Source organism: Melozone crissalis, unplaced genomic scaffold (assembly GCF_028551555.1).
Source record: "Melozone crissalis strain CALT ecotype California unplaced genomic scaffold, PUWL_Pcris_2 ptg000194l_1, whole genome shotgun sequence".
In the NCBI taxonomy this organism is placed as follows: Eukaryota; Metazoa; Chordata; class Aves; order Passeriformes; family Passerellidae; genus Melozone; species Melozone crissalis.
Window position 1 is genome coordinate 1 of NW_026535959.1, and position 64,028 is coordinate 64,028.

The window sequence follows — 64,028 nt, forward strand, 5'->3', positions numbered from 1 at the left end:
GGGGGGGTCACTGGGAAGGGATACTGGGAGCACTGGGGGGAACTGGTCATACTGGGGATACTGGGAGTGGCACAGGGAGTACTGGGAGCACTGGGAATGGGCACTGGGAGCACTGGGAGCACTGGAATGGGTACTGGGAGCACTGGCAATGGTTACTGGGAGCACTGGGAGTGGTTACTGGGAGCACGGGGAGCACTGGGAATGGGTACTGGGAGCACTGGGAGCACTGGGAATGGGTACTGGGAGCACTGGGAATGGGTACTGGGAGCACTGGGAATGGTACTGGGAGCACTGGGAGCACTGGGAATGGGTACTGGGAGCACTGGGGGTCCCGGTTCGGGATGTGTACAACGCCAATCGCTCGGTTTTTAAAATGTTAAAAGTTCAATAGCAATAAAACAGTTATAAAAATAGTAATACAATTAGAGTAATACTAATTTGAATAATAAATAATTAAATAATTAGATAATTAAATAATTAAATAATAGAATTGAATTAGGACAATACAAGACAGCAAACACAAAGAATTAGGGATATTTCGGGTTCCCCTTTCTGGGCAAAATAAACCCGAAAAAAACCCACATGAACAGAGGATTAACCCTTAACAGCAGCGGCCTGTTGCATATTCATGACCCTCATGAATTATTAATGAATTAATCATGAATTATTCATGAATTCCATCCAAACACTGGGTTCTGTCTGGTCAGTGTCTTCGAGTCAGGAAAAATTTCATTTCTTGTGAAAATGGAGCGATAAATTCTCTATCTCTGAAGGATTCGGGTGTCCTGTGGCTGCTGGTTCAGTGCAAATCCTTTCTTTAGAAAAAAAAATAAATATTTTACACAGCATCGTTTCTCTTTTGACATTTTTTATAACCTACAACTGTATTTAACACAGCAATTAAGAGAATTAACACAGCATCACTTTCCAACAAAACGCAGATAATATTCATTTTAATATTTGCAAAACAACGGTCATAAAATACAGATTTTTTCACAGGGGTGTTTGGGCTGGATTTAAGGCAGATTTGGGGTGAATTTGGGGGATTTTGGGGCAGATTTAGGGCAGATTTGGGGGATTCAGGGCGGATTTAGGGAGAATTAAGGCAGATTTGGGGATTTGGGGGGGATTTAGGGCGGTTTTGAGGGTGTTTGGGGAATTTGGGGCGGATTTAGGGCAGATTTGGGGTGGATTTGGGGGATTTGGGGAGATCTAGTGAGGTTTTGGGGGTCTTTGGGGGGATTTAGGGCATTTTGGGGGATTTAGAGCGGATTTAGGGCAGATTTGGGGAGGATTTGGGGGATTTTGGGGCGTTTTGGGCGGATTTGGAGCATTTTGGGGGATTTACGGCAGATTTCCGGCAGATTTCGGGAGGATTTGGGGGATTTAGGGCGGATTTGGGGATTTTGGGGGGATTTAGGGGATTTTGGGGGGATTTAGGAAGATTTGGGGGGGGTTTGGGGAGATCTAGGGCCGTTTTGGGGGTGTTCGGGGGGATTTGTGGGATTTTGGGGATGTTTTGGGGGATTTGGAGCGGATTTAGGGCAGATTTCAGGTGGAAATTCCCCCCTGAGCGGTCGGGATGAGGCTCTGAAGCCGCTTTTGCTCAAACCGAAAAAGAAAAAAAAAAACCAACTTGGGGGAGAAAACTTTAATAAATCTAAAAACATTCTCAACTTATAAACACTTTAATACATTTACAAACATTCTCAATTTATAAACTTTAATAAATTCCCCAGCCCTTCCCCTCAGGCCCGGCCGCCATCTTGGGCGCGGACAATGACGCAGCTTCCGGCGCGTCTCTGTGACGTCAGCCCCGGTTCCGGTTCGGCTGTGGCGGAGCGAGGAGGCCCCGGGAGGTACCGGAGGGGATTTTGGGGTCCCGGGGGCGATTTTGGGGTCCCGGGGGCGATTTTGGGGGTCCCGAGGGGGATTTTGGGGTCCCGAAGGGGTCGGGAGGGAGCGGGGCCGGTTCTGAGGCGGCCCCGGCGGTCCCGGAGCTTTTCCCGTTCCGCTGCCTCCGTTACCGACCCCGCTCCCTTTTCCCCTTTCCCCCTTTTCTTCTCTTCCCGTCCCTTTTTTCCTCCTCTTTTCCTCCCGTTTTTCCTTGTTTCCTCTTTTTTCTCCATTTTCTCTTTTTCTTATTTCCTCTTTTTTGTTTCCTTTTCCCTTTTTTCCCCTTTTTTTTCTCCTCCCTTTTTCTTTCGGTTTCCATTTTTCCCTTTTTTTCCTTTCTCATTTTCCTTCCCCTTTCTCTCCCCCTTGCTCCCGGTTTTTCCCTTTTCCCTCTTTTTTCCCTTTTCCTTTTTCTCCTTCTCCTTTTTCCTCTTTTTTCGTCTTTTTCCCCTTTTCCTTTTTCCCTCTTTTCTCTCTTTTCTCATTTTCCTTTTCTTCCTTCCCCTTTCTTTCCCCTTCTCCATTTCTTTCCCTTTTCCTTCTGTTTTTTCCTTTTTCTCTTTTCCCTTTTTCTCTTTCCCCTTTTTTCTCCTTTTCTCCTTTTCCATTTCCCCCCCTTTCTCCCTTTTTCCTCTTTTTTCTCCTTTTCCATTTCCCATTCCCTTTTCCCCCCATTTCTCATTCCCCTTTTTTCCCCCTTTTTTCCCTTTTCTTTCCCTTTTTCCCCATTCCCATTTTCCTCCTTTCCCTCAATTTTCTCCCTTTTCCCCACATTCCCATTTCCTCCTTTTCTCCCTTTTTTCCCCCTTTTTTCTCCCTTTTTCCCCCTTTTTTCTCTCTTTTTTCCCCATTTTTTCCTCCCTTTTTCCTCCCTTTTTTCTCCCTTTTTTCTCCCTTTTTTCTCCCTTTCCCATTCCCCTTTTCTCATTTTTCCCCTTATCCTCATTTTCCCCATTTCCCCATTTCCCCCCTTTTCCTTCATCCCCGTATTCCCATTTCCTTTTTCCCTCTTTTTCCCCTTTTATCCCCCTTTTTTTTTCCTTTTCCCTCTTTTTCTTCTTTTTTTCCCATTTTCCCATTTCCCTTTTCCCCTTTTCCCCCATGATTCTCATTTCCCCTTTTTCCCAATTTTCCCCCCATTTTCCCCTCATTCCCCTTTCCCCCTTTCCTCCCCTTTTTTCCCCATTTCCCATTCCCTTTCCCCTTTCCCCCCCTTTTTCCCTTTCCCCCTTTTTTCCCCTTTTTTCCCCTTTTTCCCCCTTTTTTTCCCTTCCCCCCTTTTCCCCCCATATTTTCATTTCCCCCTTTTTCCCCAATTTCCCCCATTTTTCCCAATTTTTCCCCATTTTCTCCCTTTTTCCCCTCTTTTTCCCCTCTTCCCCCCTCCCCCCCTTTATCTCCAAATTCTCATTTCCCCTTTTTTCCCCCTTTTCTCCACTTTTTGCCTTTTTCCCCCTTTTCTCCCTCATTCCCATTTCCCATTCCCTTTTTCCCCCTTTTTTTTCCTTTTCTAACTCTTCCCCATATTCTCATTTCCCCTTTTTTTCCCTTTTCCCCCTTTTCCCCCATATTCTCATTTTCCCCTTTTTCCCCCATTTCCCATTCCCATTTCCCCTTTTTCCCCCTTTTTCCCCCATTTCCCATTCCCATTTCCCCTCTTTTCTCCCTTTTTCCCATTTCCAATCCCACATTCCCTTTTCCCCCATTTCCTGGTTTTCCCCTTTTCCCCCATTTCCCCATTCCCATTTCCCTTTCTCCCCCTTTTCCCTCATTTCCCTCAATTTTCCCCCCTTTTTCCCACATCCCCATTCCCTTTTTCCCTCATTCCCATTTTCCCTTTTCTCCCTTTTTTCTCCCTTTCCCATTCCCCTTTTCTCATTTTCCCCATTTCCCCATTTCCCCCCCTTTACTTCATCCCCATATTCCCATTTCCCTTTTCCCCATTCCCATTTCCCTTTTCCCTTTTTTCCTCATTTCCTTTCCCTCCTCTTCCCCAATTCCCATTTCCCCTTTTCCCCTCTTTCCCCCATATTCTCATTTCCCCTTTTTTCCCCTTTTCCCCCTTTTCCCCCATTCCTCCTGTTTCTATTTCCCACATTCCCATTTCCTCCTTTTCCCCCTTTTCCCTCTTTTTTTCTCCTTTCCCCCATTTCCATTTCCCACTCCCATTTCCCCTTTTTCCCCCATTTCCCATTCCCATTTCCCCTCTTTTCTCCCTTTTTTCCCATTTCCATTCTCACATTCCCTTTTCCCCCATTTCCTGGTTTTCCCCTTTTCCCCCATTTCCCCATTCCCATTTCCCTTTCCCACCCTTTTCCCTCATTTCCTTTTTCCCTCATTTCCCTCAATTTCCCCCCTTTTTCCCACATCCCCATTTCCCTTTTTTCCCTCATTCCCATTTCCTCCTTTTCTCCCCATTTCCCATTCCCTTTTTCCCCTTTATCCTCATTTTCCCCATTTCCCCTTTGTTCCCTTTTCCCCATATTCTCATTTCCCCATTTCCCCCTTTTCCTTCATCCCCATTTCCCCATTCCCTTTTTCCCCATTTCCCCCTTTTCCCCATTTTTACCCTTTCATTCCCCTTTTTTCCCTTTTCTTCCCCCCTTTTCCCCCCTTTTCCCCATTTTCCCTTTTCCCCCCATTTCTCATTCCCCTTTTCCCCTTTCCCCCCTTTTTTCTCATTTTCCCCCATTTCCATTTCCCATTCCCATTTCCCCCCAATTCCCATTTCCCATATTCCCATTCTCATTTCCCTTTTTCCCATTTTTCCCCTTTTTTTCCCCATTTCCCATCCCCATTTCCCCCATTCCCTTATTCCCCCCTTTTCCCCCTTTATCTCCAAATTCTCATTTCCCCTTTTTTCCCCTTTTCTCCACTTTTCGCCTTTTTCCCATTTTCCCCCTTTTCCCCTTTTCTCCCTTTTTCCCTCATTCCCTTTTTCTCCCTTTTCCCCCTTTTTTTTTCCTTTTCTCCCTTTTCCCCAATTTCCCCCTTTTCCCTTTTCCCCCTTTTTTCCCATTTCTCCCTTTCCCCCTTTTTCTTCATTTTTCCCATTTCCCCCTTTTTTTCCCTTTTCCCCCTTTTCCCCCATATTCTCATTTTCCCTTTTTCCCCCCTTCTCCCACTTTTATCCCACTTGTATCCCCCTTTTCCCCCTTTCTTCCCATTTCCCATCCCCATTTCTTGTTTTTCCCATTTTTCCCATTTTTCCCCATTTCCCCATTCCCATTTCCCTCCTTTCCCTCAATTTTCCCCCTTTTTTCCCATATTCCCATTTCCCTTTTCCCCCCTTTTTCCCCCTTTTCCCCCATTTCCCTTTCTCCATTCCCATTCCCTTTTTCCCCTTTTTTTCCTTTTTTCCTTTCCCCTTTTTCCCCTTTTCCCCCATTTCCCCCCTTTTCTTTCCCTTTTCCCCTTTTTTCCCCTTTTTTCCTTTTCCCCCCTTTCCCCCCTTTTCCCCCTTTTTCCCCTTTCCCCCCCAATTCCCATTTCCCATATTCCCATTCTCATTTCCCTTTTTCCCATTTCCCATCCCCATTTCTCCCATTCCCTTATTCCCCCCTTTCTCCCTTTTCCCCCAATTTTCCCCCATTTTCCCCCACATTTCCCCCCTTTTTTCCTATTTTTTCCCATTTTTTCCCCATTTTTTCCTCATTTTCCCCCCCTTTTTTCCTATTTTTTCCCATTTTTCCCCATTTTTCCCCATTTTTTGTTCCCAGCCATGATCGAGGTCGTGTGCAACGACCGCCTGGGCAAGAAGGTTCGGGTGAAATGCAAATATCCCACTGGATTTGGGGGATTTTGGGGTGTTCTGGGGGGATTTGGGGTTTTGGGGGATGTTTTGGGTTTTATTTTTGGGGATGGTTTTTGGGGATGGTTTTGCACATTTTTTTTGGGTTGTTTTGCGGTGTTTGGGGATGGTTTTGGGGTTTTCTTTTGGGGTGGATTTGGGGTTTTCTTTTTTGGGGCAGTTTTGGGGGCAATTTTGGGGCAGTTTTGGGGCAGTTTTGGGCTTGTTTTGGGGCAGTTTTGGGGCAGTTTTAGAGGATTTTGGGCTTGTTTGGGGGCAATTTTGGGGCAGTTTTGGGGCAGTTTTGGGGCAGTTTTGGTGGGGTGGATTTGGAAGATTTCGGGTGGTTTTGGGGGCAGTTTTGGAGGATTTTGGAGTCAGTTTTCGGGGGTGTTTCGGGATGTTTTGGGGTTGTTTTGGGAAAGATTTTGGGGTGGTTTTGGGGGGTGTTTTGGGACAGGTTTGGGGTGTTCTGGGTGTGTTTTCAGGGTGTGTTTGGGCTGGTTTTGGGGGATTTTGGGGTGGTTTTGGGGTTGTTTTGGGGCAGTTTTGGGAAGGTTTTAGGGCAGTTTCGGTGGGGTTGATCTGGAAGATTTTGGGGCAGGTTTTGGGGGCATTTTGGAGGATTTTGGAGTTGTTTTGGGGCAGTTTTGAGGGCAATTTTGAGGTTGTTTTAGGGCAGTTTTGGGGGCCATTTTGGGGTGGTTTTAGGGTTGTTTGGGGGCAGTTTTGGGGTGTTTTTGGGGTGGTTTTGGGGCAATTTTGGGATGGTTTTCAGGCGGTTTTGGGGCCGTTTTGGGGTGTTTTTGGGGTTGTTTTGGGGTTGTTTGGGGGCCATTTTGGGGTGCTTTTGGGGTTGTTTTGGGGCAGTTTTGGGGTTTGTTTTGAGGGCAATTTTGGGGTTGTTTTGGGGTTGTTTTAGGACAGTTTTGGGGGCCATTTTGGGGTGGTTTTAGGGTTGTTTGGGGGCAGTTTTGGGGTGTTTTTGGGGCGGTTTTGGGGCAGTTTTGGGATGGTTTTCAGGCGGTTTTGGGGTGTTTTTGGGGGCCGTTTTGGGGCGGTTTTGGGGTCCCCGTGTCCCCTTTTCCTTGACGCCGGGGCAGCCCCGAGGACTCGATCCGGGACCTGAAGAAGCTGATAGCGGCACAGACCGGCACCCGCTGGGACAAGATCGTGCTCAAAAAATGGTCTGGGGGGCACCTGGGGGGGCATTGGGGGGGCTGGGAAGGGGTTTGGGGACAAGATCGTGCTCAAAAAATGGTCTGGGGGGCATGGGGGGCACCCAGTGGAACAAGATTGTCCTCAAAAAATGGTCTGGGGGCACCTGGGGGGCATTGGGGGGTACCTGGTGGGCACAGGGGGCACCTGGGGTTGCTGAGGAGGGGTTTGGGGACAAGACTGTGGTCGAAAAATGGTCTGGGGGGCACTGGGGGCCATGGGGGGTTTGGGGTTCAGGATTGTCCTCCATAAATGGTCTGGGGGCCACCTTGGGGGTTTTGGGGTGCTCTGGGGGGCACAGGGGGTTTGGGGGGCTCAGGATGGAGCCCCGGGGTTTTGGGGGGCCATGGGGGGGGTGCTGCCTGCTCTGCGGGTGACCCCCCCCTCTCTGCCCCCCAGGTACACGATCTTCAAAGACCACGTCACGCTTGGGGACTGTATCCACCCAAACCTGAGCCTGAAAACCGCCCAGAACCCCAAAATCCTGACCCCAAAACCCCCCAAAATCCTGACCCCAAACACTCCACAGAACCCCAAAAACCTGACCCTAAAAACCCCCAAAAACCTGACCCCAAACACTCCTAAAATCCCCACAGAACCCCAAAAACCTGACCCTAAAAACCCCCAAAAACCTGACCCCAAACACTCCCAAAAACCCCAGAGAACCCCAAAAACCTGACCCTAAAAGCCCCCAAACCCCCCCCAAACCTGACCCCAAAAAACCCAACCCCAAAAACCCCCCAGAACCCCAAAAACCTGACCCTGAAACCCCACAGAACCCCTAAAACCTGACCCCAAACACCCCAGAATGCCAAAAACCCCCCAGAACCCCAAAACCCTGACCCCCAAAACCCCACAGAACCCCAAAAACCTGACCCCCAAAACCCCACAGAACCCCAAAAACCTGACCCTAAAAGCCTCCAAAACCCCCCCCAAACCCGACCCCAAAAAACCCAGCCCCAAAAACCCCCCAGAACCCCAAAACCCGACCCCAGAACCCAAAAACCCGACCCCAGAACCCCAAAAACCTGACCCCCATCTTGGCCCGAGTGACCCCACAGAACCCCAAAAACCCAACCCCAGAACCCAAAAACACCTGACCCCAAAATCCCCCAGAACCCTTCCCCAAAATTCTTAAACCCCAAAAAATTCCCAAACCCTCCAACCCCAATCACCCCCAGAACCCCAAAAAACCTGACCCCAAAATCTCCCAGAACCCCAAAACCCCCCAGAAACTCTCCCCAAAACCCTTCAACCCCAAAAACTTGACCCAAAGCACTCCAAAAACCCCCAAATCCTCCGACCCCAAACCCCCCAGAACCCCAAAAACCCAACCCCAAACACCTGCAAATTCCCCAGAACCCTTCCCCAAAATTCTTAAACCCCAAAAACCCCAAACCCTCTCCCCAAAATCCTCCAACTCCAAACACCCCAGAACCCCTAAAACTCAACCCCAAAAATCCCCAAAAAACCTCAGAACCCCCTAAACCCCAACCCCAAACACCCCAAAAATCCCCAAATCCTCCAACCCCAAACACACCAAAACACCCCAGAACCCCTAAAACCCGACCCCAAAAACCCCCCAGAAACCTCGGAACCCCCAAAATCCCCCAGAAACTCCCCTTAAAATCCTTCAACCCCAAACACCCCAAAAACTCCAGAGCTCCTCCCCAAAATCCTTCAACCCCAAACACCCCAAACCTTCCAGAACCCCTAAAACCCGACCCCAAAAACCCCAGAACCCCCCAGAACCCTTCCCCAAAATTCTTAAACCCCAAAAAACCCCCAAACCCTCTCCCCAAAATCCTTCAACCCCAAACACCTCCAGCACCCCAAACCCTCCAGAACCCTAAAAACTTCAGAACCCCAAAAATCCCCCAGAAACTTCCCCCAAAATCCTTCAACCCCAGAACCCCAAAAACCCCAAATCCTCCAACCCCAAAAACCCCCAGAACCCCAAAAACCGCAGAGCTCCTCCCCAAAACCCCTCAACCCCAAAACCCCTCAACCCCAAAACCCCAACCCCAAACACCCCCGACCCCCCCAGAACCCCAAAAACCCCTCAACCCCAAATCCTCCAACCCCAAACCCCCCAGAACCCCAAAACCCCGACCCCAAACCCCCCAAAAACCCCGAATTCGTTTCCCTTGACGGCGCCTCCAGATGAGATCCACGACGGGATGAACCTGGAGCTCTACTACCAATAGGGCCCCACCAGTATAAACCAGTATAACCCAGTACAACCCAGTGCAACCCAGTATAAACCAGTACAACCCAGTACAGACCAGTCCGGACCAGTGCAGCCAGCGCAGCGCTCCCAGTCCATCCCAGTATATCCCAGTTCCCCTCCCCCATTTCCCCCATTTCCGGCCCGGCCCCGTTTGTTGATCAATAAAGGCGATTTTGGGGCCTCCGGGCGATTTTTGGCATTTTCTGGCCACGTTCCAGAGCTTGTGTCGCCATTTTAAGGCCACAGCCGGAAGTTGTGTCACGATATCGCGATTTGAGGCAACATTGGGGGGGTTGTGTCGCGATATCGCGATTTTAAGGCCACACCCGGAAGTTGTGTTGCGATATCGCGATTTTAAGGCCACATTGAGGGGGTTGTGTGGCGGTATCGCGATTTTATGGTGACATATCGCGATGTTTCCCACGGGGGTACCCGAGCCTGGGAACGCGGAGCTCCCGGCAGGGATAAACCCCGCGATACGTGGGGATCGCCGGCGATACGGGGGAGAATCGCGACAGAGGCTCGGAGCAGGCGCTGCTCGGGGCAGCCCTGTCGTCATGGTAACGGCGGGTTTCCAGTCAGGCGCCGCGCGGGGCAACCCCGTCACCATGGCAGCAGGGCCTTCCTTAGGGGCAACGTGTTGTTATGGTAACGGCAGGGTTACAATCAGGCGCCGCGCGTGGCAGCCCCGTTGCTATGGCAGCGGGGGCCTGCCATGAGGGCGGCGCGCAATATGGCGGCGGCCACGGCGAGCGCGGGAACGGGTGAGGGAGGCGGGGGAGCCGCGGGCGGGAATGGGAACGGGAGCGGGAATGAGACCCGGGAATGGGAGCGGGAACGGGACCCGAGCGGCGCCTCCGTCTCCCCTCAGGGCCGCGCTGAGCGCGGGGTCCCGGAGCCGGTACCGGGCAGCGGATCTGGGACCGCCCGGGAATGGCGGAGGGGCCGGGACGGGCCAGGGTGAGTGACGGGAGAGACGGGGGAGGGGATCCAGGTGTGACAAGTGCAGAATCCAGGTGGGATCCAGATGTGGAATCCAGGTGTGAGATCCAGGTGGGACCCAGATGCAGGATCCAGGTGTGGGATCCAGGTGAGATCCAGGTGCAGGATCCAGGTGGGATCCAGGTGTGAGATCCAGCTGTGATCCAGGTGTGGGATCCAGATGTGAGATCCAGGTGGGATCCAGGTGTGCTCCAGGTGTGATCCAGGTGTGAGCCCCTCCTGTCTCACCTGTGCCGTGGGGAGGTTTCGGTGTTTCCGTCTCTCCCCAGGAAATTTTGTCTCTCCCCAGGCTGGCCGGGCCCGGAGCCGCTCCCCAGGTGAGTGTTGGCACCTGTCCTCATCCCCCTCACCTGGCACCTGTCCTCACCTGGTGTCACCTGTCCTCACCTGTCCTCACCTGTCCTGACCTTCCTTACCTGTTTTCACCTGTCCTCACCTGTCCTCATCCCCCTCACTTGTCCTTGTCCTCCTCACCCGCCTCATCTGTCCTCACCTGTCCCCACCTGTCCTTACCTGTCCTTGCCTGTCCTTGTCTTCCTCACCTGTCCTCACCTGCTCTCACCTGTCCTCCTCACCTGTCCTTGTTCTCCTCACCTGGTTTTGTGCCCCTCACCTGTCCCCACCTGTCATTACCTGTCCTTGCCTGTCCTTGTCTTCCTCACCTGTCCTCACCTGCTCTCACCTGTCCTCCTCACCTGTCCTTGTTCTCCTCACCTGGTTTTGTGCCCCTCACCTGTCCCCACCTGTCCCCACCTGCTCTCCAGGGGCTTTGGGTCCCTGGGAATGCTGGGATGGAGCAAGGTGGGAATGTCCCAGGGGACAGGTGAGATGGGACAGGTGAGATGTGACAGGTGAGGTGTGACAGGTGAGATGTGACAGGTGAGGTGTGACAGGTGAGGTGTCCCAGGGGACAGGTGAGGTGTGACAGGTGAGATGTGACAGGGGGCAGGTGAGGTGTGACAGGTGAGGTGTCCCAGGGGACAGGTGAGATGTCCCAGGAGCTTTCCCCACCTGCCTGGTACGGGGAACCCACCTGGGCCCATCTGGGCTCACCTGGGGCTCACCTGGAACCCACCTGGGCCCACCTGGGCTCACCTGGGGCACACCTGGGGTACACCTGGGGCTCACCTGGGCCCATCTGGGCTCACCTGGGCACACCTGGACTCAGCTGTGCTCACCTGGGCTCACCTGGGCCCACCTGGGGCTCACCTGGGCACACCTGGACTCACCTGGGTCTACCTGGACTCACCTGGGTCCACCTGGGGTACATCTGGGCTCACCTGGGCTCACTTGGGGCTCACCTGGGCACACCTGGGCTCACCTGGAGCTCACCTGAAGCTCACCTGTGCTCACCTGTGCTCTGTCCCGTTCCAGATCCCATCCAGGACGTGCTCGGGGAGCTCCTGGGATCCGATGGTAACGGGGGAGCTCCAACGGGGTCACCTGGGGGGGGTCACCTGGGGTTACCTGGGGGTCACCTGGGGGGGGTCACCTGGGAATTACCTGGGGTCACCTGGTGGGAATCACCTGGGGTCATCTGGGATCACCTGGGAGTCACCTGGAGGGGATCCCCTGCCCTGGACTCACCTGAGGGGGTTCACCTGGGGAGATCACCTGGGGGGGCGGGGGTCATCTGGAATCACCTGGGAATTACTTGGGGTCACTTGAGATCACCTGGAGGGAATCACCTGGAGGGGGTCACCTTGGAATCACATGTGGGATCACCTGGGGTCAATTGAGGGGAGTCACCTGGAGGGGATTACCTGGGGTCACTTGGGGTCACATGTGGAGGGTCACCTGGAGGGAATCATCTGGGGGGGATCACCTGGGAATCCCCTGGGGTCACCTGGGAATCACCTGGGGGGGATCCCTGCCCTGGGGCTCACCTGGGGGGGATCCCCACCTGTCTCCGTGTCCATCCCTGACCCCTCCCTTGTTTCCAGACGAGGCCCCGGCCCCGCCCTCCCGAGGTTCCCGCGCCTCCTTCCTGCAGGTGAGCCCAGGTGGGCACAGGTGGGCACAGGTGAGCCCTGGGTGATCCCAGGTGAGCTCTGGGTGATCCCAGGTGAGCCCCCTCACCTGGGCTGTGCCTGGGGTGGGCCGGAATCGGTATTGAGGGGGGGAAATCCCAAAAACCTGGAAAATCCCAAAAAACGGGAAGTTCCCAAAGAGCGGAAAATTCCCAAAAAAAGTGGAAATTCCCAATGGAGAAGGGGAAATTCCCAAAGAACGGGAAAATCCCAAAAAATGGGAAAATTCCCAAAAGGGAATGGGAAATTCCCGAAGAACAGGAGAATCCGAAAAAGTGGAAAATTCCCAAAGAAGGAGAAATTCCTAAGAAACAGGAAATAACCAATGGAGAATTGGAAATTCCCAAAAAATGGGAAATTCCCAAAAACCAGGAAATTCCCAACGGGGAAAAGGAAATTCCCAAAGGGGAATGGGACATTCCCAAAGACGAAATTCCCAAACAGGGAATGGGAAGTTCCCAAAGAACAAGAAAAAATGGGAAATACCCAATGGAAAATTGAAAAATCCCAAAAAATGGGAAACTCCAAAAAATGGGAAATCCAAAAAAATCCAGGAAATTCCCAACGGGGAAAAGGAAATTCCCAAAGAGGGGGAAATTCCCCAAAGAATGGGCAATTCCAGAAAAATGGGAAATTCCCAATGGAGAGTGGGAGATTCCCAGAAAATGAAAAATTCCTAAAAATGGGAAATTCAAAAAAACCGAGGAAATTCCCAATGGGGAAAAGGAAATTCCCAATGGAGGAGGGGAAATTCCTAAGGAACAGGGAAATTCCCCCAAAGAATGGGAAATTCTCAAAAGGGAATAGGAAATTCCCAAAGAACAGGAAATTCCAAAAAATGGTAAATTTCCCCAAAGAATGAGCAATTCCAGAAAAATGGGAAATGGAAAATTCTCAGTGGAGAGTGGGAAATTCCCAGAAAATGGGAAATTCCCAAAGAATGGGAAATTCCCGACAGGGAACAGGAAGTACCCAATGGGGAAGGGGAAATTTCCAAAAAATGGGAAACTCCAAAAAACGGGAAATTCCAAAAAAACAAGAAATTCCCAACGGGGAAAAGGAAATTCCTAAATGGAAGAGGAGAAATTCCCAAAGAATGGGAAATTCCCTCAAAGAATGGGAAATTCCCAGTGGGAAACAGGAAATTCCCAACAGGAAATAGGAAATTCCCAATGGAGAGCAGGAAATTCCCAGAAAATGGGAAATTCCCAAAAATGGGAAATGGGAAATTCCCAACAGGGAAATTCCCAAAGAACAGGAAATACCCAATAGGGAACGGGAAATACCCAATGGGGAAGGGGAAATTTCCGAAAAAGGGAAAATTTCCAATGGGAAATTGGAAATTCCCAAAAAATGGGAAACTCCAAAAAATGGGAAATTCCCAAAAAGCAGGAAATTCCTAACGGGGAACAGGAAATTCCCGAAGAACGGGCAGTTCCAAAAAAACGGCAAATTCCCAAAAACCGGGAAATTACCAACGGGGAAATTCCCTGTGAGGGAAGGGAAATTCCCCAAAAAAATGGGCAATTCCCAATGGGAGTTGATAAATTCCCAGTGGGGGAAGGGAAATTCCCAAAAAACGGGAAATGGGAAATTCCCAAGGAATGGGAAATGGGAAATTCCCAATGAACAGGAAATGGGAAATTCCCAAGGAACGGGAAATGGGAAATTCCCAATGGGGAACAGGAAGTTCCAAAAAAACGGGAAATGTGAAATTCCCAAGGAATGGGAAATGGGAAATTCCCAATGAACAGGAAATGGGAAATTCCCAAGGAACGGGAAATGGGAAATTCCCAATGGGGAACAGGAAATTCCCAAAAAACGGGAAATGGGAAATTCCCAAAGAACGAGAATTGGGAAATTCCCAATGAATGGGAAATGGGAAATTCCCAAGGAACGGGAGATGGGAAATTCCCAAAAACCAGGGAATTCCCAGCGGGGAAGGCGGAAGGGACGAAGGTGAGCGGGGCGGAATTCCCAAGGGATTTGGGATCTCACCTGGGCTGCAGGTGAGGGCAGGAGCTGCTCCCCAGCAGGAGCTGGATCCCACAAATCACCGGGATCCCATGGATCATCGGGATCGAGATCCCATGGATCCCACAAATCACCAGGATCCCACGGATCACCAGGATCCGGATCCAGTGGATCCCACAAATCACCAGGATCCGGATCCAGTGGATCCCATGGATCTCCGGGATCAGCTGGACGAGCTGGACGAGCTGGATGCCGAAATCCTGGGAATGGCCAGAGCCGGGTCCGGGACGGGGAAACGCGGCGGGAAGGGGCCGGGCCCCCGAAAAGGTACCGGGAATTCCCTTGGGATCGACCCCAAACCTGTGGGATCAACCCTGGGATCAACCCCATTGCTGTGGGATCAACCCTATTGTTGTGGGATCAACCCCATTCCATGGGATCAACCCCAATCCTGTGGGATCGACCCCAATGCCGTGGGATTAACCCTGGGATCAACCCCAATCCATGGGATCAACCCCAGTCCTGTGGGATCAACCCCATTGCTGTGGGATCGACCCACAGTTGTCCCAGTGCTGGTGACACCTGAAGATGTCCCAGAGCCAATTGGTGGCACCTGGAGATGTCCCACAGTTGGTGACACTTGGGGATGTCCCTGAGATGTCCCAGAGCTGGTGGCACCCAGGGATGTCCCAGATGCCACCAGTGCCACCCCCCCAGCCCCGCCCCGTGCCGATGTCACCTTTGGGGACGATGTCGATGACCTGATGGATTCCCTGGGGCTCGGCAGCGACGGAGCCGGGAGCGCGCCGGGAACGCCGCGGGGGTGAGGGGACAACGGGGACGGGGAGGGGTCCCGTGCCACCCTGGTGCCACCTCAGTGCCCCCTCAGTGCCACCCCACCTGTGCCCAGCCAGGGGCTCCGGAGGGGCCGTGCCAGGAGCCAGGAGCAGCCGGGAAAGGCGGAGCTGGAGCTGCAGAGGGAGAGCCGGGGGCAGGAGCAGCCGGGTGAGCATGGGGGGGTCCAGAGGGTGAAATCCCACTGGGAATTCCAGGAATTTTGGGAATTTTGTGGGAATTTTGTGGGAATTCCGTGCGCTGTCATTCCGCAGGGCCGGGATTTCCCTTCGGATCCTACGAGCCCTCGGTGGCCTCGGGGACCGGGCGGAGACGGGGACGGAGGTACCGGGGAGGGGGGGATGTCCCCACCTGGCTGTGTCCCCGATGTCCCCAATGTCCTGAATGTCCCCTACTGTCCCCAGTGTCCCCCATTGTCCTCAATGTCACCATTGTCCCCAGTATTCCCATTGTTCCCCACTGTCCCCAGTGTCCCCAATGCTCCTGGGGTGCCCATTGTCCCTCACATCTCCATTGTCCCCCAATGTCCCCATTGTCCCCAATATCCCCATTGCCCTCAACGCCCCCATTGTCCCCAGTGCCCCATTGTGCTCATTGTCCCCAGTGTCCCCATTGTCCCCAATATCCCCTTTGACCCCCAATGTCCACCAATGTTCCCAGCGTTCCTGTTGTGTTCATTGTCCCCTTTGTCCCCCAGTGCCCCCCTTGTCCCCTTTGTCCCCCAGTGTCCCCGTTGTACCCAATGCCCCTGGTGTGCCCACTGTCCCCATTGTCCCCAGTGTCCCCAATGCCTCCTTTGTCCCCCACTGTCCCCATTGTCCCCAGTGTCCCCAATGCCTCCTTTATCCCCCATTGTCCCCCATTGTCCCCAGTGCCCATGGTGTGCCCATTGTCCCTCATATTCCCATTGTCCCCAATGTCCCCTGCTCAGTCCCCATTGTCCCCAATGCCTCCAATGTCCCCATTGTCTCCAATATCCCCTAGTGTCCCCCAATGTCCCCAATACCCCCGATGTCCACATTGTCCCCAATGTCCCCATTGTACCCAGTGCCCCCATCGTCCCCAATGTCTCCATTGTCCCCTACCCAGTCCCCAGTGTGTCCAGTATCCCCCAGTATCCCCCAGTGTCCCCAATGCCCCCGAGGTGTCCATTGTCCCCATTGTCCCCCATATCCCCATTGTCCCCAGTGTCCCCAATGCCCCCTTTGTCCCCCAGTGTCCCCCAATGTCCCCATTGTCCCCCACTGTCCCCAGTGTCCCCGTGCCCCTGGGGTGCCCATTGTCCCCATTGTCCCTCGTATCTCCATTGTCCCCAGTGTCCTCAATGCCCCCTTTGTCCCCCATTGTCCCCCAGTGCCCCTAATGCCCCCAATGTCCCCAATGGCCCCATTGTCCCCTATTGTCCCCATTTTCCCCACTGTCCCCATTGCCCCCACTGTTCCCATTGTACCCGTTGTCCCCAGCGTCCCTGTTGTGCTCATTGTCCCCAGCATCACCATTGTCCCCCAGTGTCCCCCATTGTCCCCAATATCCCCCAGTGTCCCCAATGTCCCAAGTGTCCTCATTGTCCCCAGTGCCCCGTTGTGCTCATTGTCCCCTATGCCTCCATTGTCCCCCAATGTCCCCAATGCCCCACTGTCCATTGACAGTGTCCTCAATGTCCCCAGTGTCCCCTGCCCAGTCCCCATTGTCCTCAGTGCCCCAGTGTCCCCATTGTCCCGAATGTCACCATTGTCCCCATTGTCCCCCATTGTCCCCAGTGTCCTCTGTTGTCCCCGTTGTCCCGAATGCCCCCCAGTGTCCCCATTGTCCCGAATGCCCCCATTGTGCCCAGTGTCCCCAGTGTCCTCTGTTGTCCCCAGTGTCCCCATTGTCCTCAGTGCCCCATTGTCCCCAGTGTCCCCCATTGTCCCCAGTGTCCCCATTGTCCCCAATGTCCCCAGTGTCCCTATTGTCCCCTGCCCAGTCCCCATTGTCCCCATTGCCCCAATGTCCCTAGTGTCCTCTGTTGTCCCCATTGTCCCCAATGCCCCCATTGTCCCCAATGCCCCCAATGCCCCCAGTGCCCCCCATTGTCCCCAGTGTCCCCAGTGTCCCTCTGTCCCCACAGGTGCTCCGTTGGGAGCAGCTCCCGACGTCCCTCCGGGGCCGATTGGCTGGGGCTGAAGGACGAGGATTTCCTGGGGCTGGGGGACGACGACTTCCTGGGAATGGGACAGAAGGACAAGGATGCCACAGGAGTGGGACAGAAGAACAAGGATCCCACGGGAATGGGACAGAAGGACAAGGATCCCATGGGAATGGGACAGAAGGACAAGGATCACCCAGGAGTGGGACAGAAGGACAGGGATCACACGGGAATGGGACAGAAGGACAGGGATCACATGGGAATGGGACAGAAGGACAGGGATCACCCAGGACTGGGTCAGAAGGATGAGGATTTCCTGGGATTGGGATCAAAGGACAAAAACTTCCTTGGATTGGGACAGAAGAACAAGGATTCCACCGGACTGGGACAGAAGGACGAGGATTTCCAGGGATTGGGATCAAAGGACAAGGATCACCCAGGATTGAGATTGAAGAACAAGGATTTCCTTGGATTGGGATCAAAGGACGAGGATCCCTCAGGAGTGGGATCAAAGGACGAGGATTTCCCGGGATTGGGACAGAAAAACAAGGATTTCCTTGGATTGGGATCGAAGGACAAGGACTTCCTTGGATTGGGACAGAAGAACAAAGATCTCTCAGGATTGGGATCAAAGGACGAGGATTTCCCGCGATTGGGGGACAAGGATTTCCTTGGATTGGAATCGAAGGACGAGGATTTCCCAAGATTGGGATCAAAGGACAAGGATCCCTCAGGATTGGGACAGAAGAACAAGGATCCCACAGGACTAGAGGACAAGGGTTTCCCAGGACTGGGACAGAAGGACAAAGATCCCGCAGGATTGGGATCAAAGGACGAGGATCACCCGGGATTGAGATTGAGGAACAAGGATTTCCTTGGATTGGGATCGAAGGAAAAGGATTTCCCAGGATTGGGACAGAAGGACAAGGATCCCATGGGACTGGGGGACAAGGATTTCCCAGGATTGGGACAGAAGGACGAGGATTTCCCGGGACCGAAGGACAAGGACATCCCAGGACCCGGATCCCCCCTGCGGCCCCGCCCCGGCCCCGCCCTGGCCCCGGAGCCGAATTCCCGCCCCCGGAGGGTCCCGGAGCCCCCCGAGCCCGGCAGGTAAAGGGAACCCCCGGGAGCTCCCACCTGGCGTCCAGGAGGTCCAGGTGTGCCAGGTGACGTCACTGTCCCAGGTGTGCCCAGGTGACGTCACTGTCCCAGGTGTGCCAGGTGACATCACTGTCCCAGGTGTGCCCAGGTGATGTCACTGTCCCAGGTGTCCTCCAGGTGTCGCTGGGGATGTCACTGCCCCAGTCCCCTTCAGGTGTCTCCAGGGATGTCCCCGTCCCAGGTGTCCCAGGTGATGTCACTGTCCCTGTCCCAGGTGTCCCCAGGGATGTCCCTGTCCCAGGTGTCCCCTCCAGGTGTCCCCAAGGATGTCCCTGCTCTGAATTCCCCCACCTGAGCTCAGCTCCCCTGGCTCAGCTCACCTGGGAGGGGTCAGGAGTCACTTTGGACACAGGTGTCACCTGGGAGGGCTTGGGTGTCACCTGGGACACAGGTGTTATGTGGGTGGGCTCAGGTGTCACCTGAGAGGGGTCAGCTCACCTGAGTGGGACGCAGGTGTTACCTAGGAGGGCTCAGGTGTCACCTGGGAGGGTTCAGGTGTCACTTCAGACATAGGTGTCACCTGGGAGGGACACAGGTGTCACCAGGGAAGGCTCAAGTGTCACCTGGGACACAGATGTCGCCTAGGAGGGCTCGGGTGTCACCTGGGAGGGGTCAGCTCACCTGGGAGGGCTCAGGTGTCACCAGGGAGGGCTCAGGTGACCATTGTGGGGGAGGTAACCCCGGGATGGAGGTTTGGGGTGTCCCCGTTCCCTCAGAGTCCCAAAGGTGACACCCCTGACACTGGGCAGGTAACACACAGGTGACACAGGTGACCCAGGTGACAGAGGTGACCCAGGTGGCACAGGTGACTCAGGTGGCACAGCACAGCTGTCACAGGTGGCACAAGTGACACAGCACAGGTGACATGGCACAGGTGGCACAAGTGACACAGATGACATGGCACAGGTGACACAGATGGAACGGGTGACACAAGTGACAGAGGTGACACAGGTGACACAGCACAGGTGACAGAGGTGACCCAGGTGGCACAGGTGACTCAGGTGGCACAGCATGGGTGACACAGGTGACATGGCACAGGTGGCACAGGTGACCCAGTTGGCACAGGTGACAGAGGTGACATGGCTCACGTGACTCAGGTGCACAGGTGGCAGAGGTGACATGGTACAGGTGACCCAGGTGGTGCAGGTAACATGACACAAGTGACAGAGGTGGCACAGGTGACTCAGGTGACATGGCACAGCTGTCACAGGTAGCACAGGTGACACAGCACAGGTGGCACAAGTGACACAGGTGACATGGCAGAGGTGGCACAGCTGACACAGCACAGGTGACAAAGGACAGGTGACATGGTACAGGTGACACAGGTGGCACGAGTGACGGAGCTGGCACAGGTGACAGAGGTGACACAGGTGGCACAGCACAGGTGACATGGTACAGGTGGCACAGGTGACAGAGGTGACGCAGGTGGCTCATGTGACTCGGATGACACAGGTGGCACAGGTGACATGGTACAGGTGACACGGCATAGGTGGCACAGCACAGGTGGTGACACAAGTAGCACAGGTGGTGACACAAGTGGCACAGGTGGCAGAGATGACATGGCACAAGTGGCACAGCACAGGTGACTCAGGTGGCACAGATGGCACAGCATAGGTGGTACAGGTGACGCAAGTGACATGGCGCAGGTGGCACAGGTGACGTGGCACAGGTGACACACAGGTGTCACAGGTGCCACAGGTGACACACAGGTGACACACAGATGTCACAGGTGTCAGAGGCCAGGCCCCGCCCCCCTGACTCTCCCCTGGGATTTGTTCCCCCCCAGGCTGGAGCCCCCCCTCAGTCAGGTGGCACCAGGTGACACGGCACAGGTGGCACAGGTGTCAGCAGGTGACACGGCACAGGTGGCACAGGTGTCACAGGTGGCAGCAGGTGAGGCTCTGTCACCCCCCAGGTGTCCTCAGAGGTCACCTGGCCTGGGCAGGGACACCTGGGGGGGACCCCGGGCCGTCCTCTGGAACCGGGGGAGCTGGGCCAGGGGATAACGGGATAATGAGATAGTGGGGTCGTGGGATAACGGGATAACAGGATAGTGGGATAACGGGATAATGGGGTAGTGGGATAACGGGATAACGGGATAGCGGGATAATGGGATAATGGGATAACGGGATAATGGGATAGCGGGATAATGGGATAGCGGGATAATGGGATAATGGGATAGCGGGATAATGGGATAGTGGGATTGTGGGATAACAGGATAATGGGATATTGGGATAATGGGATAGTGGGATTGTGGGATAACGGGATAACGGGATATTGGGATAACAGGATAATGGGGTAGCGGGATAATGGGATAATGGGATTGTGGGATAATGGGGTAATGGGATATTGGGATAACGGGATCGTGGGATTTTGGGATAGCGGGATCGTGGGATAACGGGATAGCGGGGTAACAGGATAACGGGGTAACGGGATAGCGGGATAATGGGATAGCGGGCTGATGGGATGGGATAGCGGCATAATGGGATAGCAGGATAATGGGATAATGGGGTAGCGGGATAATGGGATAATGGGATAATAGGATAGCGGGATAGCGGGGTAATGGGAAAGTAGGATAGCGGGATAGCAGGATAACGGGATTGAGGGATTGTGGGATAATGGCATAGTGGGATAATGAGATATTGGGATAGTGGGCTAATGGGATAACAGGATCATGGGATAGCGGGATATTGAGATAATGGGATAACGGGATCATGGGATGATGGGATAATGGGATGGGGTAATGCAATAGTGGGATTGGGGGATAACGGGACAATGGGATGGGATCATGGGATATTGGGATAATGGGATATTGGGATAGCGGGATAATGGGATCGTGGGATGATGGGATGGGATCATGGGATAATGAGATGGGATAATGGGATGATGGGATGGAAAAATAGGATAACAGGAAAGGATAATGGGATAATGAGATGGGATAATGGGATGACAGAATGGGATAATGAGATAACAGGATAATGGGATGATGGGATGGAAAAATGGGATAATGGGATAACAGGGCAGTGGGATAATGGGATAATGGGATTGCGGGATATTGGGATGGGATCATGGGATCATATGGGATAATGAGATGCCGTAATGGGATAACAGGATGGGATAATGGGATAGCGGGATGGGATCATGGAATAACAGGATAATGGGATAATGGGATGGAAAAATGGGATAATGGCATAATGGAATTGGGATAATGTGATGTCAGGATAACAGGGATGATGGGGATGGAATGGGGTGGGACAATGGGATCCATGGGATGGGATTGTGGGATAATGGGATGATGGGATGGGATGGGACAATGGGATCTATGGGATGGGATAATGGGATCCATGGGATCAATGGGATGGGATCTGTGGGATGGGACAATGGGATCCATGGGATCAATAGGATGGGATCTATGGGATGGGATGGCATGGCATCCATGGGATGGGACAATGGGATCTATGGGATGGGACAATGGGATCCATGGGATCCATGGGATGGGATCTATGGGATGGGATCATGGGATCCATGGGATGGGATGGGATGGGACAATGGGATCCATGGGATGGGACAATGGGATCCATGGGATCCATGGGATGGTTCCGTTCCTCCCGCGTGTCTCAGTGATGGCTTTGTCACATTTTCCACCCCAGCCGTGCAGGAGGTGCCGGGTCCTGCCACGCCCGCCCAGGTGAGTGCTGGGGCAGGAGCAGGGAGGATCCCTGGGATCCCTTGGGATCCTTTGGGATCTGGGCAGGGATCAGCATTCCCAGAGAGGGAGCTGCCCCTCCCAGGCCCCTCCTGGAGCATCCCCGTGTCCCACAGGAGGATCTGGTGTGGGATCCAGCCCCATCCCGCCCGGAGAATCCCCGAGCTCTGCCGTCCTGGCTCTGCCCGGAGCTTCCCGCAGCGTTCCCGGCCCGGAGACACCAGGAGAATCTGGGATCCTCCCCATCCCAACAACGCCAGGTGGGTCCTGGAGCTCTCCCATCCCAGCCCCACAAGGATTTGGGATCTCTCCCATCCCAGCCCCACAAGGAGGATTTGAGATCTCTCCCATCCAAGCCCCACAAGGAGGATTTGGGATCTCTCCCATCCCAGCCCCACCAGAATATGGGATCTCTCCCACCCATTCCCCACAAGGAGGATTTGGGATCTCTCCCATCCCAGCCCCACCAGGATTTGGGATCTCTCCCATCCCAGCCCCACCAGGATTTGGGATCTCTCCCATCCCAGCCCCACAAGGATTTGGGATCTCTCCCATCCCAGCCCCACAAGGAGGATTTGGGATCTCTCCCATCCAGGCCCCACCAGAAGGATTTGGGATCTCTCCCATACAGGCCCCACAAGGATTTGGGATCTCTCCCATCCCATCCCACAAGGATTTGAGATCTCTCCCATCCAAGCCCCACAAGGAGAATTTGGGATCTCTCCCATCCCAGCCCCACCAGGATCTGGGATCTCTCCAATCCCACTTGTCCCAGGACCATCCCGGCTGTGGGGCCGCCCTGCAGACCCTCCAGGCCCGGCTGGAGGAGCTGGAGAACCAGGTGAGGATGAGGGGTCACCTGTGGGTCACTTGAGGGTGTCACCTGTGGGGTCACCTGGGGATGTCACCTGTGGGGGTTTGGGGATGTCACCTGTGGAGTCACCTGGGGGGTCACTGGGAGGTGTCACCTGTGAGGTTCACCTGTGGGAGTCACTCCTGGGGGTCACCTGGGGGTGTCAGCTGAAGGTGTCACATTTAGGGTCAGCTGGGGGGTCACCTGTGGGGGTTTGGGGATGCCACCTGGGTCAGCTGTCACAGTGGGGTCACCTGTGGTGGTCACCTGAGGGTGTCACCTTTGGGGTCACCTTTGGGGTCACCTGTGGGTGTCACCTGTGGGGTCACCTTTGGGGTCACCTGTGGGTGTCACCTGTGGGATCACCTATGGGATCGCCTGTGGAGTTACCTGTGGGGTCACCTGTGGGGTCACCTGGGGCGGTCACCTGTGGGGGTTTGGGGATGTCACCTGTGGGTGTCACCTGCGGGGTCACCTGGAGCCCGTGCCGTTGCCGCCAGGTGCGGGCGCTGGAGCTGGAGCGGGCCCGGTGGCGGGGACAGGCCCTGCAGGAGCTCCCGGAGAGCTGCCCCAGGTAACGAACGGGGGCTCACCTGTGCTCCCGGATCCCTGCTCCTTACCTGGGGCACCGCGGGGCACGGGATCACCCCAGGAACACCCCAGGAACACCCCAGGAACACCCCAGATCCCAGGATCACCCCAGGATCACCCCAGGATCACCCCAGGATCACCCCGGATCCCTGAATCACCCCAGGAACACCCCAGGATCACCCCAGGAACACCCCAGACCCCTGAATCACCCCAGGATCACCCCCGGAACACCCCAAATCCCTGAATCACCCCGTTCCCTGGATCACTCCAGATCCCTGAATCATCCCAGACCCCTGGATCACCCCAGATCCCTGAATCACCCCAGGGCACAGGATCACGTGCAACCCCAGGATCACCCCAGATTCCTGGAACACCCCAAATCCCTGGATCTCTCCTCACCCCAGGATCACCCTGGATCCCGGGATCACCCCAGACCCCAGGATCACCCCAGAATCACCCCAGGATCACCCCAGATCCCTGAAACACCCCAGATCCCAGAACCATCCCAGACCCCAGAATCACCCCAGTCCCCGGGATCACCCCAGACCCATAGATCACCCCAGATCTTTCGATCACCCCAGATCACAGGACCACGCCAGATCCCAGAACCACCCCACAACTCAGGATCACCCCGGACCCCAGGACCACCCCAGACCCCAGGAGCAGGACGAGCAGCTCTCAGGTAAATTCCCTCACAGGTAAGTTCCCTCCGAGTGCATAATTCCAGTGGGACCCTCTGCTCCATCCCAGAGCCGATCCCACGGGATCCAGAGGGTCCCGGGACAGATCCCAGTGTCCAGAAGGATCCCAAAGGATCCCAAAGGATCAGCAGATCCCTGTCCCAGCCCTCCTGGGGGGATCCTGGCCTGGGGCTCTGCTGGGCTGAGTGGGAAATGGCGCTCGAACAGGGGCTGGGCTCCGTCCGGGACACCCAGGGAATGGGAAAAGTTCACAGAATTCATGGAATTCATGGAATTCACAGAAATCACAGATTTGACAGAGGTCACAGAATTCATGGAATTCACAGAATTCACAGAAATCACAGAGTTCACAGAATTCACGGAATTGACAGAGTTTACAGGGTTCATGGGATTCGTGGAATTTACAGAATTTGTAGAATTCACAGAAATCACAGATTTCAGAGAGTTCACGGAATTCACAGAGTTCACAGAATTCGCAGAATTAATAGAATTAATGGAATTCACAGAATTTGTAGGATTCTCAGAAGTCATGGAAGCCACAGAATTCACAGAATTAATGGAATTCACTGAATTCACAGAGTTCACAGAATTCATTGGATTCACTTAGTTCACAGAATTTATGGGATTCATAGAATTCACTGAATTTGTAGAATTCTCAGGATTTACAGAATTCACAGAATTTGCAGAATTCATGGAATTCACAGAATTTGTAGAATTCTCAGAATTCACAGAGTTTGCAGAATTAATGGAATTCACAGAAATCACAGAGTTCACAGAATTCATGGGATTCATGGAATTCACAGAATTTGTAGAATTCTCAGGATTTAGAGAACTCACAGAATTTGCAGAATTCACGGAATTCACAGAGTTCACGGAATTTGTAGAATTCTCAGAATTCACGGAAGTCACAGAATTCACTGAATTTGCACAAATCATGGAATTCATGGAATCCACAGAGTTCACAGAATTCATGGAAGTCCCATAATTGAATTTGCAGAATTTACAGAATTCATGGAACTCACGGAATTCTTGGAATTTGCAGAATTCACAGAGTTTGCAGAATTCATGGAATTCATAGAATTTATAGAATTCTCAGAATTCATGGAATTTGCCTAATTTACAAAATCCACAGAATTTTCAGAATTCACAGAATTTGAGTTGTTCCTGGCGAGCCAGAGGCCGGGAGCTGAGGCTGGCAAAGTCCTGATCCAGATCCCACAGTGGGATGGGATGAGATGGGATGGAGCAGGAGCACAGGGGGTTTCCATGTGGGATTTCCCTGTCCTGGGATGGGATGGGATGGAGCAGGAACATGAGGGTTTTTCCCTGTGGGATTTCGCTGTTCTGGGATGGGATGGGATGGGATGGAGCAGGAACACGGGGGTTTTTTGTTGTGGGATTTCCCTGTCCTGGGATGGGATGGAGCAGGAACAAAGGGGTTTTTACCTCTGTGGGATTTCCCTGTTCTGGGATGGGATTGAGCAGGAACACGGGGATTTTTCCCTGTGGGATCTCCCTGTCCTGGGATGGGATGGAGCAGGAACAGAGGGGTTTTTTGTTGTGGGATTTCCCTGTCCTGGGATGGGATGGAGCAGGAACAAAGGGGTTTTTACCTCTGTGGGATTTCCCTGTTCTGGGGTGGGATTGAGCAGGAACACGGGGATTTTTCCCTGTGGGATCTCCCTGTCCTGGGATGGGATGGAGCAGGAACAGAGGGGTTTTTCCTTGTGGGATTTCCCTGTTCTGGGGTGGGATTGAGCAGGAACAGAGGGGTTTTTACCTCTGTGGGATTTCCCTGTTCTGGGGTGGGATTGAGGAGGAACAGAGGGTTTTTTCCCTGTGGGATCTCCCTGTGCATGGAGGGTGATCCCAGCTCCTGCCTCCCGGCTGCCCCTGGCAGCGCTCCAGGCCAGGCTGTGCCGGCAGCAGCGGGACGCGGAGCGGGAGCAGAGCCGGCTCCAGGAGGCCGTGGCTGACCTGGAGACCAGGCTGGGGGAGCGGGAGCAGCTCCTGGAGCAGGTGAGGCCCCGTCCCCGAGCTGTGGCTGTGTCCCTGTCCATGTCCCATGTCCCTGTCCTGTGTCCGTGTCTGTGCCTGCACAGAGGAGCTTCCTGCTGGGATCCCCTCCTGGAGCTGTGTCCATGTCCCTGTCCCTGCTTGTGTCTCTGTCCTGTGCCTGTGTCCATCTCTGTGTCCGTGTCCATGTCTGTGTCCCTGTTCCTATCCCTGCCTGTGTCCCCTGTCCATGTTCCTGTCCCTATCCATGGCCCTCTCCTTCTGTCCCTGTCTCCTGTCCCCATCTCTGTCCCCGTTCCTCTGTCCCTGTCTCCTGTCCCTATTGCTGTTCATGTGTCCCATGTCCACAGCCTGTGTCCCTGTCCCTATCCCCTGTCCCCATCCTGTCCCTATCCCCCATTCCCTGTCCCTGTCCCCATCCCACTCCTGATCTCTCCCCAGGAGCGCCGCTCCCCGTGTCCCTGTCCCTGTCCCTGTCCCCATCCATGTCCCCTGTCCCCATCCCTGTCCCCATCCCACTCTCGGTGCCTCCCCAGGAGCACCGCTTCCAATATCCTTGTCCCTGTCTCCTGTCCCCCTTTCCCTGTCCCTGTCCTTGTGTCCCCGCCCCATGTCCCCATGTCCCTGTCCCCCTGTCCCCATCCCTCTCTCCCCGTCCCCCCAGGAGCGCCGCCGCGCCGCCGCCGAGCGCAGCCGTGCGGATTCCCTGCGGGAGGCGCTGGAGGAGCAGCGCCGGCTCTCGGCTCAGCTGCTGGCCATGGAGAGGGCGGCGCTGGACGAGGCCAAGGTGAGCGGGGTCACGCCCAGGGGAGCCCCAGGTGAGCAGGGACACGCCCAGGGGAGCCCCAGGTGAGCAGGAACAGGGCCCAGGGAGCCCCAGGTGAGCGCCAGGTGAGCGGGGACAGGCCCAGGGGAGCCCCAGGTGAGCGGGGACAGGCCCAGGTCAGCCCCAGGTCAGCCCCAGGTGAGCCCCGAGCAGGGAGGGGCTGCGGCTTCCCCAGGGAACCGCTGGGGGATGCCAGGGTGGGGGCCTGGACCCGCTGCGGGAGGGACTGGGGTGGGGAGGGGGCTCAGAACCAGCCAGGACCGGGAAAAGGGCTCAGGACGAGCCAGGATGGGAGTGGGACCAGGAAAGGGGCTCAGAACCAGCCAGGTCAAATCCGCTGGATGCCCACACAGGGCCGGAGCAGCCTCTGGAATTTCGCTCTGTGAGCGACAGGGCCGGGCTGTAGGAGGGCAAACCCCACACCTGGGGCTGCAGGAGGGCAAACCCCACACCTGGAGCTGCAGGAGGGCAAACCCCGCACCTGGGGCTGCAGGAGGGCAAACCCCGCACCTGGAGCTGTAGGAGGGCAAACCCCACACCTGGGGCTGCAGGAGGGCAAACCCCGCTCCTGGAGCTGTCCCCGGTCCCACAGGGCTCGGGGCTGGAAGGGGCTCAGAACCAGCCAGGATGGAAACTGGAAGGTGTTCAGAACCAGCTGGGTGAGAGTGGGACTGGAAGAGGGGCTCAGGACCAGCCAGGAGTGGAAAGGGGCTCGGAACCAGGTGGCGTGGGAGCAGGGCTTGGAGCTGGAAGGGAAAAGGCTCAGGGCTGGAAGGGGCTCAGCACCAGCAGGATGGGATCTGGAAGGGGCTCAGAACCAGCAGGATGGGATCTGGAAGGGGCTCAGAACCAGCAGGATGGGATCTGGAAGGGGCTCAGGACAGGCCAGGTCGAGCCCTCTGGGTGCCCACACGGGGCCGGAGCTCCCGGGCTGGAGCAGCCTCTGGAATTGGCCTCTGTGAGCGGCAGGGCCGGGCTGCAGGAGGGCAAACCCAGCTCCTGGGGCTGCAGGAGGGCAAACCCCGCGGGAAGCGGCTCCTGGAGCTGTCCCCGGTCCCGCAGGCAGCGTGGCTGGAGGAGCAGCGGGCGGAGCTCCGGGAGCGCTCCGAGGAGCGGCGGCGCCTGGCGGCCGCGTGGACCGAGCTCCGGCAGCGGGAGCGGCTGGGCCGGGAGCGGGACGAGCAGCACCAGGAGCGCGCCCTGGGCCTGGACGCGGCGCTGAGGAGCCTGGCCAAGGTCCCCCATGGGCACCCGGGGTTCCTAAAGCACCTTCTCCTCCTCCCTCTGCCGCTCCAAAGGACGGGACAGGTGAGGTTTGCTGTCCCCCCAAAGGATCAGGCAGAGCTGAAGTTCCGGAGCAGGGAGCTGAGATCCAAGGAGGAGCAGCTGGCCAGGGACAGGGAGGAGCTGGAGGAGGCCTGGAGGGAGCTGAGGCTGGAGAAGGAGAAGGTTCTGAGGGCTGAGCAGCGGCTGCAGGAGCGGGAGGAGGAGATCCGTGAGCTGGCCGAGGTAAACGGAGCATCGGGGATGGAACTGACAGAGCTGAGCTGGGGCTCCACATCCCCCCAAACTGGGGCTCCACATCCCCCCAAACTGGGGCTCCACATCCCCCCAAACTGGGGCTCCACCTCCCCCAAACTGGGGCTCCACCTCCCCCAAACTGGGGCTCCACATCCCCCCAAACTGGGGCTCCACCTCCCCCAAACTGGGGCTCCACATCCCCCTGAACTGGGGCTCCACCTCCCCCAAACTGGGGCTCCACATCCCCCCAAACTGGGGCTCCACATCCCCCCAAACTGGGGCTCCACCTCCCCCAAACTGGGGCTCCACATCCCCCTGAACTGGGGCTCCACCTCCCCCCAAACTGGGGCTCCACCTCCCCTAAACTGGGGCTCCACATCCCCCTGAGCCGTGCCTGGGTCCTGTTCCCTGTGTCCGTGCTATTCCCCCATCCCAGCGCCGATCCCAGTCCTGGTGCCGTTCCCTGTCCCCGTCCCATTCCCTGTCCCAGTCCCTTTCCCAGTGCCATTCCCCATCCCAGTGCTGTTTCCTCATTCCAGTCCCATTCCCTGTCCCTGTCCTGGTCCCATTCCCGATCCCATTCCCTGTTCTATTCCCCATCCCAGTCCTGTTCCCAGTCCATTCCCCTGTCCTGGTCCCGTTCCCATTCCCAGTCCCATTCTCCCATCCCGATGCTGTTCCCTGTCCCAGTCCCAGCCCCAGTCCCGTTCCACATTACCGGTCTCATTCCCGTCCCCGTTCCCCGTCCCATTCCCCGTTCCCATCCCTGTTCCCCATTCCTGTTCCCATCCCCGTTCATTGTTCCCCATCCCATTCCCGTTCCCCATCCCATTCCTGATCCTGTTCCCTGTCCCATTGCCATTCCCATTGCCATTCCCATTCCCCTCCTCATTCCCGTTCCCCATTCCCGTTCCCCATTCCCTGTTCCCATTCCTGTTCCCAGTCCCTGTTGCCAATTCCCATCCCTGATCCCGTTCCCGTTCCCGTTGTCGCAGCACTCGGCGCAGCAGCAGCAGGACGGGCAGCCCCATTCCCATTCCCTGTTTCCCATTCCCATTCCCCATTCCTCATTTCCCATTCCCATTCCCCATTCCCAATCCCATTCCCATTCCCAGTGCAGCGCTCGGCGCAGCAGCAGCAGGACGGGCAGCCCCATTCCCTGTTCCCATTCCCCATCCTCATTCCTGTTCCCATTCCCCATCCCCATCCCCATTCCCATTCCCCCATTCCCATTCCCCATTCCCATTCCCCCATTCCCCATTCCCATTCCCCGTTCCCCATTCCCTGTTTCCCATTCCCATTTCCCATTCCCATTCCCGTTTTCCTGGTGCAGCGCTCGGTGCAGCAGCAGCAGGACGGGCAGCCCCATTCCCCATTCCCGTTCCCCATTCCCGTTCCCTATTCCCATTCCCCATTCCCCATTCCCCACTCCCATTTCCATTCCCCATTCCCCATTCTCCGTTCCTATTCCCGTTCCCATTCCCATCCCCATTCCCATTCCCCGTTCCCCATTCCCCATTCCCATTCCCCATTCCCATCCCCATTCCCATTTCCCATCCCCATTCCCGTTTCCCATCCCCATTCCCGTTTCCCATTCCCATTCCCATTTCCCATCCCCATTCCCGTTTCCCATCCCCATTCCCGTTTCCCATTCCCGTGTCCCATTCCCATTCCCATTCCCGTTTTCCCGGTGCAGCGCTCGGCGCAGCAGCAGCAGGACGGGCAGCGGGCGCTGCGGGAGGCGCGCCGGGCGCAGCAGGAGCAGCGGCAGCAGCTGCAGGAGCTGCAGGAGCAGCAGGAGCGGCTGCGGCAGCAGGAGCAGCGACTGACACAGGCAAATACCCCCTCATTCCCTGGAAATCACCCTGGAAAATCCCCCCTCCTTCCCTGAAAATCCCCCTTCCATAATTCCCACATTTCCCACTCCCACATTTCCCCTTTCCACATTTCCCATTCCCACGTTTCCCATGTTCCCCACATTCCCACCTTTCCCATTCCTTCATTTCCCACCTGTCCCATTCCCAGTGTTCCATTCCCCCCTTTCCCATTCCCACCTTTCCCACATTTGCCACCTGTCCCATTCCCATCTTTCCTAGTCCCATGTTTCCCACATTCCCACCTTCCCCATTCCCACATTTCCCTTTCCCACATTCCCTATTCCTGCCTTTCCCATTCCCCACATTCCCACCTTTCCCACATTTCCCATTCCCATCTTTCCCACATTTCTCACATTTCCCATTCCTTCATTTCCCACCTGTCCCATTCCCAGTGTTCCATTCCTACCTTTCCCATTTCCACCTTTCCCTTTCCCACATAACCACCTTTTCTGTTCCCACATTTCCCCTTTCCAAATTTCCCATCTTTCCCACATTCCCCACATTCCCACCTTTCCCATTTCCCACCATTCCATTCCCACCTTTCCCTTTCGCACATTCCCCATTTCCACATTTCCCACCTTTCCCATTCCCACATTTCCCACATTCCCCATTCCCACATTCTCCACATTCCCACCTTTCCCATTCCCACATTTCCCACATTCCCACCTTTCCCATTCCCACATTTCCACCTGTCCAATTCCCACCATTCCATTCCCACCTTTCCCTTTCCCACATTCCCACCTTTCCATTCCCACATTTCCCCTTTCCAAATTTCCCAATCCCACATTCCCCACATTTCCCATTCCCACCTTTTCCACATTCCCCATTCCCACCTGTCCTGTTCCCAGCATTCCATTCCCACCTTTCCCATTCCCACCTTTCCCACATTTCCCACCTGTCCCATTCCCATCTTTCCTAGTCCCATGTTTCCCCCATTCCCACCTTCCCCATTCCCACATTTCCCTTTCCCACATTCCCTATTCCTGCCTTTCCCATTCCCCACATTCCCACCTTTCCCACATTTCCCATTCCCACCTTTCCCACATTTCCCACATTTCCCATTCCCACATTTCCCACATTTCCCACCTTTCCCATTCCCACCTGTCCCATTTCCCACATCCCCATTCCCACCTTTCCCATTCCCTCATTTCCCACTTATCCCATTCCCAGTGTTCCATTCCTACCTTTCCCATTTCCACCTTTCCCTTTCCCACATAACCACCTTTTCTATTCCCACATTTCCCCTTTCCAAATTTCCCATCTTTCCCACATTCCCATCTTTCCCACATTTCCCACCTTTCCCATTCCCACCTTTCCCATTTCCCACATTCCCACCTTTCCCTTTCCCACATTTCCCATTCCCACCTTTTCCCACCTTCCCCATTCCCACCTGTCCCATTCCCACCTTTCCCATTCCCACATTTTCCACCTTTCCCATTCCCACCTTTCCTATTCCCACATTTCCCCTTTCCAAATTTCCCATTCCCACATTCCCACATTTCCCTTTCCCACATTCCCCATTCCTGCCTTTCCTATTCCCCACATTCCCACCTTTCCCATTCCCACATCCCCATTTCCCATTCCCACATTTCCCCCCATTTCCCACATTTCCCTTTCCCATATTCCCCATTCCCACCTTTCCCATTCCCACCTTTCCCATTCCCACCTTTCCCATTCCCACATCCCCATTTCCCACTCCCACATTTCCCACATTTCCCATTCCCACCTTTTCCCCATTCCCCATCCCCACCATCCCATCCCATCCCATCCCATCCCGTTCCCGTTGCCGTTGTTGCAGGGCCGGCACAGCCTGGAGCGGCAGCGGGAGCAGCTGCGGGAGCTGCAGGAGGAGCTGGGCCCAGCCCTGGGGACAGGGACAGGGACAGGGACACTGCCAGGGACGGGGACAACGCTGGGGACACCTCTGGGTATGGGGACACTGCTGGGGACAGGGACACGACTGGGGACAACGCTGGGGACACTGCCAGGGACGGGGACAACGCTGGGGACACCTCTGGGTATGGGGACACTGCTGGGGACAGGGACAGTGCTGGGGACAGGGACAGGGACACTGCCAGGGACAGGGACAATGCTGGGGACACCACTGGGTATGGGGACAGTGCTGGGGACACTGCCAGGGACACCTCTGGGTATGGGGACACTGCTGGGAACAGGGACACGACTGGGGACAACGCTGGGGACACTGCCAGGGACGGGGACACTGCCAGGGACAAGGACAACTCTGGGGACACCGCTGGGTATGGGGACAGCACTGGGGACACTGCCAGGGGTGGGGACACTGCTGGGAATAACACTGGGGACACCACTGGGCACACTGCTGGGGACAGGGACAGCACTGGGGACACTGCTGGGGACAGGGACAGCTTGGGGACAGGGACAGTCCCCATCAGCACACTGGGGCCGTTTTTGGGATCCTCATGGGCTGGGGGTGCAGGGTGGGGAGAGGTGGGAGGCGCTGCTGGGGGACATTGGGGACAGGGACACTGCTGTCCCCTCCTGCAGGGGCTCTGGGGACATTGGGGACATTGGGGACAGGGACACTCTGCTGTCCCCTCCTGCAGGGGCTCTGGGGACATTGGAGACATTGGGGACATTGGGGACAGGGACACTCTGCTGTCCCCTCCTGCAGGGGCTCTGGGGCTCCTTGGGGACACTGGGGACAGGGACACTCTGCTGTCCCCTCCTGCAGGGGCTCCAGTGGCCCTGGGGACACTGCTTGGGGACATTGGGGACACTGGGGACAGGGACACTCTGCTGTCCCCTCCTGCAGCCTCTCCCGGGTTCCTGCCAGCCCTGGGGACACTCCTTGGGGACAGCGGGGACAGCGCGGCCGCGCTCTACGGACACGTCCTGCTGCTGAAACACCGCGCCAGGATGGTGGGGACGGGACTGGGGAAACTGGGAACGGGAATGGGGAACTGGGGAAACTGGGAAACTGGGAATGGGGGAACTGGGAATGGGAATGGGGGAACTGGGACTGGGGGAACTGGGGAAACTGGGAAACTGGGAATGGGGGAACGGAATGGGGGAGCTGTGGAAACTGGAAATGGGGGAACTGGGAATGGGGGAACTGGGGAAACTGGGAATGGGAATGGGGGAACTGGGGAAACTGGGAATGGGGGGAAGGGTTTGGGATTGTGGGGAAAGGGTTTGGGAATGGCCAGGGGGGATCTGGGAAGAGTTTGGGAATGATCAGGAAGAGCTGGGCTGGGAAAGGGGCTGAGAACCTGCTGGGAAAGGGTTGGGGATTGTGGGAGAGGGTTTGGGATGGGAGAAAAGGTTTGGGATTGTGGGAAAGGGTTTGGGATTGTCTGGGGGGAAAGGGAAAAGGGTGGGAATGGTCGGGGGAAACTGGTCTGGAAAAGGGGTTTGGGATTGTCTGGGAAAGGATTTGGGACTGTGGGAAAGGGTTTGGGAATGTGGGAAAGGGTTTGGGAATGTGGGGAAAGGGTTTGGGATTGTGGGAAAGGGTTTGGGATTGTGGGAAAGGGTTTGGGATTGTCTAGGAAGAGATTTGGGATTGTGCGGAAGGATTTGGGACTGGGGGAAAAGGGTTTGGGAATGGGGAGAGGGTTTGGAATGGGAGAAAGGATTTGGGATTGTCTGGGGAAAAGATTTGGGATTGTGGGGAAGGGTTTGGGATTGTGGGGAAGGGTTTGGGATTGTGGGAAAGGGTTTGGGATGGGGGAAAGGGTTTGGGATTGTGGGGAAAGGGTTTGGGATGAGGGAAAGGGAAAGGGACTGGTGGGGAAAGGGTTTGGGATTGTGGGAAAGGGTTTGGGATGGGGGAAAGGGAAAGGGACTGGTGGGGAAAGGGTTTGGGATTGTGGGAAAGGGTTTGGGAATGTCTGGGAAAGGGTTTGGGATTGTGGGGAAAAGGGTTTGGGATTGTCTGGGGGGAAAGGGAAAAGGGTGGGAATGGTCGGGGGAAACTGGTCTGGAAAAGGGGTTTGGGATTGTCTGGGAAAGGGTTTGGGATGGGAGAGAAAGGGTTGGAATGGGGGAGAGTTTGGGATTGTGGGAAAGGGTTTGGGATTATGGAAAACGTTTGGGATGGGAGGGAAAGGGTTTGGGATTTTCTGGGCAAGGGTTTGGGACTGTGTGAAATGGATTTGGGAATGGGGGGAAAGGGTTTGGGATTGTGGGGAAAGGGTTTGGGATTGGGGGAAAGGATTTGGGATGGGGGAAAGGGTTTGGGATTGTCTGGGGAAAAGATTTGGGATTGTGGGGAAGGGTTTGGGATTGTGGGGAAGGGTTTGGGATGGGGGAAAGGGTTTGGGGTTGTTGGAAAGGGTTTGGGATTGTGGGGAAGGGTTTGGGACTGGGGAAAGGGAAAGGGACTGGTGGGAAAAGGGTTTGGGATTGTGTGGGAGAGGTTTTGGGGTTGTTGGAAGGGTTTGGGATTGTCTGGGAAGGGATTTGGGATTGTAGGGAAGGGTTTGGGCCCAGCTGGCCGGGGCTGGGCTGGTCGGGGCTCGGAACCTTCTGGAAGGCCCAGGGGCTCCAGGCTGGCTCAGCCCCGGCCCCTCTGCCCCCAACAGGATCACGAGTTCCTGCAGAGCGAGCGGCTCTTCCTCGACAGCCTCAAAAAAGGGCCCTGACCACAAATGGAGCTTTGTAAAAATAAAAATAAAATTTCTTTTTTTTTTTTTTTTCTCCCTGCTGAGAACCTTCCCGTCTGGACAGGGGAAATGGGGCTTTGGGAAAATAAAAATATAATAATAATAATAATAATAATAATAATAATAATAATAATAATAATTATTATTATTATTATTATTATTATTATTGTTATTGTTATTATTGTTATTGTTATTGTTATTGTTTTTATTTTTATTTATTCATTTATTTATTTATTTATTTATTTATTTATTTATTCTCCCTGCTGAGAACCTTCCGTGTGTACAGGGGAAATGGAGCTTTGGAAAAATAAAGATATAAATAAAATATTAAAATACCTATAACTGTAAATATAAATATAAATATAAATATAAATATAAATATATATAAAGTTCCCTGCTGAGAAGCTTCGCCCATTTGCAAGGAGAAAAATTGAGTTTTATAAAAATTTAAAAATAAAAATAAAAATAAAAACCCCGTAAAGATAAACATATACATAAACTAAAACTAAAATTAAAAATAAAAATAAAATAATTTCTCTGCTGAGAACTTTCCCCTGTTTACATACAGAAAAATAGATTTTTGTAAAAATAAAAATAAATAAAAATAAAAAAAAATTCCCTGCTGAGAAGCTTCCCTTGTTTACAAACAAGGATTTTTGGGATGAAAATGATTTTGGGAGAAAATGGGAATTTCGGGATGGGAATTTTTGGGATGGGGGGTTTGGGATATTTTGGGATGGGAATTTTGGGATAGGGATTTTAGGATGGGAGTTCCGGGATGTTTTGGGATGGGAATTCTGTGAAGGGAATTACGGGATGGGGATTTTGAGAATGCAATTTTGGGATGGGATTTTTGGCATGGGAATTTTGGGATATTTTGGGATGGGAATTTTGGGAATGCAATTCTGTGATGGGGATTTTGGGGTGGGAGTTTCTGGCGTATTTTGGGATTGGAATTTTTGAAAGGGAATTTTGGGATGTGGATTTAGGGAATGCAGTTTTGGGATGGGAGTTTCTGGGATGGGGCTTTTGGGGTATTTTGGGATGGGAATTCTGGGATGGCAATTTTGGGATAGGGATTTTGGGATGGGAATTTTAGGAATGCAATTCTGTGATGGGATTTTTGGGATGGGAGTTTTTGGCATATTTTGGGATGGGAATTCTGGGATAGGGATTTTGGGATGGGAGTTTTTGGGATGGGGCTTTTGGGGTATTTTGGGATAGGGATTTTGGGATGTGAATTTTCAGGTATTTTGGGATGGGAATTTTGGGATGACAATTTTGGCTTGGGATTTTTGGGATGAGGATTTTTGGGATGGGGATTTTGGGATGTTTTAGGACGGGAATTTTGGATGGGGATTTTGGGATGGGAATTTTGGGATGACAGTTTTGGGATGGGAGTTTTGGGATGGGGATTTTGGGATGGGAGTTTTGGGATGGGGATTTTGGGAATGCAGTTCTGTGATGGAGATTTTAGGAGGGGATTTTTGGGACGGGAGTTTTTGGGATGTTTTAGGATGGGATTTTTGGGATGGGATTTTTGGGATGGGATTTTTGGGACGGGGATTTTAGGGGTGACAATTTTGGGATGTGGATTTTGGTTCGGGATTTTTGGGATGGTTTAGGAAGGGATTTTTGGGATGGGTGTTTTGCGATGTTTTAGGATGGGATTTTTGGGACAGGGACTTTTGGGACAGGAATTTTTGCCTCGAGATCTTTGGGATGACAATTTCGGGATGGGATTTTCGGGACCGGGATTTTGTTCCGGGAGCTCCCGGCATTGCCCGAGGCCGCCCCGGACCCTCCGCTCCCCCCCCCCCCGCCCCCCCCGGTTCCACCGCTCTGTGACGGCGCCGGGCGGAACCGGGGCCGCTCTGTGACGTCATCCCCGGCCCGGCGGGACCCTCGGGACCGGGGGGGACCCGCGGGGAGCCTCGGGCGCTGCCGCTGTGCCCTGGCCCAGCCATGGCTCCGCTCTGGCTCCTGCTGCTCCTGCTGGCAGCGCCCGCCCGCGCCACCTGGGACTCGTGCGAGTGGGTGACACCCCGGGGTCCCCGAGGGCGCCCGAGGGTCCCCAAGGTCACCTGAGTGTCCCTGAGGGTGTCCCGAGGGTCTCCAAGGTCACCTGAGGGTCCCCTGAGTGTCCCCGAGGGTCTCCAAGGTCTCCTGAGTGTCCCCGAGGTCACCTGAGGGCGTCCCCAGGGTCCCCCGAAGGTCCCCAAGGTCACCTGAGGATCCCCGAAGGTCCCCGAGGTTGTCCCGAGGGTCCCCAGGGTCCCCTGAGGGTGTCCCGAGGGTCCCCGAGGTCCCCGAGATCCCCGACGTCACCGCAGCCCAGAGGGGGTCGCAGCCCCGTGCCCGTGCCAGGCTCTGGCCCCACCAAGGGGACACGTGTGGCACTGGGGGTGTCCTGTCCCTGTGTCGGGGGTCCCCTTGTCCCTGTCCAGTGTCACGGTTCCTCTCCCCATCTTGGGGGTCACTGTCCCCGTGTCTCTGTCCCTGTGTCCCTGTCCCTTCCCGATGTCAGAGTGTCACTGTCCCCATGTTGCAGTGTCGCTGTCCCTGTGTCCCCGTGTCCCTGTTACTGTCACAGCCCAGGGCTGGCACAGCCGGTCAGGTAGAGCCGGTGGGCACAGTCACGTCCCCGGGTGATGTCCCTGCCCCCGTGTCACCATCCCTGTCCCTGTCCCTGTCCTGGTGTCAGGTGTCCCTGTCCCGTATCGCGGTCCCAGTCCCTGCTCCTGTCCCATCTGTCCCTGTCCCCATCCCTGTCCCTGTCCCTGTCCCTCTGTCCCCATGCCTGTCCCTGTGTCCCTCTGTCCCTGTCCCAGTGTCTGTCCCTGTCCCCGTGTCTGTCCCTGTCCCCATCCCTGTCCCCTCTGTCCCTGTCCCCGTGTCTGTCCCTGTCCCCGTGTCTGTCCCTGTCCCCATCCCTGTCCCCTCTGTCCCTGTCCCCGTGTCTGTCCCTGTCCCCGTGTCTGTCCCTGTCCCCACATCTGTCCCCGCCCCCCCAGCGGAACGTGCGGTCTCCAGCCCATGGCCGAGGAGTTCGGCGGCGGCTCCGGGCCGGTTCCCGGGGCCTGGCCGGGGCTGGCGAGCATCCAGGACCCGCTGCGGGCCGGCAGCGGCCACGTCTGCGGCGGGAGCCTGATCGCGCCCGGCTGGCTGCTGACCGCGGCGCGCTGCCTGCCCCGGTGAGCGGGATAGACCCGGGATAGGCTGGGATAGAGCCGGGTGGGACCGGGATAGACCCAGGATAGGCTGGGGCGGGACTGGGGTGGGACCGGGATAGACCCGGGATGGGCCTGATCGCGCCCGGCTGGCTGCTGACCGCGGCGCGCTGCCTGCCCCGGTGAGCGGGATAGACCCGGGTGGGACCGGGATAGGCTGGGATGGGCTCAAGATGATCCTGGATGGGGTGGGATGGGTCCGGGATGGGGCGGGATAGACCCGGGATAGGCTGGGATGGGCTGGGATGGCCTCAGGGAGCTCTGGGATGGCCCTGGGATGATCCGGGATGATTTTGGACGCTCTGGGATGATCTGGGATGGCCCCAGGGTGGCCCTGGGATGATCCAGGACAATCTGGGATGGTCCAGGATGGCCTCGGGATGGCCCCGGGATGATCCATGCTGCCCTCCCCCTCCGTTACCCTCGGTGTCCCGGTTGGCCCCAGCTCCCCTGACGGTGTCCCCGGTGTCCCCAGGAACGTCACCGCCTGCCGGGTGGTTCTGGGCGCCGCCGACCTGAGCGACCCCGGGCCCGAGGCTCAGGTGCGGCGGGTGCGGCGGGCGCGGCTGCACCCGGGGCTGGACGTGGCGCTGCTGCAGCTGCAGCCGCCGGCGCGGTGCAGCGACTTCGTGCAGCTGGGCTGCGTCAGCCGGGCCGCGGAGCGGCGGGGCACGGAGGGCATCGGGCCGTGCTACACCGCGGGGTGGGCACCGCTGGCCGGCACAGGTGAGTGCCAGGGGGCACAGGTGAGGGATGGGCACAGGTGAGTGCCAGGTGTGTCTGACATGGGCACAGGTGAGTGCCAGGTGGGGATGGGATGGGCACAGGTGAGTGCCAGGTGGGGATGGGATGGGCAGCGGGGCACGGAGGGCATCGGGCCGTGCTACACCGCGGGGTGGGCACCGCTGGCGGGCACAGGTGAGTGCCAGGTGTGCCCCAGGTGTGTCTGAGGTGGGCACAGGTGAGTGCCAGGTGTGTCTGAGATGGGCAGCGGGGCACGGAGGGCATCAGGCCCTGCTACACCGTGGGGTGGGCACCGCTGGCAGGAACAGGTGAGTGCCAGGGGGCACAGGTGAGGGATGGGCACAGGTGAGTGCCAGGTGTGTCTGAGCTGGGCAATGCGGCACCGAGGGCATCGGGCCGTGCTACACCGCGGGGTGGGCACCGCTGGTGGGCACAGGTGAGTGCCAGGGGGGCACAGGTGAGTGCCGGGTGGGGCTGAGGTGTCTGAGCTGGGCACAGGTGAATGCCAGGTGTGTCTGAGCTGGGGCTGGGCTGCCCTGGCAGGCACAGGTGAGTGCCAGGGGAGGATAACATGGGCACGGGTCAGTGCCAGGTGTGTCTGAGGTGGGCACAGGTGAGCAATGGGTGGGCTGAGGTGGGCACAGGTGAGCAGCAGGTGTGTCTGAGCTGGGGCTGGGGGTCCGTGGTGGCAACAGGGCAGTGCCAGGGGGATGGGATGGGCACAGGTGGGGGTCAGGTGGGGCTGAGCTGGGGCTGAGGGGGCACAGGTGAGTGCCGGGGGACGATGGGGGTCACAGGTGAGTGCCAGGTGTGTCTGAGGTGGGCACAGGTGAGTGCCAGGTGTGCCTCTGTGTCAGGTTAAGATCCCATCATGGTCTCAGGTGTGTCCTGAGGGTGGGCTGCGGTCCCTGGGATGGGGGCTGGGGTCCCACAGAAGACACAGGTGTGCCCCAGGTGTGCCCAGGGTGTGTAATGGGTGTGCCCCAGGTGTGCCCAGGTGTGTCCCAGGTCTGTCCCAGTTGTGCCCAGGTGCGTCCCAGATGTCCCCAGGTGTGTCCCAGGTGTGCCCAGGGGTGCCCAGGTGTCCCCAGGTGTGCCCAAGGGTGCCAGGTGTCCCCAGGTGTCCCCAGCTGTACCCAGGTGTATCCCAGGTGTACCCAGATGTGCCCAGGTGTCCCCAGATGTCCCCAGGTGTGTCCCGGGTGTGCCCAGGTATGTCCCAGGTGTACCTGGTGTATCCCAGGTGTCTCCAGGTGTCCCCAGGTGTGCCCAGGTGTACCCAGGTGTGCCCAGGTGTTCCCAGGTGTGTCCCAGATGTGTCCCAGGTGTCCCCAGGTGTCCCCAGGTGTCCCCAGGTGTATCCCAGGTGTCCCCAGGTGTACCCAAATGTGCCCAGGTGTCCCCAGGTGTATCCCAGGTGTATCCCAGGTGTACCCAGATGTGCCCAGGTGTCCCCAGGTGTACCCGGGTGTGGCCAGGTGTGCCCAGGGTGTGTCCCAAGGGTGCCAGGTGTCCCCAGGTGTCCCCAGCTGTGCCCAGCCGTGCCCGGTTCGGGCTCTCACGCCCGGCCCCGCCCCCAGCCCCGCCCCGGGAGGTGATGCGGGAGGCGCAGGTGCGGCTGCTCCCGCCCGAGCTCTGCGACAGCGCCGGGAGCGCGGCCCCGCCCCAGGTGTGCGCGGAGCGCCCGCGGGGCGGCTCAGACACCTGCCAGGTGAGCCCCGCCCCTCAGCCGGAGCCCCGCCCCGGGCCCGTTCCCCACCTGGGACCCGTGTCCCGGTGCCAATCCCTGTGCCAGTTCCAATCCCAATCCCAATCCAAATCCTGATCCTGATCCTGATCCCAATCCCAATCCCGGTCCCTGTCCTGATCCTGGCCCCAATCCCAATCCCAATCCCAATCCTGACCCTGGTGCCAGTTCCAATCCCAGTCCTAGTCCCGATCCCAATCCTGATCCCAGTCCTAATGCCAGTCCCATTTCCGATCCCAATCCCGATCCCGGTGCCAGTACCAATCCCAGTCCTGATCCCCATCCCAATCCCCCATCCCAGTCCTAATCCCAGTCCCAATCCCAATCCCGATCCCAGTCCCTGTCCCGATCCCGGTCCTAATCCCAATCCTGATTCCAGTCCTAATCCCAGTCCCAACTCCGGTCCCGATCCCCATCCCGATCCCAGTGCCAGCTGCAATCCCAATCCCAGCCCCGATTCCAATCCTGATCCCGGTCCTAATCCCAGTCCTGGTCCCGATCCCCATCCCGATCCCGATCCCGGTGCCAATCTCGATCCCAGCCCCGTTCCCGTTCCCATTCCCTGCCTGGGTCCCGTGTCCCGGGGCTGCCAACCCCACCCCGGTGCCAATCCCAATCCCAATCCCAATCCCAATCCTGACCCAGGTGCCAGTCCCAATCCCAATCCCCATCCCAATCCTTATCGCGGTCCTAATCCCAGTCCCGGTCCCTGTCCCGATCCCTGTGCCAGTTCCAAACCCAATCCCAATCCTGATCCAAATCCTGACCCTGGTGTCAGTTCCAATCCTGATCCCAATCCCGATCCCAATCCCAATCCGAGTACCAGTTCCAATCCTAACCCCAGTCCCAGCTCCAGTCCTAATCCCAATCCCGGTCTCGGTCCCAATCCCCATCCCCATCCCAATCCTGATCCCGGTCCTAATCCCAGTCCCAGTCCCGAATCCCCATCCCTATCCCGATGCCAGTGCCAATCTCAATCCCAGCCCCGTTCCCGTTCCCGTTCCCATTCCCTGCCTGAGTCCCGCGTCCCGGGGCTGCCATCCCGACCCCGGTGCCAATCCCGGTGCCAGTTCCAATCCTAATCCCAATCCTGATCCCGGTCCTAATCCCAATCCCAGTCCCGGTGCCAATCTCGATCCCGCTCCCGATCCCTGTGCCGATCCTGATCCCGATGCCAATCCCAATCCTGGTTCCAGTCCCGTTCCCGGTCCTGATCCCAGCCCCGGTCCCGATCCCGGTCCTGATCCCGATCCCGATCCCGATCCCCACCCGTGTCCCGGGGCTGCCCCTCCCCCCACTGACTCCCACCGCCCCTCCCCCACTGACTCCCACTGCCCCTCCCCCACTGACTCCCACTGCCCCTCCCCCACTGACTCTCCGCCTCCCTGCCCCCTTTCGCTGACCCTCTCCCCTTCCCATTGCCCCTTCCCCACCTTGCCCCTCCCCCCTCTGCCTCCCTCTCCCCTCACTCTCCCCCTTCCCTTCCCTTCCCTTCCCTTCCCTTCCCTTCCCTGAACCTTCCCTTCCCTGAACCTTCCCTTCCCTGAACCTTCCCTTCCCTTCCCTTCCCTTCCCGAAACCTTCCCGAAACCTTCCCGAAACCTTCCCTTCCCGAAACCTTCCCTTCCCTTCCCCCTCTCCGCTCTCCCGGTCAGGGTGACCCGGGCGCGCCCCTCGTGTGCCGGTTCCGGGGCTCGGGCCCGTTCTGGCTCCTCGGTGTCACCGCCAGCGGCCGCGGCTGCGTCTTCACGCCGGCCTGGCTCTTCAGCCGCTGGATCCTGCGGCAGCTGGAGAGCCCCGAGCCCATCGACACCTTCGCGAGCACCGGCAGGAGCACCGGCGGCAGCGCCGGGAGCAACGGGAGCGCCGAGAGCAGCGGCGGGAGCGGCCCGGGGCTCGAAGAGCCGAGCGCGGTGCTGCTGCGGTTCTTCTCCGTGATGCGGGACCTGATCCGCTTCCTGCGGGACACCGCGGGCGGCTGAGGGCGCGGGACTGCCGGTGTACCGGGATGGGCACTGCCGGTGTACAGGGACGGGAGTGACCGGGATACCGGGACGGCACTGCCGGTGTACCGGGATGGGCACTGCCGGTGTACGGGGACGGGAGTGACCAGGGCACTGCGACGGGACTGCCGGTGTGCCGGGATGTGAATTCCCTCCCGGGATGGAAATTCCCCGTGTACCGGGATGCGAATTCCCTCCCGGTGTGCCGGGATGGGAATTCTTTCCCGGATGAGTACTCCCGGTATCCCAGGACAGGAATTCCCTCCCGGGTGGGCATTCCCGGTGTCCCAGGATGTGAATTCCCTCCCGGGACGGGAATTCAGGGTGTACCGGGACAGGAATTCCCTCTCGGTGCGCCGGGACGGGCGTGCCCGGTGTGCCAGGACAGGAATTCCATCCCGGAATGAGCATTCCCGGTGTCCCGGGACAGACATTCCCTCCTGGATGAGCACTCCCAGTGTCCCGGGGTGGAAATTCACTCCCGGTGTCCCAGGCTGACCTCTCCCGGTGTCCCGGGACAGGAATTCCCTCCCGGTGTCCCGGGCCTCGCCCGCTCCGTGCCCATCCCGAGCAGCGGCCCCGCCCCCCCGGCTCTAATTTGAATAAAATCCCGCATTTTGCTCATTCCTGATTTGCTCGTTCCTGATTTGCTCGTTCCCGTTTTTCTTGTTCCCATTTTTTCCATCCCCGTTTTTCCCATGCCCGTTTTTCCCATTCCTGTTTTCCCCATCCCCATTTTGCTCTTTCCTGTTTTGCTCATTCCCATTTTTCCCATCCCCATTTTGCCCATTCCCGTTTTCCCATTTTCTTCATTCCCATTTTGCCCATTCCTGATTTGCTCCTCCCCGTTTTGCCCGTTCCCGTTTTACCCATTCCCCGTTTTTCCCATCCCCATTTTTACCATTCCCGTTTTGCCCATTCCCATTTTGCTTGTCCCCGTTTTGCTCGTTCCCATTTTGCCCAATCCTGTTTTCTTCATTCCTGTTTTGCTTGTTCTCATTTTGCTCGTTCCCATTTTGCTCGTTCCCATTTTGCCCATTCCCATTTCGCCCATTCCTGTTTTGCCCATTCCCATTTTGCTCACTCCCATTTTTCCCATTCCCGTTTTTCTCATTCCTGTTTTTCTCATCCCCAATTTGCTCATCCCCATTTTGTTCTTCCCTGTTTTATTCATTCCCATTTTTCCCATCCCCATTTTGCCTATTCCTGATTTGTTCATCCCCATTTTGCCCATTCTCGTTTTGCTCATTCCCTCTTTTGCCCATTCCCGTTTTGCCCATCCCCATTTTTCTCATTTCCGTTTTGCCCATCCCCATTTTTGCTCATTTCCGTTTTGCCCATTCCCATTTTTGCTCATTCCTGTTTCCCCCATCCCCGTTTTGCCTGTTCGTTTTTCTCATTCCCATTTTGCCCATTCCCGATTTGTCCATCCCCGTTTTTCCCATTCCCATTTTGCCCATCCCCATTTTGCCCATCCCCATTTTGCCCATCCCCGATTTGCTCATTCCATTTTTGCCCGTTCCCGTTTTGCTCGCTGCCGTTTTGCTTGTTCCTGTTTCGTTTGTTCCCGTTTTGCCCAATCCCATTTTCTTCATTCCCATTTTGCTCATTCCTGTTTTGCCCATCCCCGTTTTGCTCATTTCCGTTTTGCTCATTGCCATTTTCCCCATCCCTGTTTTGCTCATTCCCGTTTTCCCGTTTTCTTCATTCCCATTTTGCCCATTCCTGATTTGCCCGTTCCCGTTTTACCCATTCCCTGTTTTTCCCATCCCCATTTTGCTCATTCCCATTTTGCTTGTCCCTGTTTTGCCCATTCCCATTTTGCCCAATCCTGTTTTGCTTCTTCTCATTTTGCTCATTCCCATTTTGCCCATTCCCGTTTTGCTCATTCCCATTTTGCCCATTCCCATTTTGCCCATTCCTGTTTTACCCATCCCCGTTTTTCCCATTCCCGTTTTGCTCATCCCCATTTTGTTCTTCCCTGTTTTGCCCAATCCTGTTTTCTTCATTCCCATTTTCCCCATCCCCGTTTTGCTCATTGCCATTTTCCCCATCCCTGTTTTGCTCATTCCCATTTTGCCGTTTTCTTCATTCCCATTTTGCCCATTCCTGATTTGCCCGTTCCCGTTTTACCCATTCCCTGTTTTTCCCATCCCCATTTTGCTCATTCCCATTTTGCTTGTCCCTGTTTTGCCCATTCCCATTTTGCCCAATCCTGTTTTGCTTCTTCTCATTTTGCTCATTCCCATTTTGCCCATTCCCGTTTTGCTCATTCCCATTTTGCCCATTCCCATTTTGCCCATTCCTGTTTTACCCATCCCCGTTTTTCCCATTCCCGTTTTGCTCATCCCCATTTTGTTCTTCCCTGTTTTGCCCAATCCTGTTTTCTTCATTCCCATTTTCCCCATCCCCGTTTTGCTCATTGCCATTTTCCCCATCCCTGTTTTGCTCATTCCCATTTTGCCGTTTTCTTCATTCCCATTTTGCCCATTCCTGATTTTCTTGTTCCCGTTTTGCCCATTCCCATTTTTTTATCCCCGTTTTCCCCATCCCTGTTTTGCCCATTCCCATTTTGCCCATTCCTGTTTCGCTCGTTCCCGTTTTTCTCGTTCCAGTTTTTTCCATTCCCGTTTTGCCCATCCCCGTTTTTCTCATCCCCATTTTGCCCATTCCTGTTTTCCCATTTTCTTCATCCCCATTTTGCCCATTCCTGATTTGCTCATTCCTGTTTTTCTCATCCCAGTTTTGCCCATCCCCGTTTTGCCTGTTCCCGTTTCTCTCATCCCACATTTTGCCCATTCCCAATTCGTCCATCCCCGTTTTGCTCATTCCCGTTTTTCCCATTCCCATTTTCCCCATCCCTGATTTGCTTATTCATGTTTTGCCCATTCCCATTTTCCCCATTCCCGTTTTCCCGTTTTTCCCATTCCCATTTCACCCATTCCCATTCCCGTTTTTCCCATTCCCGTTTTTCCCATCCCCATTTTCCCATCCCCATTTTGCCCATTCCCATTTTCCCATTCCTGTTTCCCATTCCCATTTTGCCCATTCCCGGTTTTGCTCTGCCCCATTCCCGTTCCCGGGACAGGTGAGGCCTCACCTGAAGGGGGCAGGGCTTGGGAAGGGGGCGGGGACAGTGGGGACACGAAGGGGGGAGGACACCGGGCTGGGGGTGACCCCCCCAAAATCCATCAAGGGACACTGAGGGTCCCCAGATGTCACTGGGAGGTCCCCAAAAGTGACGGGGAGGTCCCCAAAGGTCATTGGGAAGAGTCCCAGGGGTCACTGGGGGGTCCCCAGATGTCACTGGGAGGGGTCTCAGGGAACACTGGGAGGGGTCTCAGGGGTCACTGGGAGGTCCCCAGATGTCACTGGGGAGTCCCCAAGGGTCACTGGGGGGTCCCAGAGGGGACCGGGGGATCCCTAAATGTCACTGAGGGGGTCTCAGGGGTCACGGGAGGGTCTCAGGGGTCATTGGGGGGGTCAGGGGTGATTGGGAGATCTCCAAGGGTCACTCTGAGGTCTCAGGGGTCACTGGGAGGTCTCCAGATGTCACTGGGAGGTCCCCAAATGTCACTGGGGGTCCCCAGAGATCACTGTGGGGGACTCAGGTGTCACTGGGAGGTCCCCAAGCATCACTGGGAGGTCCCCAAGGGTCACTGGGAGGTCCCAAAATCACTGGGAGGTCCCCAAAAGTGACCAGGAGGTCCCCAAAGGTCATTGAGAAGCCCCAGAGGTCACTGGGGTGTCTGCAAATATCACTGGGAGGTCCTCAAATGTCACTGGGAGGGTCCCAAAATGTCACTGGGGGGATCTCAGGGGTCACTGGGAGGGGTCAGGGATTACCGAGAGGGGTCAGAGGTCACTGAGGGGTCCCTCTGTCCATTCTGGGGGTTCCCAGGCTGGATTTGGGGGCGGGAACACACAAATGGAAGCACCGTGTTGGCCCCGCCCCCTCACAGAAGCCCCTCCCCTTTACATAGGCCCTGCCCACGCCTCTTAACCACGCCTCCTCCACCGTAGCCACGCCCGTCGCCGATAGCCACGCCCATCCGTTCTAGCCCCGCCCACCCACTCCAGCAATGCCACTTCGTTGTAGCCACGCCCATTCGCTGTAGCCCCCGCCCATCGATTCGGCCCCGCCCCCCCCCCCCGCGCTGGCCCCGCCCCGTTCCCGCCGTGCCCCGCGCTCCAAGATGGCGGCGCCGTGGCCGCTGCCGCTGCTGGCGCTGCTGGCGGCGGGGGCGGCGCTGGGCGAGGCCGGGGGGCTCTGCCGGGGGGGCACCGGCACCGGAACGGGCACCAGGGTGAGCAGGGGTGGGGGTTCGGTACCGGGGGGCAAGGAGGGGCTCCAGTCCCGGGGCGGGGGGGAACCGGCACCGGAACCGGCACCAGGGTGAGCACAGGGGGGGTTCGGTACCGGAACCGACACCAGGGTGAGCATGGGGGGGAGTCCGGTACCGGGGGGCTCTGCCGGGGGGGCACCGGAACCGGCACCGGCACCAGGGTGAGCAGGGGGAGTCCGGGAACATCGAGGGGGAACCGGCACCAGTACCAGGGTGAGCACGGGAGCTCCGATACCGGCACCGGCACCAGGGTGAGCACGGGAGGCTCCGGTACCGGGATCACCGTGGAGAGCACGGGGGGCCCGGGAGCACCGGGGCGGAACCGGTACCGGTACCGGGGTGAGCACAGGGGGCCCCGGTACCGGGGGGTTCTGCCGGGGGGGCTCCGGTACCGGGAGCACCGGAGAATCGAGGGAGCCTCGGTGCCGGGACAGCGCCCGGTACCCGGTACTCGGTGTTCATCAGGGCCCCGTGCCGGGAACTCTCATTACTATTAATTAGGGGGCGTGTAAACAGAATCGCCCGTAGCCCAGAGTGGCTCTTAATAAATATTATTAAAAATGAATATTAATTAGGGGGTGTGGAAACCAACAGTGTTTGAGTCCATGAGGGGCGAGGCCGTGTGATGCCCTCATTAATATTAATTAGGGGGCGTGTAAATACAGTCGCCGGTAGCACAGAGGGGCGGGGTCACGTGTTTATCCTCATTAATATTAATTAGGGGTGTACCAACCAATAGCGGCCGTAGCTGCGAGGGCGGGGCCACGTGGTTTTCCTCATTAATATTAATTAGCAGCGTATAAACAAAGTCGCCGGTAGCCCAGATGGGCGGGGGCGCATGTTCATCCTCATTAATATTAGTTAGGGGCTGTAAAAACCAAGTGTGTTTGACTCCTTGAGGGGCGGGGCCGTGTGATGCCCTCATTAATATTAATTAGGGGTGTATAAACAGCGCCCGTATCCGCGAGGGGCGGGGCCATGTGCTTGTCCTCATTAATATTAATTAGCACAAACAGCTGCTTTACCTGGGAGGGGCGGGGCCATGTGTCTGTCCTCATTAATATTAATTAGCATAAACAACTCTTTTACCTGGGGGGCGGGGCCGTGCGCTGCCCTCATTAATATTAATTAACGGGTTCGGGTTCAAATTAATGAGTCCGCCGGTTCCAGCTCATTAATGCTAATGAGGGGCGGTTCACTGGCTCCTGCCAGCTGATTAATATTCATGAGGGGGCTGCGGCTGCGGAGCCTCATTAGCATTAATGAGGGCGCGGGGCTGGTCATTAATATTCATGAGGTCTGCGGGGTCTCACCTCCGTGTCACCCTCGTGTCCCTCTGCTCGTGTCCCTGTCCTGGTGTCCCCCTGGTGCCATCCTCGTGTCTCCCGAGTGTCCCCCTGGTGTCCCCACCGTGTCCCCTCGGTGTCCCCGTCCTGGTGCCACCCTGGTGTCACCCTCATGTCCCCCCTGTGTCCCCCTTGGTGTCCCCCTGGTGCCATCCCCGTGTCCCCCCTGTGTCACCCCTGCGTCCCTGGTGCCACCCCTGTGTCCCTGTCCTGGTGTCCATGTCCTGTTGTCCCTGTCCTGATGTCCCCCTCGTGTCGCTGTCCTGGTGTCCCTGTCCTGGTGCCACCCCCCGTGTCCCCTCCATGTCCCCCCAGGCCGGTGACACCGAGAGCTGCCGGGTGAGCCTGACCCTGGAGCACTCCTTCGAGCTGGGTGAGGGACACTGGGGACATTGGGGGACACTGGGGACATCGGGGACATTGGGGGAGACTGGGGACATCGGGGACAATGGGGACATTGGGGGGCATTGGAGACATTGGGGGATTGGGGATATTGGGGACACTGGGGGACATCAGGGGGATTAGGGACACTGGAGGGCATTGGGGACATCAGGGACATTGGGGGGCCCTGAGGAGATTGGGGACAGTGGGGATATTGGGGACATTGGGAGACATTCAGGACATTGGGGACACTGGGGACATCAGGGACAATGGGGACAGTGGGGGGCACTGGGGACATTGGGGACACTGATCTGGGTGGCAACATGGGGACATGGAGGTGGCACTGGGGATGTGGGAATGGGAGTGGCACTGGGGACATGGGGACAGGGTGGCACTGGAGGCATGGGAATGGGGGGTGGTGACACTGGAGGCACAGGGACAGGGTGGCACTGGAGGCACAGGGACAGGGTGGCACTGGGGGGACAGGGATGGTGGTGGCGCTGGAGGCATGGAGTGGCACTGGGGGCACAGGGATGGCACCGGGGGCAGGGGGACCGGGCTGTCCCTGGTGCCAGCACTGTGTCCCAATGTCCCCATATTCCCCCTCCCCTTGTCCCCATGTTCCCTCTCCCTCTGTCCCTGTCCCATATCCCTCTGTCATCATCACTGCCCCATCCCTGTCCCCACTGTCCCCTCTGTCCCCTCTGTCCCCTCTGTCCCCGTCTCTGTCCCCGTCCCTGTCCTCTCTGTCCCCATCCCTGTCCCCCATCCCCATCTCTGTCCCCTGTCCCTGTCCCCTCTGTCCCCCTGTTCCCTCTGTCTGTATCCCCTCTGTCCCCTCTATCCCCTGTCCCCTCTGTCCCTGTCCCCCTGTCCCTGTCCCCCTGTCTATTCCTCTGTCCGTGTCCCCCTGTCCCTGTCCCCCTGTCCGTGTCCCCCTGTCTGTCCCCCTGTCCCTGTCCCCCTGTCTATTCCTCTGTCCGTGTCCCCCTGTCCCTGTCCCCCTGTCCGTGTCCCCCTGTCTGTCCCCCTGTCCCTGTCCCCCTGTCTGTCCCCCTGTCCCTGTCTGTCCCCCTGTCTGTCCGTCCCGCAGATGACGTTCCCCGGTTCCGCCGCCGGGGGTCGCTGTCGCTGAGCTGGGGCCCCGAGCCCGCGCTGGCGCTGGCGCAGAAACCGCTGGGGGAGGAGGAGAGAGCGCGGCTGAGGGTGAGAGACGGACGGACAGACAGGCATGGGGACAGACAGACACGGGGACAGACAGACACGGGGACCGCTGGGGGAGGAGGAGAGAGCGCGGCTGAGGGTGAGAGACGGACGGACGGACAGACACGGGGACAGACAGACACGGGGACAGACAGACACGGGGACAGACAGACACGGGGACAGACGGACATGGGGACAGACAGACACGGGGACAGACAGACATGGGGACCGCTGGGGGAGGAGGAGAGAGCGCGGCTCAGGGTGAGCGACAGACGGACACGGGGACATGGTGGGGACATGGGGACACACCAGGACACGGGGGGACATGGAGAGAGCGCGGCACAGGGTGAGGGACAGACGGACATGGGGACAGGGGGACACGGGGGGACAGTGTGGAGGACATTGGGGTGACACTGAAGGGACATGGAGGTGACCCTGGGGTGACGCTGGAGTGACGTACAGGTGACACTGGGGGGACATTGCACAGATACCAGGGGACGCTGGGTGACACTGAGGTGACACTGAGGTGACATTGGGTGACACTGGGTGACACTGGGTGACTCTGGGTGACATTGGGTGACACTGAGGTGACATTGAGTGACATTGGGTGACACTGGGTGACATTGGGTGACACTGAGTTGACACTGAGGTGACAGTAAGGTGACATTGGGTGAAATTGGGTGACACTGGGTGACACGGAGATGACACTGAGGTGACACTGAGGTGACATTGGGTGACATTAAGGTGACATTGGGTGCCACTGGGTGACACTGGGTGACATTGGGTGACACTGAGGTGACACTGAGGTGACACTGAGGTGACACTGGGTGACACATCAGTGACAAAAAGGTGACATTGTCCCCACAGGAGGTGGCAGCTCGGGACGGGCTGTACTGGTTGCGGGTCAGGGTGACACTGAGGTGACACTGAGGTGACACTGGGTGACACTGGGGTGACATTGAGGTGACATTGAGTTGACAATAAGGTGACACTGAGGTGACATTGATGTCCCCACAGGAGGTGGCAGCGCGGGACGGGCTGTACCGGGTGCGGGTCCCCCGCCGTCCCCCGGGCCCTGGCGAGGACGGGGACACCGAGTTTGTCACCTCCTTCGTGAGGGCGGTGAGTGACACTGGGGACACCTGGGACACCTGGGACAGCCCTGGGGACACCTGGGACACCCTGACCTGTGTCACTTCTGTCACCCCCTGTGTCACCCCCTGGGACCCACCTGTGACACCCCTGGGACACCCCGGGGTCCTCCTGCCCCTTGTCCCCTCATGTCCCTGTCACCCTCCCTGTGTCCCCCCCATTGTCCCCTCAGTGCCCTCACCCTGTGCCCCTGTCCCCTCGTGTCCCACTGTGTCCCTGTGCCCCCTCATGTGTCCCCTGTGGCACTGTCACCCGTGTCCCTGTGTCCCCTCACGTGTCCCTGTGCCACTGTCACCTGTGTCCCCGTGTTTCCCTGCCACCGTCACCCATGTCCCCATGTCCCTGTCCCCTCACATGTCCCCGTGCCACCGTATCCTCCTGTGTCCCCATGTCCCTGTGCCACAATCACCGTGTCCCCCTGTCCCCTCACGTGTCCCCATGTCCCCTCATGTCCCCATGTCCCCTGACGTGTCCCCACGTCCCCAGTGTGCCCTGCTGGAGTCCCACCTCTCTGACCAGCTGTCCCTGCACCTGGGTGTGGTGGCACTGTGTCCCCGTGTCCCCATGTCCCCTGACATGTCCCCGTGCCACAATCACCGTGTCCCCCTGTCCCCTCACATGTCCCTGTGCCCCTGTCCCCCCGTCTCCTCATGTCCCAGTGTCCCCATGTCCCCTCATGTCCCCCCATGTCCTCTCACGTCCCTGTGTCCCCATGTCCCCTGACGTGTCCCCATGTCCCCAGTGTGCCCTGCTGGAGTCGCACCTGTCGGACCAGCTGTCCCTGCACCTGGACGTGGCCGGGCACGTGGTGGCCCTGGGCGTGGTGGCCGCCCCTGGCACCTGCAGGGGCACCTGGGTGGAGGACGAGCACCTGGAGATGTTCAACACCTCGGTGGCACTGAGACAGCCCCAGCCCGCGGCCACGTGAGGGACACGGGGACAGGGGGACACGGGGGGACATGGGGACATGGGGACAGGGACAGGGGACACGGGGACAGGGGGACACGGGGGGACATGGGGACATGGGGGGGACATGGGGACATGGGGAGGACAAGGGGATGGGGGGACACTGGGATATGGGGGACATGGGGAGATGTCCCCTGCTGTCCCCTGGCTGTCCCCATTGTCCCCAGTGTCCCCATTGGTGTCCCCAGCCCCGAGACCGCCGCCTTCATCCGGCACCTGGAGCAGGAGCAGGCCCAGCGCGCCCGCAACCCCCAGGAGCAGAAATCCTTCTTCGCCAAATACGTGAGGGACACCCCAAAAACACCCCAGAAACACCCTGAAACACCCCAAAAACACCCCAAAAACACCCCCAAAACACCCTGAAATCCTTCTTTGCCAAATACATGAGGGACACCCCAAAACACCCCGAAAACACCCCCGAAACACCCCAAAAACACCCCCAAAACACCCTGAAATCCTTCTTTGCCAAATACGTGAGGGACACCCCAAAAACACCCCCGAAACACCCCAAAAACACCCTGACACCCCAAAAACCACCCCAAAAACACCCCAAAAACACCTCAAAAACACCCTGACACCCCAAAAACACCCCAAAACCACCCCAAAACCAGCCCTGAAACCCCAAAAACACCCCAAAAACACCCTGACACCCCAAAAACCACCCCAAAAACACCCCAAAAACACCTCAAAAACACCCTGACACCCCAAAAACACCCCAAAACCACCCCAAAACCAGCCCTGAAACCCCAAAAACACCCCAAAACCACCCCCAAAACACCCCAAAACCCACCTGGGACACCCCAAAAACACCCCAAAAGCACCCCAAAAAACACCCTGAAATCCTTCTTCACCAAATACGTGAGGGACACCCCAAAAACCACCTGGGGCACCCCAAAAACATCTGGGCACCCCAAAAACACCTGGGCACCCCAAAAAACATCTGGGGCATCTTAAAATACGCCCTGACACCCCAAAATCCCACCCTGACACCCCAAAACCACCTGATTTTGGGGTGGATTTTGGGGTGTTCTGGGGTTGTTTTGGGGCTGATTTTGCGGGAGTGATTTGGGGCTGATTTGGGATGGATTTTGGGGTGATTCTGGGGTTATTTGGGGCTGATTTTGAGTAATTTTGGGGTGGGAGTTTGGGCTGATTTTGGGGTGATTTTGGGGCGAATTTTGGGGTTATTTGGGCTGATTTTGGGGTGGAATTTGGGGTGATTTGGGCTCATTCTGGGTGGATTTTCGGGTGATTTGGGCTGATATTGGGGCTGATTTTGGATGGGTTCTGGGGTGAATTTTGGGGTGGATTTTGGGCTGATTTTAGGGTGAATTTTGGGGTGATTTTGATGTGATTTGGGGGGTGATTTGGGGCTGATTTTGGGGTGAATTTTGGGGTGATTCTGAGGTGAATCTTGGGGTGATTTTGGGCTGATTTTTGGCCTGATTTTGGGTGGGTTTAGGGGTACTTCGGGGCTGATTTTGGGCAGATTTGGGCTGATTTTGGGGGCACATTTTGGGTTGATTTGGGGTGGATTTTGGAGCTGATATTGGGGTGATCTGGGTGATTTTGGGGTGGTTTGGGGTGATATAGGCTGATTTTGGGGTGGATTTGGGGTGACTCTCCCCCCTCATTTCCCATTTGGGACTGATTTTGGGGTGGATTTTAGGGTTTATTTGGGGTGATATAGGCTGATTTTGGGGTGGTTTTTGGGGTGGCTTTGGGTGGTTTTTGGGCTGATTTTGGGGGAGATTCTGGGGTCGATTTGGGCAGATTTTGGGGGCTGATATTGGGGTGGATTTTGAGCTGATTTTGGGGTGGATTGGGCTGATTTTGGGGTGATCTGAGCTTATTTTGGGGTGATCTGGGTGATTTTGGGGTGGATTTTGGGCTGATATTGGGGTGGATTTTGAGCTGATTTTGGGGTGGATTGGGCTCATTTTGGGGTGATCTGGGCTTATTTTGGGGTGGGTATTGGGGTGGATTTGGGGGTGATCAGGGGCTGATTTGGGGTGGATTTTTGGGGTGATCTGAGGTGATTTTGGGTTGATTTGGGCCTTATTTTGGGTGGACTTTGGGGTGGTTTTGGGGTGGATTTTTGGGGTGGGTTTTGGGGTGATTCTGAGGTGGGTTTTGGGGTGATTTGGAGTGATTTTTGGGCCGATTTTGGGGCTGATTTGGGGTGGGTTTTGGGTGGATTTAGGGGTAATTTGTGGCTGATTTTAGAGTGTATTTTGGGGTGATCTGGGCTGATTTTGGGGTAGATTTTGGGGCTGATTTGGGGCTGATTTTGGAGTGGATTTTGGGATAATCGGGGCTGATTTTGGGGTGGATTTGGGCTGATTCTGAGGTGGATTTTGGGGTGATTTGGGCTGATTTTTGGGTGGATTTTGGAGGGGGTTATTTGGGCTGATTTTGGGGTGGATTTGGGGCTGATTTTGGGGTGACCTGGGCTTATTTTGGGGTGGGTATTGTGGTGGATTTTAGGGTTATTTGGGCCTGATTTTGGAGTCGTTTTGGGGGGGTGTTTTGGGGCTGAATTTGGGCTGATTTTGGGGTGATTTTGGGGTGATCAGGGCTGATTTTGGACTTATTTTGGGGGTGTTTTGGGCTGGATTATGGGTGATTTTGGGGCTGATTTTGTGCTGACCCCCTCCCCTCTCCCCACAGTGGATGTACATCATCCCCATCGTGCTCTTCCTCATGATGTCCGGAGCCCCCGATGCTGGGGGGGCGCAGGGGGGGGGCGCGGGGAGCGGGGGAGGGGCGGGGGTCAGGTGAGACCCCCCCAAAATCCTCCCCGGACCCCCCAGTGTGGGGGGTGGGCGATAAAGCTGTGTGAGAGTCCCAAATCTGAGTGTAAGACCCCAAAATCTGTGTGAGACCCTAAATCTGGGTGCGAGACCCCAAAATCTGTGTGAGACCCCAAATGTGGGGTGCGAGACCCCAAAATCGGTGTGTGAGACGCTAAATGTGGGTGTGACCCCCCCCCCCCAAATCTGTGTGAGACCCCCCAAAATCCGGGTGTGAACCCCAAAATGTGGGTGGGACCCCAAAATCTGGCCGTGACCCTGAATCTCTCTGACCCACCTAAATCCAGGTGAGACACTCCCCAAAATCTGGATGTGAGCCCCCCAAATCTGTGTGAGACTCCCCGCAAATCTGGTTGTGAACCCCTAAATCTGAGTGTGACCCCCTAAAAGTGGGTGTGACCCCAAAATCCGGGTGTGAGAACCCCAGAATCTGAGTGTGAGAATCCCAAATCTGTGTGAGCCCCCAAATGTGGGTGTGACCCCAAAATCTGTGTGTGACCCCCCAAAATCTGGGTTTGAACCCCTAAATGTTGGTGTGAGCCCCCAAAATCTGGGTGCGAACCCCCCAGTTTGTGTGTGCCCCCCCAAATTGTGTCCCTGGGATCGAGGAGACCTCTCGGGGTCCCAGGGGGACCCCAAAATCTCAGCTCGGTCTTTAGGGGGGCCCGGGCAGCGAATTAGGGGAAAGGGGGCGGGGCTTGCACAAACGGACACACCCCATTATGCAAATGTGTAAGAAAACGCCCCTTTATGCAAATACAAAAAAGGGTACCGTGCACAAGAGCCACGCCCCTTTATGCAAATATGATGTTCCGAGAGTTAGAACCACTCCCCTTTATGCAAATACAAGGGAGGTGCCGTGCGCTGACCACGCCCCTTATGAAAATGCAGAGCTGGTGTAGTGTGCCAGCCACGCCCCTTTATGCAAATACAGAGGCGGAGCTGTGCATGAAAACCACGCCCCTTCATGCAAATAGGACTCAATGAGCTACGGCTACGCCCCTTTATGCAAATACAGGAATGTATACACTGTAACCACGCCCCTTTATGCAAATGCAGAGGTGATACTGTGAGCTATACCCATGCCTCTTTATGCAAATACCGAGCCGGTACTATGCTCTGTAACCACGCCCCTTTATGCAAATATAGAGGCAATACCATGAGCTATAGCCACGCCTCTTTATGCAAATAAAGAGGCAGTTCTGTCCACTATAACCACGGCCCTTTATGCAAATGCGGAGGCGATACTGTGAGCATTACCCACACCTCTTTATGCAAATACAGACCACGCCCCTTTTTTGAAACAGTCGGCAACATGATCTGTAGCCACGCCCCTTTATGCAAACACAGAGCCGGTACCATGATCTATAACCACGCCCTTTATGTAAATGAAGAGGTGATACCGTGAGCTATACACATGCCTCTTTATGTAAATAAAAAGGCGGTTCTGTCCGCTATAACCACGCCCCTTTATGCAAACACAGAGGCGGCTCTCTGTGCGATAACCACGCCCCTTTATACAAATATGGTGCTGTGTGTTCTAACCACGCCCCTTTATCCAAACACAGTCGGTGCGGTGCGCTTTAGCCACGCCCCTTTATGCAAATACAGTCGGTACCGTGCGCTTTAGCCCCGCCCCATTCCGGGAACTCCCGCGCGGCGCTGCCACTCCCCCTCGCGCCGGGGGCGGTGCCGTGAGGCCTCCCGCTGATTGGCGGCGGGGATCACGTGGCCGTCGCGGTGATGTCAGTTCCCGGAAGCGCGGGCGCCGCTCGGCGAGTCCGGGACCGCTGAGCTCCACCGAGACCCGGGATCGAACCTGAGTCCCTCCGCTTGCCCCTCTGTCCCTCTGTGCCCCCGTCCCTCTGTCCCCCCTGTCCCTCTGTGCCCCCTGTCCCTCTGTGCCCCCGTCCCTCTGTCCCCCCTGTCCCTCTGTGCCCCCTGTCCCTCTTTCTCTCTGTCCTTATCTCCCCCTGTCCCCCCTGTCTCTGCTGTCCCTCTGTCCCTTCTCTCCCCTCTGTCCCCCATCTCTCTCTCTTTCCCCCTGTCCCTCGAGTGTCCCTTTGTCCATCTGTCCCCTCCTGTCCCCGCTGTCCCGTCTCTCCCCCCTCTGTCCCTCTCTCCCTTGTCTCCCCTCTGTCCCTGCTGTCCTCTCTCTCCCTCCTGTCCTTCTGTCCCTCTGTCCGCCCGCTGTCCCTTCTGTCCCTCTGTCCCCCCCGTCCCTCTCTCCCCTCTGTCCCTCTTTCCCCCTGTCCCTCGCGTGTCCCTCTGTCCCCTCTCTCCCCTCTGTCCCCTCTCATCCTCCTGTCCCTCTGTCCCCCTGTCCCGCTGTCCCCTGTCTCCCCGCTGTCTCCTCTGTCCCTCTGTCCCCTTCCCTCCCCTCTCTCCCTGCTGTCCCCGCCGCTGTCGGGTCTCTCCCGGTGCCCGGGATGGCGGAGGGCGGCCCGCGGCGGCTCCGCCCGTGGCTGCTGGCCCAGCTGCAGAGCGGGCGCTTCCCCGGTTTGCAGTGGGACGACGCGGCACGGACGGCGCTGCGGATCCCGTGGGCGCACGGCGGGCGGAGCGGGGCTCGCGACGGGGCGGGGGCGGCGCTATGCAGAGTAGGGGCGGGGCTATAACAACGAGGGGCGGGGCTATGCACAGAGAGGGGAGTGAGCAGCGACGGGGCGGGGGCGGTGCTCTGCAAAGAAGGGGCGGGGGCTTCGGCGTAGAGGCGGGTTTTGTGGGGCGGGGCGGAGTTATGCAAAGTAGGGGCGGGGCTACTGTGACCGAGGGGTCAGGGCCACACTATGCAAACTAGGGGCGGGCTAGACAGGTTGAGGACGGCGCTGTGTGAGGTGGGGCTATAGCACCGAGGGGCGGGGCTGCAGCGAGCAAGGGGCGGGGCTATGCACAGTGAGGGACAGTGAGGGGCGGGGCTCGCGATGGGGCAGGGATTGCACTCTGCAGGGTAGGGGCGGGGCTATGCAGGGTGGGGGTGGTGCTCGGCAGAGTGATGGGTGGGGCTATGCCGACCGAGGGGCGGGGCTCTGCAGAATGAGGGGCGGGGCTGGGGAGGTGCTCTGCAGGCTGTGGGCGGGGCTATAGCGACCGAGGGGCAGGGCTCTATAGAGTAGGAGCGGGGCTGGGGGCGGGGCTGTGCACCACACGGGGTTTTGCATAAGGGGGCGGGGCTATGTAGTGAGGGGCGGAGCCTGCAGTGTCAGGGGCAGGGCTACACAGAGGGGCGGGGCTATACAGACTGAGGGGCGGTGCTATGTAGTGAGGGGCTCAGCCTGCAGGGTCAGGGGCGGGGCTCTTCAGAGAGGGGGCGGGGCCCGGCACGGTGGGGGCGGGGCTAATAAAGATGGGCGGGGCTTCGCAAAAGTGGGGGACAGAACTCTGTAAGGTGATGGGCGGGGCCTGGCTGAGAGGCGGGGCTTAGAGGCTGTGAAAGAGGGAGGAGCTAAGAAGAGGGCGGGGCTATGGGCGGGCGCACGCTAAGCAAAGCCATGGGAGGAGGCGGGGCTTGAGCCACGCCCCCTCTGCTGAAGGAACCTGGTGGGGGCGGGGCCTGGACAGCAGCGGGGCGGGGATTTGCGCATTGGGCGGAGCCATGCAAAGTGCGAGATTGGGGCGGGGGCCGCGCTATGGAAATGAGCTGGGCGTGGCAGTGGGCGTGTCGTGACGGCGCTGCTCCCGGCAGGCATGGGCGGAGTACAAGGGGCGGCTGCGGCCCGGGGACCCCCCCGACCCCGCGGGCTGGAAGACGCGGCTGCGCTGCGCCCTGGCCCGGAGCCCCGAGTTCCGGCAGCTGCCGGGGCGGGGCCGCTCCGACGGGCCCTGCCCATACCGCGTGTACCGGGTGCTGCCCGCCCGCGGTGAGAACCGGGAACGGGAGCGGGGATGGGAAAGGGAGCGGGAATGGGAATGGGGGGGATGGAATGGGGGGGAACGGGAAATGGGGGCATCGAATGGGGGATGGAGATTGGGGAGACACAGGGAATGGGGTGGGGGGAGTGAATATGGGGGGACACACCAGAAATGGGGACTCATTATATGCAGACACACAGGAAATGGGGACTGAATATGGAGGGGACACCGGAAATGGTTATGGAATATGGAGGGACACACCAGAAATGGGGACTGAATATTTGGGGGCACACCAGAAATGGGGGCTGAAAATAGGGGGACACACCGGAAATGGGGATGGAATATGGGGAGACACAAGGGAAATGGAGAGTGGGGACTGAATATGGAGGAACACACCAGAAATGGGGACTCATTTTGGGGGGACACACAGGAAATGGGGAGTGGGGGCTGAATATGGAGGAACACACGTGAAAAGGGGACTGAATATGGGGGGGAAAATGGGAAATGGAGAGTGAGGACTGAATATATGGGGACAGAGAGGAAATGGGATCGAAGGACTGAATATAGGAGGGGACATGGGATATGGTGTGAGAGGACAAAATATGGGAGGACACACCAGAAATGGATGAGGGGTCTGAATATGGGGACACACAGGAAATGGGGGTTGAATATGGAGGGGCACAAGGGAAATTTAATGAGGGGACTGACTATAGACGGGACACTGGAAAAAGGGGGAGGGGACTGAATATGGGGGGACACAGCTGAAATGGGAACTCATTATGGGGAGACACACTGGAAATGGAGAGGAGGGACTGAATATGGGGGGGATACACTGGAGATAGGGACTGAATATGGAGGGACAAAAGAGAAATGGAATGAGGGGACTGAATATGGGGGGACACATAGGAAACGGGGACCGAATATTGGGAGACACACCAGAAAAGGGGGGGGACAAAGGAAATGGGGACTCAATATGGAGGAACGCTGGAAATGAGGGAACAGGACTGGATGTGGGGAACCCCCAAATCAGGACGGGTCCCAAGTGGGGGAGGCTGTTGGGGCTGGGGGTGCCCCGAGATGGGGGAACCAAACCAGAGGAGCACCGGAGGTGGGGCCAAACAGGGCACCGGACGGGCAGGGGGAGGGGAGCAGGGGTCAGAGCCGTGTTAACCCTCTCAGTGCCACCCCCCAACAGAGCCAAAGCCCCCCAAGGGCCGGCAGAGCCAGAAGGAGGCGGGGCTGAGCCCTACAGAGCCCCTCCCACCGACCCCACCCCCAGAGAGCCAGGATGGAACCACGGATGAGGAAAAGCCCGGTGAGGGGGGGGATGGGGGCGGTGCTGGGCCAATCCTGGGGGTGGGGTGGCCCTGGGGGTAGAGCTACAGGGTGTGGCCTCTGCCTGACCACGCCCTTTTAGCAGAGGCTCCGCCCCCAGAAGTGCTGCCCCTGCGCATCGAGGTGGAGAGCGCAGAGCCCCTCCCCCCTGCAGATGGTAAGCCACACCCCAAAAGGGGAGGAGCTAAATCTTACCACGCCCCCAACACTGACACAGTATTGGCTCCTCCCCCAAACGCAGGGACCTACAGAGCTTTGGCTCCAGCCCCACCCTCTGTGGCCCCGCCCCTTTCATTCCCACCCCCTTTAGCCATGCCCCACTTTTCACCTTTAGCCCCGCCCCTCACTGTGACCCCGCCCCTTTCATCATACCCCACCCTTTAGCCCTGCCCCTCATGGTGACCCCGCCCCTTTTATTTATACCCCTTTTAGCTACACCCCTTGCCCTGACCCCACCACTTTCATTTCCACTCCACCTCCTTTAGCCCCGCCCACTCCCCACCTTTAGCCCCGCCCCTTTAATTCCTAATTCACCCTTTAGCCACGCCCCACTCCCCACCATTAGCCCCACCCATCACAGTGACCCCAGCCCTTTCATTCCTAATAAACTTTTAGCCATGCCCACTCCCCAGGTTTAGCCCCGCCCCCTCACTGTGACCTCGCCCTTTTCATTTATACCCCACCCTTTAGCCACGCCCACTCCCCACCTTTAGCCCCTTCCCCCGCGCTGACCCCGCCCCTTTCCCGCAGGGGACGCTGCGCTGCTGCTGCGGCTGCGCCGAGGCCCCGCCCAGGCCTGGCAGGGGGCGGCGCCTCCGGGCGAGTACCTGCTGAGCCCTCCCGGCCGCCAGGGGGCGCCGCCGCCGCCGCTGCCGCGATTGGTGCTGCCGCTGCGGGCGGGGCCGGGGCTGCTGCTCAGCAGCGCCCCCCGGGGGCTCTTCCTGCGCCTGCGCCCCGGGCACGGCCCCGCCCCCGCCGTGGTGAGGGGGCCCCACGCCCCCCACGGGCCCCTCCAGCCGGGGGCGCTGCTGCAGCCGTTCGACAGCCAGCGCTTCCGGGAGGGTGAGAGAGACACTAACGGTGGGGGGAGGGACTTCCGGTGGGAGGGAGGAGCCAATTCCAATTCCGGGGGGAGGAGGAGGAACTTCTGGGGAGGAGGAACTTCCGGTTGGGGACAGCAACTTCCGGGGGGGAGAGAGAAACTTCCGGTGGGAGAGAGCAGTTTCTGGGGGAGGAGATAACCATTTCTGGGGGGAGAGGAACTTCCGGTGGGAGGGAGCCACTTCCAGGGGGAGAGGAGGAACTTCCGGGGCAAAGGAGATCAATTCCAGGGAGGGAAAGCGATGTCGGGGGGGGGTGGGGGAAGAACTTCTGGTGGTGTTGGAGCGATTTCCGGGGAAGGGAGATCAGTTCCGGGAGAGGGGGAGCAACTTCCCGGAAGGGAGAGCAGGTTCTGGGGAGGGTGAGAGCCACTTCTGGGCATGGGGGAGCAACTTCCGGGCGCAGAGGAACTTTTGGGGAGGGAAGACCAACTTCCGGAGGAGAAAGTAACTTCCGGGGAGGGAGAACAACTTCCGGTGGAGGAGAGCAACTTCCGGGGAAGGGGAGAGACTTCCAGGGGAGAAATTTCCGGGGAGGGAGAGACCAACTTCCGGGGCAAGAATTGCAGCTACCAGGGGAAGAAAAGCAACTTCCGGGGGGAAAGAGCAATTTCCGGGATAGAGGAAGCAACTTCGGGGGCGCTAGAAAGACTTCCGGTGGGGCAGAGCAAAATTTGGGGGGGGAAGAGCAACTTCCGGGAGGTGTAGAGAGACTTCCGGGGAAGGGAGATGAGTTCTGGAGGAGGAGAAGCAACTTCCGGGGAGGGAGAGACGAACTTCGGGTTGGAAAAGCAACTTCTGGGAAGGGGGAGAGAGCGCAACTTCCGGGGGGAGAACTTTTGGGAAACGAAGATCAACTTCCGGGGAAGGAGAACAACTTCTGGGGAAGGGGAACAACTTCTGGGGAAGGGGAAAGCGACTTCCGGGAGTAGAAAAAAGAACTGGGGTGGAAAGAGCAACTTCCGTCGAGGTGGAGAGTGGCTTCTCGTGGTGGGAGAGGAACTTCCGGGGGCAGAGGGCAACTTCCGGGGAGGGGAGATCAATTCCGGGGAAGGGGAAGCAAGTTCTGGGCAGGGGAGAGCAACTTCCGGGAGTGGAAAAAAGAACTTCCGGGGAGGTGTCAAGCAACTTCCCATGGTGGGAGAGGAATTTCCGGGGGTGGGGAGAGCAACTTCCAGTAAGGGAGAGCAACTTTCGGGGGAAGGAGAGCAACTTCCGGGAGTGGAAAAAAGAACTTCTGGGTTGCAAATAGCAACTTCCGGCGCAGCAGACACCAATTTCCGGTGGAGGGGACAGAAACTTCCGGGAAAGGGAGGAAAACGACTTCTGGGGCAGGGAAGAGCAACTTGTGGTGGTGGTGACAGCAACTTCCGGGGGGAGAAGAGCAACTTCCGGCAGAAAGGGAGAGCAACTTTCGGGAGAGGAAAAAGGGACTTCCGGGTTGGAAAGAGCAACTTCCGGGAGGGGAGATACCAAAAATACCGGGGTGGGGGAGGGGAGGGGGCCGTGGAGGGGGAGGGGCCAGGCCCCAAATCCTCCCCCCATTTTGCCCCTCCCCCCTTGCTGACCCCGCCCCTCCCCCCCCAGAGCTGGAGCTGCACCGGGCCGGGCTCGGGCCCCTCCCCCCGCACCGCGTGACCCTGGAGCTCCGCCCCCCCGAGGAGGGGGAGGGGCTGCTGCTGGAGGTGGGGGAGGGGCAGATCCTCAGGGAGGTTTTGGGGTGTCCTGAGGGCTTTGGGGGATCCTGGGGGCACTTCGGGGGTCTTTGGGGGTCCCTAAAAGGTTTTGGGGGGTCCTGAGGGGTTTTGGGGGGTCCTGGGGGGCTCTAGAGGGGTCCTGGGGGTTCTTGGGGGGTCCCTAAGGGATTTTGGGGCTCCCGGGGGGGTCTCTAAGGGATTTTGGGGGGTCCTGGGGGTCTCTCGAGGGTCGTGGGAGATGTTGGGAGGTCTTGGGGGGTCCCTAAAGGGAACTGGGGGTTCCCTAAAGGGTCCTGGGGGGTTTGGGGGGTCCTGGGGGATTTTGGGGGGGTCCCTAAAGAGAACTGGGGGGTCCTGGGGGACTCCTGGGGGTCCCAAGAGGATTTGAGGGGGGGTCCCTAAGGGATTTTGAGGGGTCCTGGGGGGTTTTTGGGGGATCCTTAATGGATTTTGGGGATCCCTGGGGGGTGTTTGGGAGGATTTTGGGTCTGGGGGCGCTCTGGGGAAAAGGGTGGGGGATTTGGGGGGGGTCTCTGGAGTTTTTTGGGGGACTCTCAGGGGGGATTTGGGGGCATCTCAGGGGTGATCTCGGGGGTATTTTGGGGGTTTTTGGGGGGCTCTCAGGGGTATTTTGGGGGGTTTTTGGGGACTCTCAGGGGTGTTTTGGGGGTATTTTTGGGGGGCCCTCAGAGGTATTTTGGGGGCATTTTTGGGGGGCTCTCAGGGGTGTTTTGGGGGGTTTTTGGGGGGCTCTCAGGGGTATTTTGGGGGTATTTTTGGGGGCTCTTAGGGGTATTTTGGGGGCATTTTTTGGGGGGCTCTCAGGGGTGTTTTGGGGGTATTTTTGGGGGCTCTCAGGGGTATTTTGGGGGTATTTTTGGGGGGCTCTCAGGGATGTTTTGGGGGGTTTTTGGGGGGCTCTCAGGGGTGATTTGGGGGCATTTTTGGGGGGCTCTCGGGGGTTTTGGGGGGCTCTCGGGTGATTTGGGGGCATTTTTGGGGGGCTCTCAGGGATGTTTTTGGGGGGCTCTCAGGGGTGATTTGGGGGCATTTTTGGGGGGGCTCTCAGGGGTGTTTTGGGGGTATTTTTGG

The 64,028-nt window shown here is 57.2% G+C and overlaps 5 protein-coding genes and 1 long non-coding RNA gene across 6 annotated transcripts; 5 read left to right on the plus strand and 1 right to left on the minus strand.

The window, feature by feature from the left end:
• Positions 1–1,770: 1,770 nt before the first annotated feature.
• UBL5 (ubiquitin like 5) lies at positions 1,771–9,327 on the plus strand. Its single transcript, XM_054293832.1, has 5 exons — positions 1,771–1,859; positions 5,616–5,673; positions 6,790–6,873; positions 7,304–7,341; positions 9,068–9,327. Exons 2-5 carry the CDS (start codon positions 5,618–5,620, stop codon positions 9,109–9,111), a joined length of 222 nt encoding a protein of 73 aa, XP_054149807.1. The 5' UTR covers positions 1,771–1,859; positions 5,616–5,617; the 3' UTR covers positions 9,112–9,327.
• A 220-nt stretch (positions 9,328–9,547) lies between these two features.
• FBF1 (Fas binding factor 1) lies at positions 9,548–35,034 on the plus strand. Its single transcript, XM_054293830.1, is given in 25 exon segments — positions 9,548–9,965; positions 10,033–10,094; positions 10,426–10,453; positions 11,511–11,552; positions 12,080–12,129; positions 14,296–14,467; positions 14,858–14,963; positions 15,051–15,145; positions 15,250–15,319; positions 17,106–17,176; positions 17,351–18,236; positions 20,074–20,180; positions 21,938–21,975; positions 22,110–22,253; positions 22,769–22,834; positions 23,347–23,420; positions 24,019–24,119; positions 26,039–26,157; positions 26,819–26,941; positions 28,043–28,216; positions 28,313–28,489; positions 30,198–30,335; positions 32,177–32,306; positions 33,170–33,276; positions 34,941–35,034. Coding segments are annotated over 25 exon segments (3,558 nt in total). The 3' UTR covers positions 35,001–35,034.
• On the minus strand, positions 30,397–31,578 carry LOC128949040 (uncharacterized). Its single transcript, XR_008484182.1, has 3 exons — positions 31,465–31,578; positions 31,005–31,044; positions 30,397–30,713 (listed from the first exon to the last, which is right to left on the minus strand). It is a non-coding gene; the product is annotated as an uncharacterized LOC128949040 (long non-coding RNA).
• A 1,869-nt stretch (positions 35,035–36,903) lies between the features above and the next one.
• Positions 36,904–42,724, plus strand: LOC128949041 (acrosin-like). Its single transcript, XM_054293834.1, has 5 exons — positions 36,904–37,054; positions 38,036–38,215; positions 38,727–38,977; positions 40,576–40,706; positions 42,398–42,724. Exons 1-5 carry the CDS (start codon positions 36,987–36,989, stop codon positions 42,722–42,724), a joined length of 957 nt encoding a protein of 318 aa, XP_054149809.1. The 5' UTR covers positions 36,904–36,986.
• Positions 42,725–46,941: 4,217 nt separating this feature from the next.
• Positions 46,942–54,920, plus strand: EMC10 (ER membrane protein complex subunit 10). The gene is made up of 7 exons (XM_054293831.1): positions 46,942–47,052; positions 48,753–48,810; positions 49,912–50,024; positions 51,039–51,143; positions 51,916–52,097; positions 52,328–52,421; positions 54,810–54,920. The coding sequence occupies exons 1-7, from the start codon at positions 46,942–46,944 to the stop codon at positions 54,918–54,920; spliced, it is 774 nt and encodes a 257-aa protein (XP_054149806.1).
• A 2,434-nt stretch (positions 54,921–57,354) lies between these two features.
• Positions 57,355–62,921, plus strand: LOC128949039 (interferon regulatory factor 9-like; the record flags this gene model as incomplete). Its single annotated transcript, XM_054293833.1, has 6 exons — positions 57,355–57,552; positions 58,638–58,812; positions 60,000–60,119; positions 60,222–60,296; positions 60,890–61,201; positions 62,827–62,921. Coding segments are annotated over exons 1-6 (948 nt in total), but the record flags the coding sequence as incomplete, so codon positions are not given.
• Between the last annotated feature and the right edge of the window lie 1,107 nt (positions 62,922–64,028).

What these genes read in the sequence shown, in the direction of transcription:
- EMC10 (XM_054293831.1), top strand. Translation starts at nt 46,942, where the DNA reads ATGGCGGCGCCGTGGCCGCTGCCGCTGCTGGCGCTGCTGGCGGCGGGG. An exon ending in GGAGCACTCCTTCGAGCTGG is followed by an intron (nt 48,811 to 49,911) that starts GTGAGGGACACT and finishes TCCGTCCCGCAG; the next exon opens with ATGACGTTCCCCGGTTCCGC. An exon ending in AATCCTTCTTCGCCAAATAC is followed by an intron (nt 52,422 to 54,809) that starts GTGAGGGACACC and finishes CTCTCCCCACAG; the next exon opens with TGGATGTACATCATCCCCAT.
- LOC128949041 (XM_054293834.1), top strand. Translation starts at nt 36,987, where the DNA reads ATGGCTCCGCTCTGGCTCCTGCTGCTCCTGCTGGCAGCGCCCGCCCGC. An exon ending in GCCACCTGGGACTCGTGCGA is followed by an intron (nt 37,055 to 38,035) that starts GTGGGTGACACC and finishes CCGCCCCCCCAG; the next exon opens with CGGAACGTGCGGTCTCCAGC. An exon ending in GGCACCGCTGGCCGGCACAG is followed by an intron (nt 38,978 to 40,575) that starts GTGAGTGCCAGG and finishes CCCCGCCCCCAG; the next exon opens with CCCCGCCCCGGGAGGTGATG.
- UBL5 (XM_054293832.1), top strand. Translation starts at nt 5,618, where the DNA reads ATGATCGAGGTCGTGTGCAACGACCGCCTGGGCAAGAAGGTTCGGGTG. An exon ending in AAGATCGTGCTCAAAAAATG is followed by an intron (nt 6,874 to 7,303) that starts GTCTGGGGGGCA and finishes TCTGCCCCCCAG; the next exon opens with GTACACGATCTTCAAAGACC. An exon ending in CCACGTCACGCTTGGGGACT is followed by an intron (nt 7,342 to 9,067) that starts GTATCCACCCAA and finishes CGGCGCCTCCAG; the next exon opens with ATGAGATCCACGACGGGATG.